General features: G+C 37.1%; 1 protein-coding gene across 1 annotated transcript; it reads right to left on the bottom strand.

Moving 5' to 3' along the window:
* Positions 1 to 12,074: 12,074 nt before the first annotated feature.
* Positions 12,075 to 71,367, bottom strand: eas (ethanolamine kinase 1). The gene is made up of 6 exons (XM_083124227.1): positions 70,861 to 71,367; positions 32,587 to 32,730; positions 28,376 to 28,635; positions 18,580 to 18,806; positions 17,407 to 17,674; positions 12,075 to 13,516 (listed from the first exon to the last, which is right to left on the bottom strand). The coding sequence occupies exons 1-6, from the start codon at positions 70,990 to 70,992 to the stop codon at positions 13,435 to 13,437; spliced, it is 1,113 nt and encodes a 370-aa protein (XP_082980353.1). The 5' UTR covers positions 70,993 to 71,367; the 3' UTR covers positions 12,075 to 13,434.
* Between the last annotated feature and the right edge of the window lie 722 nt (positions 71,368 to 72,089).

The raw sequence follows: 72,089 nt of genomic DNA, 5'->3' as shown, positions 1-72,089 counted from the left end.
TCCCGATAGGATCGTAGGCGAGGTGCCAGAAGTCTGCCAGCGAGCGTTTTCAAAGACAAAACAAACCTAGCACTCTCGATATGAAAGAGGTGCGGAGAATAAACATTTTTCCTTGGAGGATTTCGAGGTAGATGAAGTCAACGAGCGATTTTATGTATTTAAAATGAAAATTCGCAAAATATGTATTTACATACGGAAAACTGGAAAATATGTGTTTTTATGTAAAATAAAATTTGCTGTGTTGACATATAAGGCTATGATAAGAATTTTGGCAAAAATGAGGGTCTCTATCTTATCGCAGAAAAAACATTTATTTACCTAAAGTTCCTTTCCCTACTTATGACCCATCCACTTTGCTAGTTGCTGGTGCTCCTACTTGTACTCTCTCCCCCTCTGCCATTATTATTATTATTATTAGGTTTAAGAAAAAGGTGCTTCAATGCGTGGTAATTGCCATATTATAACACTACCCTGCAATTAAAAAAAAGTGTCTGGAAGATAATAGCAGATTCCTTTAGACTTTTGGCTACAGATTTCAGAAAAAGTCGCATCACGTAAGGTTTTGTCACAAAATCATTTTTTGTCAATCACTTTCGCCTTATTAACCAGCAATGCAAATAACTATTCTACAAATCTGCTTGCAAGGTGACAACACTGTAGTTTTCTAAATTAGTTTAAGAAACTGGTCGAAATAGGCAAAAATAATGCAATTAAGAAATAATAGAAATTATCGCTGGCATGTAAGAAACAGAAAAATATTTACATCATTGTCGTATGACCAATGTAACTTGAGTTGTACCCCCAAAAGGAATGGTCGGGACGCCACTGATTCAAGCTTCAAAATGCAATAGCTCAGAAACTAAATGCCCTAGAGATATGAAAGATATACCGTTGTACGCAGAATGAATCACAGATTCAGACGATATATAATTTATGCACATTCGGCGTACATATGGAGGGGGAAAGGGGGAAATCCCCTCAAAAATACTTTTCTTATAAAAAAATGTCAAAATGCACAAAATGCAAAATTAATGCAAATTTGCTGTATATATGGAGGGGGAAGGGAGAAAACCCCCAAAAATTATTTTAAAAAATTGTCACTTCACCCAAAAAATGTCCTCGCACTTGGGCACAAAACGACACCTACACACAACATTCACGGCCGAAAAGCTAGAACGTAGTGACAAATGAGCGCCAATTCTTGCAGCTGCTTGAAATTCTATTTTTAGACAATGCTGGGTAACCCCTGTTGCCACTTGTGGACACTTGTGCTAAAAAAAAAACAAAGGTTTCCTTCAGCGCGCTTCAAAATTCCATTCTCACAACGCAGATTCAACAACCAGTCTCCCCCCTCCACCTCCCCCTGCTTGCGGCCTCATGGAAAACTTTCATTTTAACATCGGATACTGATAAACAAGCTTCCTTCGACTGCACTTAGCAGGAGGGAGTGAAAAGCATTGCTTTAGAACAACAAAGCCGGTCTTCCTTTGTCGGCAAAAAATTGACCTTGAAAGGAGACGCAAAAGAGAAGTCCCTTTCCCCGCCTTTCCCCCTCCATTTTCATGAAGACAAAAAAAATGCAAAAAACATTTCTGTTAAATACATGTGTTAGGAACAATATAAAAAAATAAAATCGAAATTCTAGCCAAAAATAGAAAAGTTATAACGTAAAAACTACGACCTTGACACAGCGTCTCGATCGAGATGCTTGGTACCCCGAGGGTTACTTTTGGGTATCTCGTTCGAGACGCTTGGGCACCAAAAGGTTAAAGGAAAAGAATCTATTGGCACCAGGGACCTCTTTCTCATGGTTTAGAAAGAGAAGCAGATTTCATTCGATAATTTTCCGAAGAAGGAGGCCTAGTAAACTGTTGCAATGTCCCTAGGTTGATGGAAATGTTGAATATAAATTATGAGGTTAAGGATTGGAGACTATTCATAGACTCCTCCAAGAGAAGCCTCAAAGCAGTGCTTATCCATAATGGTAGTACACATGCATCCATTCCAGTTGGTCATTCTGTGTATCTGGAGGAAAACCTACTATAACCTATCTGTAATTATCACAAAACTGAAATACAATGAACATGTGTGGTGATCTAAAAATAAGTTCAATGATTCTGGGACAACAGGCAGGTTACACCAAGCACCTCTGCTTTCTGTGCGGGTGGGATAGCCGGAATAGGAGCCCATCATTGGATCCAAAAAGTGTGACCAGCTGGAGCTTCATTACAACCTGAGAGTAAAAAAAAATAATAAGGGAAAAACTGGTTGTTCGTAGTAAAGTCTTGCTGCCTCTACTTCATATTTAGCTTCATGTAATGAAATTGATGAAAGGACATGCTTACAGAAAATCCATGCTGGTACCTCTGTCGTAGTAGTGTGGTGTGATAACCACTCTTGTGGTTATAAAATTAAGAGATTTGGGTTGTTCCACAAGTTTGAAATTTCACTTCCTGAATTCTCATTTGAACTACTTTCCCAAGAATCTGGGTGCTGTAAGCAACGAGCAGAGGGAGATATTTCATCAACGTAGATACCAGGGCAGCATGTTAGCAGGTTACTGTTGGTATGCTGCACAGAGATCTTCTGCAATACACCCACAAGAGAGAAAGTGGAAGATCGAGTTTCTACAGGAAAGAAAAAAGCAGTGCAGGACCTGTAAATGCTGCTAAATATTGGCAATGTTAGTTTAATTATTGTAATAAATAATTACATAATATAATAAATAAAAATAATTATTTTATAGCCTAGAAGCAATCTTAAGAAAAATATTTTGCAGCCGTTTTGTATTTTCGATTACATTTATTTGACTATCTACGATTACCAATATACATAAAATGGGCAATTTCCCTGCAGCTGTGATTCACTTTTGTGGAAAATCCTTGTGCGATAGAGAGAAATGGAGGTCATGCTTGTAATCAGCATGTCAAAAAACATAATAATCAGCCATCAGATTCCAAACACTTTTTCCTAGAAATTAACTGTAAAATATCTACAGAAATTTATTTGGGTTATTATCGTCATATGATCAGGGAACAGATTTATATATAGAAAAATGTGAGAAATATGTAAATACATATTTAGTTATTTTCACCAAAATATGGACTTGAAATTGTAAAAATTTGGCGAAGTCTGCTGCCACGTGCATGTCAGCAGTAAGAATAAGCATCAATTTTGCTCCTGCCACGTAATTTGTCTGCTAAGAGAATGTTACAAATCTTAAGAACAGATGAAGACGAGAAAAATGCAAGTTTATGACTAGTGGGAATGAATGTACAGGTAATTTAGAACCTTTTTCTAGAAAGCATTTAGCGATATTATTTTAATGATAACAGAAGCTAACCTAACTACGAGAGCATTTAGGTTTATTATTAGAAGAATGCCAAGGGACCTAATCTTAAAACATTTTTGTGTAAGTAATCACTAAAACTTCACAGTATGTGTTACAGACGTAATTGCATACATAGCATGATGAAATCACGAGAAAACAAAGACAGAGTCTGCTCCCACGCGCATGTCTCTTTTGGTTTACATCAGAAAAAGAACGTGGCAGCACACACTACCTAAAAATTTACCTTTTTAATAATATAAGAATTGTCTACTGGGCAGTATTACATGACAGTTTTGAAGACCCTGGCTGAACACATCTGTCAAAAATGTCCTGAGCTGCATCTATCTGGTTGGCGCCTACATCAGGATAATGCACGTCTTCACGTTTCCAAAGTTGTTGCCCAATATCTGGCTCGACAAAACATTGAATGTGTCCCGCAACTTCCATACAGAGCAGATCTTGCTCTGTAACTTTTTTTTTTTGTTCCCTCGTCTGAAATCGGAGCTGCGGGGCATGAAGACGATGTCAAAAGATGGGTTCCAGCATGTCTTCTAGGACTGGCAGACACGTTGGGCCAAGTGTATACAACTCGATGGGGACTGCTTCAAAAAATACCATATCAACCTGGACTCTGCCTAATGTATTTCGAAGTAAGAAAAAGATTCTCATGCCTCTTTCACTAGCCCTCGTACATATTTAGTTATTTTCACCAAAATATCGAGTTAAATATGGACTTAAGATTGTAAAAATTTACCTTTTTAATAATATACGACACCGTACGAGCTACATAAAATACAGTTTCGGCATTGTAACTATTATCGTGACTGTCTTGAAGAGAAACCAGAAGCGAATCTCATATGTGTGCCACAAAATCGCTGCCAAAATAACATTTGTAACAACCAGGAGCTGATGCTTGAGCCTTCATTCTCTATTATTGACAACAATTGTAAATAAACAGGAATTTCAAGTGTTTTACAATAGGAAAAGCAAACAGTTGGGAGGTGTAAAATTGAAAAAAAAACAACAAAAAAAACAACAAAAAAACACACCACTGTTCAGATGACAGAAAACTTGTAATTAATGTAATTGGAGGAGGAGATCATAAACTTTTGTTTGTTTAACACCCCATCAGACTTTGTCAGTTATTCGCAAGAAATTCACCCAACTCTTTCAGTCACATATGGACACAGTTATTGAGCGAATATGGAGTATTGTTGACCCAAAAGAAACCGGAATCGTTCTCTGGTGTGCAGGCCTGTTGTACTACATATTTTCACCAATAGATGCCTTTTGCAGGGAGGGGACCCTTCTGCATCAGTCTGCCGACCAGCATCATCGAGTGAAGTAATGGTGCCACGTAGTAATTTTTTTTCTTAAGCACCTCTCGCTTCTTTGTCAATTTTTGTGAAAAGTTTGAACACCATGCGGCTGTGAAATTCTGTTTTCTGTTTTGGAAAATGGCAAGAGAAACAGTTGTTATGCTTGAAACACACAAGACAGAAGTTTATGAGTGGTTTTCCCGCTTCAGGAATGGTGAATTGTCACTTGCAGACCAACCTCGCTCAGGGTGACATGTCAAGACAATGCCGATTCCTTTTTCTGATGCAAATGGCATTGTTCGTGGAGAATTAATTCCTAACGATCAAACTATTCACCAGGCGTTTTACCTGCAAGTTCTGAAACGTTTGCATGATGCAATGAGATGAGAATGTCCCGAGTTGTAGCAAAGTGGGGATGGGTGGCTTCACTACAACAATGTGCCATCGCACAAAGCCTTGAGTGTGACACAATTGTCAACTAAAAACAGCATGACCCAGCTTATTCACACACCACATTCACCCCTCTCACTCTGTATGACTTCTTTTTATTCCCCACAATGAAGAAAGTCCTCAAAGAAAAACGTTTTGTGGACATGGAGGAGGCGAAGAAAAAAAATGGAGGTATTAAAAGGCATCACTTTGCAAGAGTTTCAGGACTGTTTCGAAAAGTGAAAAACATGTTTAGACAAGTGCATTGCATCAAATGGATAGTACTTTGAAGGACATATAAATTTTTAACACCTAAAAATAAATACACAATTTTTTATTACAAAATTGTGGTTTCTTTTGGGTCCCCCCACGTATGACAGAAATTTTGTTGCCCCAAATATGCATGTTCCTAGCCCTAGGTTAGGAACAATAATTTCTGTGACTTATTCAATTGTCATACAAATCAAACAATGAATATAGAATTTCCACCAAACAATTTATTTAATTGATAAATATACGTACACATACAGTGTGTTTGCAAAATAACATTTTCTCTCATCTTACAATTTGCTACATTCAATATGCAAAAACTACACAAAAATAAATAATGATTACAACTAATATCACAAAAAATCTTGAATAAGATTGTCTTGTTTGTTTTCCATTAGAATAAAACATAAAAAATAAAGATCTGCTTCAATGGGAAGCAAATGAATTACTCTTCATTACTATGTCCATTGCTTATAGTAATGTACAAAATCAATGAGCAATATTTACATAATAGGTCGTAAAAAATGAACATGTCAAAAGCTACAGTTGTATTTTTCTTGTTCTGATATTTTGGGAACATATTTCATGCAAGGATAGACAGGAGTAGTTCAACAGAATATTATTATGGTGAAGTAATGATAACTCTTACTCTTCCAATCATTAAAACAAACTGGAAGATTCAAGTTTGAAAAAAATGAACAGAAATCTTTTGGAAATATTTTGAGAAATTAAGTTTTGTAAATCTGGTGGCACCCATTGTATGCATAAAAAACATTTCATCATTCTCTTCCAAGTTCTGTTAAGAAATTTTTATTGCATTTCATTTTGCATCATTCCTAACATTTAAGGCATTTAAATCAGACATCATTCATTTGTTGCTAATGAAAGTTACACATATTAAGCTCACAATACACAGAAAAGAAATGCTTGAAGCCAAAAGAAACTCTGTGGTTTTCGATGAACATTTACTGTCAGTCATGCCATGCATAATGGTTGATGGATTTTGATTTACAGTTCAATTTATTTTCATGTATGTATGATCTTTTTTCGGGGCTTTGAACACAATGCTAAACCTGATGCGTAGTCCGTTTCACTTCAGTTAGAACCAGAAAATATTGTTTTTATTTTGAATTTTCCACACTTTTTTGTTTTTAGGTAATTTTTCAGTATTTTTTGCCGTTTTTATTGCATTTTTATTATTTTTGAAGTTCCTTTCCCAGTTGGTTCATGAATTTTAAATGCATTTGCTAGCATAATTTACATATTTAAATTCCCTAACATGGTATATTTAGCAAATATGTCGTTAATCGTGCATATGGTCAATCCAAGACCACAATGTTATTTTTAACTAAAATCTTTGGGAATGGATTTTGTGGAAGTAACAGTGGTAAATTTACTTTTCTTCCAGCAAACTTGAAGTACTTTGGGTGAAGCCACGATTATGGCTTTAATCTGTAACTTTCAAGTAAAATTAGTCACAACGCGAAAGAAAATATAGTGCGCTCTCTTTAATTCGAACAAAAGCACATTCCCCTTGAAACCCCTATCTAAAACAATGCTAAAAATGACTACTTAATTCGAATTTTGAAGGTTAAATTTGGATAATTCGAAGTCAGGTTTCCAAAAAGTTAACATAAATCTTTTCAAGAAAGACCAAAGTGGTTGCTACATAAGAAATTCCAACAGATGACTCGTCCCCCTTTTCTTCTTGAAAAGATTGTTTTTATGGTTAACAGATGTGCCGACGGCAGATAAGAGAGGAAGCAGGAATTCCCAGAGCTTTTGTTTGTAGGAATGTGACCTTCACCCTCCCAGTAACAAGTTGAGAGGGGAGCGGATAGCCGGACAGAAGGGGTCATTTGTCTGTGTTTTTTAGTGGAGTCACAATGTTGAAATGTGGTGTGTACAGTAGCTTAACCAGGGTGGCTACTCACTGGGAATTCCTTGAATTCTGCGTGAATTATTGGCTCTGGGAATTATGTGTGAATTGGGCTTGAATTTTTCTCCATAGACGTGAAAAATTGCAACTTTTATTAATCCAAATCCTATTGAATTTATACATATTTATAAATGAGGCCCGAGGCGAGTTTTTGACAGTTAGTTTTAATTTTTTATCGAGGAAGGAAAATAATGCTCTGCGAAAAATAAAACGGAATTCTCATGATCCGTTCACTTTGTTAGCGTTCTTTGTAGAGCAATCTGACAGACGGAAGATTATTGCAAGATATCTTGAAGATGATTAGGTAGATTCGAGTTTGAAATTCTTACACAATTAACAATTTTTCGCAGATTAGAGTATCCCATAACATTTTTTGACTTGGTTTGTAAATGTATTTCGAGTCTGGTTATGTGAAATGGCAAATGTAAATTACGGACCTCAAATTAAATGTTTTAAATATATCATGTAATTGAAATTAATTAGAATTTTTGGATACATTTGAATCACAGAGACCCTTTACATTGTTTCTATATTTGTGTGTGGCTGTTGAGAGGCGGTAATACGTAAGGTTGACTATAGAGAACATCTGCTTGTAACCTTGAATTTTTGTAAAATTCGACTTGAAAACCAGGAATTATACTTGAATTTTATCATGGTCATAGAGTAGCCATCCTGTTAACATTAGATAAGGAAGTTGAAGTACGTGAGAAAGAGAAAGCATGTTAGAGGCAGCGACTTCTCAGATACTGAAGCATGTCTTTTAAAGTAGTTCAAACAATCACGCGATGCAAATATTCCAATAAGTGTACTGATCCTGGATGGAGATATGGATAAAACATAGCAGTTGTAAGGTAAGCTGTACTGTTTGTGTCTTAATGCAGTTTTATGTTTAATACAGTGTGTTATTTCATTGGTGTGTTTTCTTTATTATATTCTGGTTAATTCGAATTAAAAAGAGTCCACTGTATATTCTGATACACACGAAACAAAACTGTATGTTCAGATGTTGACCGACTACTGTATCTTGCAAGGCCCACTCTGAAAGGAGGTGAACGACTTGCACAGAAAAACCTTACGGAGTATTTTATGTAACCTTGAAGTAAATATATACAAAACTACATTAGCACTAAATTGCTTCTTTCCCTTTGCTTCGATAGTTTCAATTACAAAACAACAGATTTTATCAAATTATTCTCTTGTACTTTATAAAAAAATCAAGCTTTCATTTTAAGGGTGGAAATTATTTTTCGGTCATTTTTTGAGATTTTTTTAGATCATCAACTTCCAAGCCATAAGTATGATCAAAATGTGACTCAATATCAACACAACAAAATCCATAATACTGTTATGAAACAAAATAAAATATTAAAAGGCTGCTTGGAGGTGGTCAAAGTTTCAAAATATCTTTTGACATTTCGAGGACCTTCTTTGTTTTTCCAAAATTTAATACGCATAAAATTTCTAAATGTAGCTTAAATTTTAACTTCCTCTAAAAATGTTCAGAATTTCTCTACTTAGATAATAATTTCAATACACGGGAAATGAGAACTTTTAATTGCAATGTGCTACTTTTAAAGAATACTGAAGTATTATTTTTTTCTTTTCTCCGTGTGTAGAAGTCAGTAGAAGCTGTTGCAAATTTGGATGTCCAAAAAATCAACTGACTCTACGCATCTTACGATGACACATACTGTCACAAATTAGAGCATTACTTTGAAAGAGGTCATAAATTCAGATCCAGTTCTAAAGTAAAATTATATTAATGGAAATTTGTATGTTAACTGAGATATTTATATTTTCTGCCACACACACATATTCTTAGCCACACACCACATATTAGGTCAATGTTCGCATACTCAGAATAAGCCATTGGCAGGAAATATCACCAACTCAAATGTAAGAACTTAATATTTTTTTCTTATGTTGTGATGCTTATCACTAGGGCTCGGAAGTTGATGACCTAAAAATTCTCAAAAAATTATGTAAAAATAATTTCTGCCCTTAAAATGAAAGCTTGATTTTAAATAAATGACAAGAATTTGATAAAGCCCATTGTTTGGTGGTTCTAAACTATCGAAGCAAAGGGAAAGAAGCAATTAAGTGTTCATGTAGTTTTCTATATTTTTTATTCAAGGTTAGATAAAATATTCCACAAGGTTTTTCTGTGGAAGTCATTCATCTCCTTTCAGAGTGGGTCTTGCACAATACAGTAGTCTGTCAACATCTGAAAATACAAGTGTAGTTTCGGGTGCATCAGATTATATTATTTTAATGTGACTAATTTTACTTTAAAATCACAGATTAAAGTGATAACAGTGGCCAACAAGGGAAACTCAAAGTAGGGTTCACCCAAAGTATTATAAGTTTGCTGGAAGAAAATTAAATTTACCACAGTTAATTCCACACAATCCATTGTCAAAGATTTCAGTTAAAAATTATATTGTGCTTTGCATTGACCATATTTACAATTAATGGCATAATTGGTAGAAAGACCATGTTAGGGAATTTAAATACGTAAGTTATGCTGGCAAATTCATTTAAAATGACAAAAATACTGAAAATGACCTAAAAAAAAGGCCAGAAAATGCAAAATAAAAACAATATTTTCTGGTTCTAACTGAAGTGAAATGGACTACTATCTGGTTTTTCATTGTCTTAAAAGCTCAGAAAAAAAGATGATTTGTCATCCATTAACTTCCTAACCTTACTTATCACTAATACAGTACATCCACATAAAAAGTAAAATATAATAAATATACTATCTTAAAACAGACAACTATTCGTCATTACTCAGAGTTTATTTTTATTATTAGAAAAGTATTGTAGTTTACTGCAAATAAACAAAATTTGTAGAAAGATTATGGCAGCCTCAAGCTGATACTCTGCAATCTTCAAAACTGAAACTGTGAATCTTGAATCAGGTAGAAAGATGCTTTCAGCTTCCACTCTACCACTCCTGCCTCTGGTGTCAGCAATTCCAGGTTTAATTCTCAATGAGAGGTACAAAATCTGTGTTGACCCAGCACTATCAAATCAAAGATCAATTACGGTAACAGACTCCAGTCACTCAATGCAGTAACCAGTGAAATGCCACTTGGAAGTTCTTGGTCCTCAAAGGTGTTGTGCCACAGAGAGAATAGAATCCTCACAGCAAATACGAGGGCATGCTGAAAAGTAATGCCTCCTATTATGCACTGTAAATGCATTTTGGATTTTGAGCAACCATGCAATGTACTCATGATATTTTCCTGCTTCTCGATTGCAAGTTTCCAATTTCTATCGCCAGCGGGTGCTGAACTATAGCAATAGCATATTGGTTACGTGTGTGTTACTCACTATCTATAAACAAAAATACGTTAGAGTATTGAATTTTGTCTACTTACGTAAGTGAGTATGTATTCGTTGTACACTACGTTTCGGAAGCTTTACTGCTTCCTTCTTCAGGTGGTTGTATTTTAGGCTCGGAAAATCAAGCCACGTCGGAGAAGTGTCATGCGAGGATACTTGGTGAAAGGTTTGGGTTAAAAACACTTCATGGTGCTCGACACATACAGATTTAAAACTACCTTTGTTAAAAACCCTTAAAATTCACGAAAAAACATGTTAAAATCACCACCACGGTGTGCTTGAGTGGCTGTTGAAAGCCCTAGTTCCTTGCCAAGGTGAAGCATGCGAGCAGCTGGTACCACGCTACGAAGTTGTGGGGTACTTCCCCTCCCACAAGAGGTCCCTTGCATGACACTTCTCCGACGTGGCTTGATTTTCTGAGCCTAAAATACAACCACCTGAAGAAGGAAGCAGTAAAGCTTCCGAAACGTAGTTTACAACGAATGCTCACTTACGTAAGTAGACGAAATTCAATACTCTAACGTTTTTTTTTTTAACTATAGCAAGGAAAATGGCAGCTTATAACCATACTGCCTGAAGCAGTGTGCGGTGATCGCGTTTCTAACTGCAGAAAATGTGCCCCCAGTTGACATTCATAGGAATGAAGGCTTTTCTATGGGGATCAATGTGTAGACATCAGTACTGCATGGCGTTGTGCTCGTAATGAAAACCCCAGCTGAGGACTTCTGAACGTGTGTGACAAAGAACAGAGTGGAAGGGACATACTGCAACTGATGAAGGTCATCGAACTGTCGCATAACCCAAGCACAGCTTGTATTCAAGTGTGGCATATCATGGAAGGGAATGTAGGAGATAATCGCAGATCTGGGATACCAAAAATTTTGTGCATGGCAGGTGCCTCGGGAGCTAACTCCTGACATGAAACAGAAGAGACTGGACGTTAGCCAAAAGTTGCCTCAGTGCTACCCATCTGGCTCCGTCGGATTTTCATCATTTTCCAAAGCTTAAGGAACACTTGAGAGGAGTTCTCTTTGATTCTGATGATGCAGTGCAAACAAAAGTGAGGCTGTTGGCTCCGTCGTCAAGATCAACAATTCTACAGTGACTGCATTACGAAACTGGTCTCTCGTTGACAGATGAGTGTTGATCGCCAGAGCGATTATGTGGAAAAGTAATTGTGTAGATATGGACAACGAAGTTCTAAAATGTTAATAAATTCAACCATTTTCCAATAAAACAATAGAAGGCATTACTTTTCAGCATGCCCTTGCATTAATATTAATATCAGATTCATAATCCACATAATTAATTATTCAGTAACCATAACAGTAAATAACAAATAGGATACACATGACAATACATTTTTAAGTATAATAATTTCTTTAAAAAAATATATAAAAGAGTATTCACCCCCCTTTTGTTAAAAAGTGCATTCTCAAAACACTAGTTCACAACAAAATATATTATATTAAATGCAAATGCACTGTGACAATATACATAAAAAAAATTAAAACAAATCTATCTTCAACGTACACAACTTAATAGGAGAAAACAACCTAAACACAAAAATAACAACTTTTTGCTTTGGCCTATACATGTAACAGGAATGTGCTACTCTACTGATATGATAAAAAAAAATATGAACAAAAATAAAAATTTATACTACACTCTTAAATAACATTCATATTGATAAATAAAATTAACTTAAAACCTAAATTCTCTCAACTACTTTGTGATTTTATAAACAGTTTGCTTCCTTGTAAATATATACATGAGAGGTACAATAAATGGTTTTATTTTTAACATGTCTCTTGTCCACATATGCAAATATAGTTTGGCCATGACATAGTTTACACCTATTAATTTTTCTTTTAATAGGAAATTAATACTGGCATAGGAATAATTCTGGGTCTTCCAATATGTACAGGAGAGAAGTGGTCATCTCAAATACAATCGCATTGAGCATTAAAAAGTTCCTTACATGACAAGGAATTTACAAGGTGTATTTAATATTATTTTTGACAAGTATGAATCACGCATGAGAACACTCAACATAAATATTAAAACACTTAATACAAATAGAATTCAATAAAAAAAGTGTGATTGTTTATCATTCAGAATTATGCTCAGGTACAAACAGCACATAGTGAAAAATCAGGATAATAATGCCATGTAAAAATAAACTCTTCAGTTACTCTCGCCACACACTGGAGATAATTCTAATGCTTGAACATACCCCCAAATCTCTTTCCAGCAGATTAAATTATCTTGCAAGTTTACATGTATGTTCACATTAAATTCAAGAATTATGCATATCCGGAACACATGAACAAAACTAATTTTTGATTTAAATAAAGAGTTCTGACACTGTTATCCATCATGCTGCTTTCGAATTAGATAAAGGATGTCAGTAAAAAATTTAACAATGCTTTTTCCAACATTCTACAACACAAGAAGTCAAAACATTGTAATTACGAAGATCTGGTATAAATGCTTTTTTTAAAAAATCTTTGAATCAAGTTAACATGTGAAAACAAATATTCACTACACCACATGAAGTTTTAATAAATTAAAACAAATAATAAATTGTTTTAAAAAATAATTAGTTCCTTCTACTATGATTTGGTGGAATATTACATATAAAATTTCATAATACACATAATTAACATTGTGCTTTATTTACTGTATTGCCTTATGCATGTATAATTCACAATATGCACCTTATTACAAAACATAACTATTCTCAAGTTTTATCTCTGTACATTGCATGTGATTCAGAAAATGCCAGTGTCTTTACTCTATGGACGTCTATTACTAACCTCCAGAGATAAAAATTCATCTTTCCTTGTGAAATATTCCTTGAGACGTATCTCTGCATAACTGCAAAAGAAATCACACATTCTTTAACATCATTTTATCTTATAAAGGGTGTCCAAAAAGTCATGCAACGAAGTGTTTGAACATATGTACTGGGGTATAGCTTTGTCTATATGGATATTTTAAAAACATTAAACAAGAAAATGATTCTCTACATGAATGTTCAGTATGGGGGGAAAAGTTTCTGAGGTGTAAAAAAGTTTTATACAAAGGAAAAAAAAAGATGAAAGACAGCTGTGGAGCTAGTTGCAATATTTTTTTTTATGCATTTCGATGGTCTGTGTGGGTATTTATTGAATTTTAAAAAGAACAATGATTTTTTTATGCATTACAGACAATTTATGGGATTAATTGACATATTCATAAAAATGTTTGTTTTTTTATATATTACGAGGTGTACTGGCAACATTGGTTGTGTCAAGAGACCAGTAACAGGTGTGTCCAACATCTGGCTATGCTATTCAATCAATGTCCAGATGAAAGAAAAGCTTTGAAATTTATTGTAGGTGTAGGTTAAGTTAGTCTCTTTGTAGGTTTTTGGACTCGCATGGCCACCATATGACCTGTTTCAGTGAACAAGGGAAGCAGTTGTGAAGGACATGGCACGTGGTGCACAGCTGTCTGTCTTCAATAAGGGTGTCATCATGGAATTACACCTCAGCAGACCGATAGCTGGTAAGTTAACCAAGCCCAAATCAAATGTGGCATTCGTCCTGCATAGGTGGAAGGTGGAGGGACATTGTAGGAATGGGCAACATTCTGCACAACCAAAAATTCGGGCCAACAGAGATCACCGAACCATGAAACGTCAAATTGTGAAAAACCGGATACAGCCGATGGCCACTAGCAGACATGATTATCAGGAGAAGCAACAGAGGTATCCGTTTTCATTGGAACATTGTGTACAAAGGCCAATAAATCTTGGAGGCTTGAGTGATGTTTGGACCATCGCAACTGAACACTGGATAAGTGGAAATTAGTTCTATGTTGTGATGAGTCAAGGTTCACACTGTTTTGGAGTGATGGCTACCCTTCTACCAGAGTGGAAGTGCCCACAAGGTTAGTGACAAGGCAATGATGGTGGCATTACAACATAAGGGTGTCTCAAACACTATGGTGTGGGAACACTGGTGGTTGAAGGCAGAATGGACACACAGTCGTACTGTTCAATTCTAGACAGTGAAGTGCTCCCAATATAGTACCGTTTTTATTGAATGGGCCCCTGTTACTACCAGGATGACAACACTAATGACTAGAGACCGGATTTTAATACCTTTTTTATTTTTCAATACGATCATGGAATAAATAACAACAACGTTGATACCTAATTATCTTCCACCAACAAGATTGCATGGTTTTCCCTTTTTGAACTCACATTATCTTTTTTTTAAAAAAAACACTTTCCTTTCTGGTCGCTTTATTGACTAGTTTTTCAGCTACATTCACTTTTCTTTTCCATTTTTTAAAAAAACATCTCCCTTGGTCCCTTTATTGACAAGATATCAAATATTTTGTAGGACCGTATTTTCCCTAAACAAAACATTCAACAATTGTCTTTTTCCTGCATCCGATGAAAGAAAGAACAAGCGCCTTCTACCCTACCTTCCCTCCATGAGTGTTGGGAGTACATTGCAGCAATTGTTGCAACAATGTAATCTGGGCTTAAGCAGTAACAAACGCATTGTAATGAATACATTGACTTTCAATGGAATCATTACAAGCTGGCAGTGTCCGTGGCTGTACAAGTGGCAGCAAGCTATGGAATGCGGTAAGCTGTTTCAAGGAAGATTTAATTGAAACGGATGGTACTTTACCTTAAAAAAAAAATTAAAAGGGCCTATAGTTTATTTTTCCACTCCATTAAAAATATTATTTTTAATGAAAGCACAATATACCATTCATATATAAAAAGGGATACATTAAATTTCTTGCATTTTTTTTTACCTTACTTCATATGAAATTTAATGTATCCGTCTTTACATATGAATGGTATATATTGTGCTTTCATTTATAATAATATTTTGAATGGAGTGGAAAAATAAACTATAGTCCTTTCAATTTCCTTTTTTTGGCAATAATTTTCCCTTTTTTGTCCTTTTTAGAGTAAATTTTTTCCCTTTAAAATGTGGTCTCTACTAATGACAATGCTGCTGCTACTTTGGGGTGGTGTCAAGACAACAATGTTGAATGCTTTGATTGACCTGCCCAGAGCCTTGACCTCAATCCCATAGAACACCTTTGGGATGAGTTCAACTGGCATCTGAGGTCTCGGGAGATGTAGCCGACGTTCCTTCCCACCTATTTGAGACTTTGCAAGAAGAATGGTGGAACATTTCAGAGGATGTCCTCCACAATCTAGCCTAGAGCATGCCTCAAAGGGTGGCTGCTGTTAGTTACGGCAACAAGAGTTCCTGGAGACCCAACCCCTAAAATCTCTCCTCTGGCTCCATTTCATTGACGACATCTTAATGCTCTGGACGCATGGAGAACCATGCCTATCCACTTTCCTGGACCAAGTGGGCCACTTCTGCTCTATCAAGTTCACCTGGGCCCACTCAATCGAACAGAACACCTTCCTGGATGTCGACGTGCAGATTGAGGAGGATCATTACAAAACATTCATCCATATCAAACCCGCCAACCACCACTTCCCCAGATCCCACCCATTCCACATCAAGAGGACCATCCCATTCTCCCTGGCCCTCAGGGGACAAAGGCTCAACACTTCACCCACCTCCAGACAGAACTACAACCTCTGCCTACACCAAGCCTTGGTCAACCGTGGATATCCTTCACCATGGTCACGAAAGAAATATCCCAAGCTGCTTCATACACCTCCACCAAGGGCTGCCACCAACCCCCCTGCACTTGTCACCCAATATCACCCCCATCTTAACAAAATCAGACACACACTACCATCCCTCCTTCCCATCCCCACAGTGATCGACGCCAGAAACATCTTCACCAACAAGCCCAGAGTTGTTTCCAAATGTCCCCCTGCCCCCCCAAACATCCTGGTCCACCATACCTGCCAACCAACTCCCACCCTGCCCACAAATGAAACTGCCTAAGGTGGAAAACCTGCCCCATTTTTGTCACTTGTCACACACTCCACGTTTACACCACCACTGGCAAATTTACCCCCAAAGGAGTGCGATTTCAATGGAGCACATCATTGGTTCATTTTTCTTCGAGGAAGACACGGTAAATGGCAACAACTATCTGAACATGCTACAGACATTCCTTGTGCCAGAACTTAATAGGTTAGGCATCATCAATGACGTCCACATGCAACAAGATGGGGCGCCGCCGCATTTTGCCCTTGAAGTTCGGCAGTTTCTTAACGAACATTGCGATTATTGGTTGTGGGGACATGTAAAGACCGAGGTGTATTCACAGAAACCAGCTAATCTGGATGACCTAAAAGAAAAAAAATAAGAGATGTGATTCTGAATATCCCAGGAGAGCACCGTCAGAACGCAATTCTCGGTTTCACAAAAATACTGCAACAGTGTTTGGACGTTAATGGTGCACAACTGGAGGTTTGGAGATGAACCTAACAAGCAGGAAATAAACTTTGAACCTTGCTGTAAGTACACACAAAATATTTTGTTAATAAACTTAATAGTTTTCAAGTTATACAGTTTTAGTTTTTTGCAGGACTTTATGGACTCCCTGTATAATATGTGTGTTTCAAAGAATTTGAAGTGGGAATTGTATGCTTCTTCTTACTGTTGATAATTCTAGGTTTTCATAACGGATTATTTTTACTCAAAATGACACAATGAACTGAACATTTAGTCTCTAGAGATATACAATATGTGAAAATGTAAACTTGATAAACATCTATGAACTATCCATTTCAATGACATAATTATTTAATTGGCACTAACCTGAGAAAATCAAAATCAATTGAAGAATGCTCTGCCTGTATAAGAGCCCAAACACCCCAAAAGAAATGTGATGCTAAAGCAAACTTGTTCACTTGTACATATAGAGCTTCTACTTCATCATCTGTCACACAATCTACAATGCAGTTGCAGTTTTCCTCTGTGCAGTCTTTATGCCTTGCAGCTGTTTTATAGGCTTGTAGGTATATCTTCAACCAGTTATATTGAAATTCTGGTGATGGATAGCGCGAGTAATCAACATCACTCACACCTGAAATGACAAAACCCAACATTTAAAAAAGAACCAGTAGTAATTTCCTTGCTTGATTGACTTGGTTTATTTCACTTCGCTTTTCTGCTACTTTTGGCTAACCTTGAGGATGAGTGATGGAATTGATAAAAGGACACTCACAAAGAACATACACGTGCAGGCTGGGATTCGAACATGGGTCACCTAGCATCATAGTGTGATGTGCTAACCACTTCACCATAGATGTCGGCTAGTATATATTTGGAAACAAATAAATGTTAAAATGGGTATTGCATTATTTTGTTCCATGGAGAAAGAGATTGATTTATTGTTTATTGATTTGGTTTATTTTACTTCGCTTTTCTGCCACTTTTGGCTAATTGCGAAGATGGGGATGAGTGATGATATGATGAATGGACACTCACAAACACCCATACCCAGGCTGGGATTTGAACCCAGGACACTGGCGTTGTAGCATGATGTGCTAACCACTCCACCACAGGGGCCGGCGAAAAAAATAGAGAGAGACTATTACATTATTATGTTTCTTGCCTTTGCAATATATGTCTACTTTCAAATTAGAACCATATATTGAACTAGAGACAACTGCTATTAATTTTGAAACTCTCACCAGTTTGGAAGAAGAGCTGTAATTACATTTCAAGCAATAAAGCTTATCTAGTCATGATTAAATCTGATTAAATCAGGCCTTTGATTAAATCAAATCAAAGCGCCAGGAGCCAAAAGTAGTCAATATGTGAGGCTACTTGTTACTTGGATCTCTAAAAATGACCAATAGTCAAGTAAAAAAATGTAATTTCACAATTATTGTAATTTCTGTGAAAAAGTTAACATTAAAAAAATAAGCAACATAAAAATTAGATAGTTTTCATTTGCATCAAACAAACAATGAAAATTCTCTTTACCTGCAAATTCATTAAAGTGATTTCCAATATCAAATGCCTGATAATTAAAATTTGCATACTCGAAGTCAATAAACATGACATCATTTAGTGCTTTGTTGTAAATTACATTTCCCAGCAGAGCATCATTATGGCAGAACACTATTGGGCTTCCCAGAATGCTTAATTCAGACTCCATCATTGAATATTCATTTTCTAGTTCTGATTTTGATGGTATAACACTTTCAAATCTGAAATGAGAAAAAAAAATAATATTCTAGAATAATAAATGTAAATACTGCTGGAATTATACAGGGTGTTTCAGAGCGACCCAGACACTACCTTTTTCTCGAGAATGGGAGATCGTATCAAGTTGAAACAAAAAAATGCACCACTAAGTTGGGCCCAAAGAATCCGGAGAAAGTATTTGCAACAGCCCGAAAGCCAGCCTTTGTGGTTTTAGTGGGGGCACATACTCCGTTTGTGCAATTTTCAAATTGGAAGGGTATGTTTGGAATGCAGATTTGGAAAGGCGGGGAAAAATTACAATTATCATATGAAACATTTGTCTGTACCACCTACCATTTTCCGTGTCGAAAATTGTTTTGCAAAAAGAAGGAAGGTGAACCAAATCGAGTATACTGAGCTTAACAATTAAGATAAGTGCAGAACCATAACAGTTTCGGAAAGTGCAGGACACAAGCTTTCCAACGATATGCCACATGTTGACTGCGGGACTAAAAAAGGATGAAACTGCATGACCCAAAAAAGGGGGGTCTAAAGTTAACGAAGAACTAGAAAATTTCAAATTGCAAGGGGGGGTCGATTAATACCTCATTTTAAAGGTCACAGAAAAAGTGAAAAGGATGCGAACATGATTTTGTAATCCACTGACCAGTTTCAAAATGGCGACCAAAACAATTCCGACCCCTGAAGTTGGTGTTCCAAAGTGAGGAATTACGTACGTAAATAGCAAAACACAAAGACTGGACATAGTACATAAGATCCTGTACAAACAATTATGGTAATGGGTCTGCTCTTGAAACACTGTACTACTGTAAGCTTTGTTTGAGCTGCAACTTTGACCGCCCTTCACACTTTCTCCAGGCTTAGGACTGGCAATGAATGGTTTACTGTCACGCACAATAAGGAATTCGTTGGCGCATTTAACGGCTGCTTTGCCAACAAAAAAGGTCCTTTTCTCACAATTGATTGCCAAACCATTGTTTCACAAGAGAAATAGGCCTAACTGAAATGATGATAAGAAAAACAAAAGAGTAATCAGAAACCAATGAACAACGAAAACGAGAAGAATAGGTAAAGCATCCAGTGTGATGCACATTTACCAACTTACAGTAGATGTTCGAAATGTCTTCCCTCGGTCTCAATGCATTTCTGCACACGAACACTGAACTCATTCTGTGCTGCAATAACTTCTGCCTCACTAATCTGCCTGCATGCAGCAACTATGCGCTCGATCATGTCGTCCCTCGCTGTAGGGCGATTTTGGTAAATTATTTCTTTCAGTCGTCCCCAGACGTAATAATCTAATATGTTAAGTTTGGTGACCTAGGAGGCCAGGGCACAGGCCAACCTCTACCTACCCAGCGACACAAAACATTGCATTCACCTGAATCCTTGCTCTCAGCTCAAATTATGCTGGGCAGCCATCTTGTTGTAGCCACATGTGTGTTCTGATCTGTAAGGGGATGTCTTCGAGAAGACTGGGCAATTGTTTTTGAAGAAATGTGCAGTACACAACACCCGTAAGCCTCGCTTGAAAAAAATGAGGTCCAATTATTCGTCTGCCGATGATTCCACACCACACATTCACAGAACATCTACGTTGATGATCAACCTCTTGCATCCACCATGGGTTTTCGGCAGCCCAGTAATGCATGTTGTGCCGATTTACCTGACCATCACTTTTAAATGTAGCCTCGTCAGACCACAACATTTCGTCAAAGAATCGAACATTTGCATTCACTTGAGCTTGAGACACATGCAAAAGTCTAGCCTGACTTGAAAATCAGTTCCGTGTAGCTCTTGATGCAAGGACATGTGGTACGGATAAAATCTGTGATCCTTTAAAATCCTTCTCACTGTACTTGCGCTGACACCAGAATCACGAGCAACTTGCCTGATACTCACGTGAGGATTGAGATGGAAGGCTGCAAGTAAACCAACATTGCCCCTTCTGTGTACACGATCGGCAAGGGTGTGAAAAACATGTCTTGAACAATGTTCCCGATCGGGATACCTTGCAGCATACACGCAAGCAGCAGCAGAACTATTTCGTTGGCACTCACCCAACACCATGAGCATATCAAATGCTTCTTCGTTCGTAAAAGTCATTATTATTTCACATTCAACAATTTGCCACTGCGAATTAAGTACAGGAATGCACACTACCCGCAAGGAATGCACTGTAGAATGTCCTGAGGTACCACACAATGCCATCGACGATGCAACCACTTGTAACAGACAATGGTGAATGAGACCAAGATTGGAGGGACGTATTTACGGTATCAGTGGAAGTACACTGGAACAGACTGCTATGCAGGAGAGCTCGTCACACCTCGACCCGTGGTACTTTCCAATTGCCTTTGTTGAACAGCGTACGTGCAGTCAAATGGAACTGGACGCACCGGCAATTGGCATACTTTGTAATTTGTCGACTGGGCCAGCATGCTGTGTTGGGTACTGCAGCCTACCCAACACGTGGGCTTATGCTTATTTCTAATCGTACACAATGGACCTGAAGTTCTACTCACTGCATGTTGTACACTCACAGAGGCATGTACTAATACAAAACCGCAAACCTCTTACCAGGACGTTCAGTACACTGACATTACATGTGACAGGTGGCATGGTCTGACAATGGTAGTGAACCAGTAACCATTTAGAAACGAATAAACAGCTGTTCCGCTGGCATTCTTTGTACAGGATCTCATGTACTCTGTCCAGTCTTTGTGTTTTGCTATTTACGTACGTAATTCCTCACTTTGGAACACCAACTTCAGGGGTCGGAATTGTTTTGGTCGCCATTTTGAAACTGGTCAGTGGATTACAAAATCATGTTCGCATCCTTTTCACGTTTTCTGTGACCTTTAAAATGAGGTATTAATCGACCCCCCTTGCAATTTGAAATTTTCGAGTTCTTCGTTAACTTTAGACCCCCCTTTTTTGGGTCATGCGGTTTCATCCTTTTTTAGTCCCGCAGTCAACATGTGGCATATCGTTGGAAAGCTTGTGTCCTGCACTTTCCGAAACTGTTATGGTGCTGCACTTATCTTAATTGTTAAGCTCAGTATATTCGATTTGGCTCACCTTACTTTTTTTGCAAAACCATTTGCTACACGGAAAACGGGAGGTGGTACAGACGAATGTTACATACGGCAATCGTATTTTTTCCCCGCCTTTCCGAATCTGCATTCCAAACATACCCTTCCAATTTGAAAATTGCAGGAACGGGGCATGTGCCCCCCCCCCCCCACTAAAACCACAAAGGGTGGCTTTTGGGCTGTTGCAAATACTTTCTCCGGATTCTTTGGGCCCAACTTAGTTGTGCATTTTTTTGTTTCAACTTGATACGATCTCCCGTTCTTGAGAAAAAGGTAGTGTCTGGTCGCTCTGAAACACCCTGTATTATTTAAACACAAAGAGATGATAGCAATGTTAATTTTGTAAAAGTCAACAGTTATCAGTTTCAGGAAAAAGAATGACGCACCAATTAATGCTTTTTAAAACAAAACTCTTGAGCAGTCACCTTGTAACATGCATTCATGCATTAACTAGGAAGGTGAATTGTAATTTATATTGGGTTGGTACAATGTCAGTTATCAATACGAAACTGTCTATTTTGCATTTATGTTTTGCAAAAATTGGTGTTTTTCTCATTTTTTGCATAATTTTCCCCTAAATTTGCATTCTCAAAAAATAAGATAAACATAAAATGTACACACTGTATATATACATATATATATACACACACACACCCACACACACATATATATATTAAAATGACATTAAAATGACACCCTGTATATATATATATATATATATATATATATATATATATATATATATATATATATATATATATATATATATATATATATATATATATATATATATATATATATATATATACAGGGTGTCATTTTAATGGCACCCACGGACCACAGATTCGTATAGAGGACATCAAAACAAACAACTTTTCCCAGTAACATTTTTCTCGTTGGTGTGTCGATTCGACGCTACAGCTGTTCAAAAAAGACCGTTTTGCTGCCTGGATGCTGGCAACCCAACACAACGTTTGATCGCACCTGTGACGCCATATCCTGCGGCGAAACAGCGCACGGTAGGGTTGCAAGGAACACACAAATTTTGTGAAAAATGACAAACTACCAACCACATTATTATCTGTAATACAAAGAGAGAAACACGTGCAGCAGACCGAACATCATAGCCTACCAGCCAGAAGATCAGCAGTCATCTTAGGGGAACGGGGAAGTGAACCAACAATATGAGAAATGGTAAAAAACGTATTCATAATGAAATGTCAATGTTGGATTTTGTCTCAGCCTACATCTGAAATATCAACATCAATAAATTTTATTGGACTTCCAGCTTACACGTGGCTGTTTACGCCCAACTACATGTCAAATATTTGCAAATCTCGTTGCAAGGTTGATATCTACAGATTTGTATCCAGATGCCATGCGGTACTTTTGCGGTGATAACGGAAGTATCCGACTGCTACCTCAATCCATCAGTTTTCAAGGAAGCTCCTTTGGTGACGAAAATGCTCTTCAAACTTGGTTTGACGATGCTTTTAACCCCGAATCAGCCAATTTCTTCAGGCGTTGAATTGAAAAACTGCCCCAGCGTTGGTCGAGTCATAGACAATGAACAAAAATATATTATTGATTAATTTATGTATTTTGTTCATCTCAAATTAGTATCAAATAAAAATACTTTTGCCACTGAAAAAAAAAAATGCTACGAACTTATGCATCAACCCAATAACATGCTTTCCCACTATGCTTGTCATTCACAAGCACCGACACAGTCATGCCTATCCTTGTTTCCCCAATTATATTTAATTCTGTTTGTTTGTATTACAACCGGTTGACATAAAATACAATATATATTCAGTGTGACGGGGGGATGATGTGTCCTATAACCTCCCACTCCCCTTCTTTGGCTTACGATATCCCTAAAAAGTGAGCATTAGATGTGTGGAACAAAGGTAATACAGAGGCTGATCTGTCTTCATCTGAACAAAATGAAAGTGTTGCTTACCTGGGAGATTCCAGCCCATCACCATCGATCGTGCTCGATGTGATTGGCACCTATGTGTACTATTGCACGACATTGCAGTTTCCAATGCAGCAGACTTCATTGCTGCTGTACCAGTGGTAAATTATTCCACTCCTGCTTGCAGGCTTTCCATAGGACATGCACGGTGGGACACTGATGTGTTGAAAGGTGCCGTTTCAGAAGTACAAAAGCACAAAAATTTATCGGGACTCTTCACTGGAATGTCCTCGAATGGAATAGCATGGATACCAGTTTTAGCTGCCATGCGTCGGTAGAAGGCCAGCGATGTTTTGGCAGTGTGACTTGAAGCTTTATCCTGGTGCAGTTCCACACAATTGGTGTCTGCTCCATACCAGACCAGTATTTCTTTTGTGTACACTGGTGATAGGACACGTTCTTTGTAATGTGCAGCATTGATTTTGACATTTTTTTCGACCCGACGAATCGTCAGCTTCTAACTGCAGCAAAATCCAGTCACAATCACGAAACCTTTGGGGAAACTTTCTTTGCATTGACGCACAAAGTGACACCGGTCTTTGCCAGAGTCACTTAGGTAAATCCATGCTTCGTCCATTGTCACAACAAATTTCCAGCGGTCACCAGCTTGTACACCCTTCTGCACTTGCTCTTGCACTCTGCGATATACTGTGGTCTTAGAGCATGTACACTGGCCTTGCGGACAGTTTTCAGTCTCAATTACTGATGGAGTGCACCATTAACAGTTGCTTGGCCTACTATGACCCATTTGGAAGTAACTGTAGTGGTGGATTCTCACAGGCCACCATATCCCAGATCTTCTTTAGCACCTGTCTTGTTAGTTTCACAGGCACCCCCTTTGGATGCGATTTCGTTCGTGATGTAGGCTGTGGAGGTAGCTGATGTGCATTTCGTTTAATTATATCACTAACAGTGACCCATCCTAACACCAATCCATTGTTCCGACACTGTTGTATGTGGGAAATGCTAAATTTGGCATGGAAAAGTACCATAATGTACCCTTCCCAATAGAGATTTGTTTTTGGTGGCATTCTGCCCACTACAACACCTTCACTCTGCTAGACAACAGCTTACACACTGCTCATCGTGTGCGTGCAGTTTGGGTGCTCTGTCTGCATGTTGTTCGGATGGAGAAAGATCAGACTCTGTACATAGCACAGACAGCTATTAGGTTGTTGTGCATGAAATGTTGGATTTGTTAGTGACAATCTTAACCCGGTGGAAAGGCACTTTTATTAATCAAAATAGGCACCATACGATGATATACACTTCTCCTAACGAGATACTAGTGCATTAATGCCACTTGCGTAGAAGTTGGATATTCTGGACTGAAGAAACTCCTCAAAGGCGTTTTTGACAGCTGCTTAATTGATGAACCTTTTCCACACCAAATGGTCCGAATGCTTAAAAAAGTGGTAGTCAGTTGGCGAGAGACCTTGTGAATATGGTGTACGTGGAAGAGTCTCATAGTGCTGTATAGTTCTTGCAAATTCTGGTCAAATCCAGGATTTTAACCCATCTGCTTACCATTTAAATGTTGCTTCAGAATCTGTAAAATACAATTTAATTTTCCTCTCCGCTCGCTGATTCTGCAGTGCTGAATTTAAATGTTAATTTCTCCTAATCTATTTACCATATCCACATGAAATTTTCTAATAGTGTAAAACATAGATGTAAATGGGTAAAGATGTATAATGGAATTACAAGTTGAAGAAACTTACCTAGTAGTGGTGTTTTGTGTGATATCCCTTGAAGCAATCAGGCATATGTAGTGCAACCTTGCACTTCTCACATTCCCATCTACTGCTGGACTTCTTGTTGTGGGCTGAACAAACTTTACACTGCCTGATGGGTTTTGTTTCACAGGATTTGGAGGGATCTGCTGAGAAAAATGAGCCCAGTTGGCACTCTGAAGTCTTAGGGGGTATCACTTGACAGGCGTTCTCTTCGTGCGTATTCAGGTACTTCAAGTTCCTCAAACATTTGTTCCACCACTAACAGCCTGAACTCATTGTACTTCAAATTTTTCATATGTGTAATCTTTCTATACATGGCATAAGAATTATACAGTATCAAGTCTAGTATGTAGAAAAGTATTTTCTTGTAAGCCTTAGGTAACGGCGCATAATTGGGAATAAGGCTAGTTGCTGGTCCATCTTGTCCACCCACCCATGCCCTTGTTGTACTCAATAACAGCTTTTGGCATTTATATAGGCTGCTTTGTTTTTCTGTCTACTTTGCGTGTGTTAGTCATGTAAATATAATCATGCATTGTAGACAACTTTGATACTGCTCTACGGTCCATCCACTTTATGACAATCATTTTGTGGCTGTACATTGCAGTTACTTCACCTTTCTTTAGTTGCAGAGTTTTTAATTCTTTGGGAATCTTTTTCCTGTTCAGACGAACTGTACCCAAAACATTTGTATCTGCAGCTAACAATTTATCACAAAGTGTTGGGGAGTAGTACAAATTGTCAATGTACAATGTGTAACCTTTGTGAAGCAAAGGTTCCATCAATTGAAGTACAATTGTTTCATGCCCAGGTAATTTTTCTTGGGAGACTTTTTACCTGTATATATTTGAAAATGGCAGCAGTAACCACTGGAAGACTCACATACTTTAAAATATTTTATGCCGAATCTAGCTCTCTTGCTGGGATTGAATTGCACAAACGAAAGCCTACCTCTGCATTTAACCAGACTCTCGTCGATAGAAATGTCTTGTTCTGAAGTGTACATTTGCTGGAATTTATAATTTAGGTACTCCATGGGTTGCCTAATCTTTCCTAATTTATCTCCAGGGCGAATATCATTATTTACAAAATGTAAAAAGTGCATAATCAACAAATACCTTTTGTAAGGCATTACACTGGCAAAAATGGTGTTTCGGTAATCTTTCTGGTGCTCCAGTAGCTTTGTAAACTTTTTCTTTACCTGCGACTGAAGAATACACAAACAAAAAATTCCTTTATCTCATCGGGAGTTGTTGGAAACCAATTTTCATCAATACTATTTGATTGAGCATCACCATTTTCATCAAAATGTATATTGCTGTTGGCATAAGTGTTTGTCTCAGAGCAAATACTTTTCCAAAAATCATCTTTGAGGAATTTTTTTAACATCTCACATGCTGACGGAGAAGCTCCAAAGGATCGCAAAACAACACTATTCACACCAGGTGTACCTGTAAATAATATTTTCTTTGGTGCATCGTTCGGTGTAAAAGTTTCTGACCATTTCTATTTGTCTTCTTTCTGTTTCTTCGCAACAGGTGTCACACCGCCATCCCTTTCCCCACTTTCACCACACTCCGCATCACTTTCACCCTCTCCACTTTCACTGAAACTGGAAGACTGTGAGTCACTCTCATCATCCTCACCAAATAAATCCATGTTTTCCCCTTCATCACTGTCAAAAAAAAAGTTTTCAATAGCCGCATCAGGAACCAGTCTCTTATTAGCCATGATTGCAACGAAGAAAAAACACTGTTTGTATGAAAAAATAATTCGCCTCAACCGCATGCAGCGGTATGAACAATTCAGCAGAACATTTTCCAAAACTTAAGACACAATCGGAATGCAAACTGATGCCATCTGTTGGGGAAAACATGAATTACAAGCACGAACTTCACAACCCGTTGGAACGAAGGCTAGGTAAGACCGTCGATTTGACGACTAGGTAAGCAGATGGGTTAAAAAAAAAATCAGATTGTAAAACCACATAATCTGGATTTCAAAGGGAATCCAGATTTCGGAGGGATTCTGGATTTTGGAGGGAATCAGATTTCAAAGCTATAAAAATCTCGACCATTATCTGAAGTAGAATTAGAATTAATTAAAAATCAGTTTCGCGGCAGGTGGTGCGGTGGATTACAGCTCTTCCTGTGACCTTGAGTGTGTTTCTGTGAAATTCCGCCAGGTGGCAGGGTGGCACCATCAACAACCCATACTGATGACAACGTGGAGTGCATAAGGAACAGGCTACATGAGGACCACCAAATCAATGTACGCACGCTAGCCGATGAACTGGGTATCAGCAAAATGGCATGACACGAGATTTTAAGATATGATTTGGGGAAAAGGAAACTGAATTCACGAATTGTTCCTTACTCACTCACAGAAGAGCAGAAGGAACACCAGTACAATATTTTTGTAGTTATTTTACCAGTCTCGAAACTTTCTGGACAAAGGTTGTACATCTCTTTGGTGGCAATCTTGTGGATCTAACAGCACAATTATCAAAACCATTTGGTAAGCAGGGAGCTGGTATCAGAACAGCAAAATGAGTCTAATTTACCAAAATGTGACATAAGTGACAATGGAATTACAAAGATGCATTTGTACCAGGATCTAAACTAAACATGTGAATCTGAACAAAAAACAAATAATAAACAGAAAGACTAACAACATAAAAAAAGGGATTTAAGTAACAGGGCAAATAAACCTTAGCGTCTGCTGCCAGGTTAGCACAAATGATGAAAGAAGACATTTCTTACCTTTCTTGTTTTACAGGATCGGAATATCCATTTGGCATTAAGTCCATGAATTGTTTCAGTTTTTTCCACAGGAATGGTTTAGGATCACTGTCATCAGGTGTCACACAATGCATCAATGCCATCTTACGAGCAACTAAAGTATATATTTCTTCCATGCAACAGGTGTTTTCATTCAACGTTACCCCAGGTAAATATTGATATGCAAGACCATTCTTGAAGGTAGCATAAATCTGAGGGGCATAGCCTGCCTTATGAAGCATCTGAAACGATTAAAAAAATGTCCAATAAAATGTATTCCTTTTTACTAGAGCCTGGATTTTTTATCCAATTACATATTCTTGCCTTTGTATGTAGCTAAGAAAAAAGTGGCAAATGTCTTGGAATTATACTGTTAGAAAACATATAAAGTGGAGTCCTTTTTTCTAAATTTGAACATGGGCAATTCAAATTATTCAAAGTTATCAAAGTAATTCAAACAGAAGTTTATTTCCCTTAAAATTCCTACTGAAACCAATGTTAAAAATTCATATCTAATAGAACACTTACTAAGGGGGGTCAAACGTTGAAAAGTTTGCAAGAAATAAAAGTAATATAATGGACTTTAGGGAGTCAAGTAACATGCTACTTACAAAAAAATAGATAGAACTGCAAGCCAATAGTTTAGTTTACTAACTCATTACATATAGAAATATGCATACCCAAAAAACTCTTCTCGAAAATGAAATCACAAATATGCCACTGAGTGCCCCCCTCTCCCTTGGTACTCACCCTTGAACCCAACCCTCCCCACTAGCCAATGATTCCTGAATCTTAGCTGCACTCAGTTGTCTATTGTGATCGGTCAGGGTACGTTGTTCCCAATGTCGAAGCATGGTGCGTATAGTAGCCTGGCATTACTGCAGGTTTAATATTTGTATATTTGGAGTGTTGTTGCTGGCAAAATGCTAATCTGTAGTTTACAACCAACAGTGGTCATGTGCAGCAATTAATGAATTTGGGAATAACTATTCTGTGGGTGAATTGAAAAGGTGAAATTTTTGTGCAATATAATCTTGGAAAGTAAGACTAGCAGGCCAGAAATATCTCTCATTCGATGTTGGCTAACACGTACCAAAGTACTGACAATACAACAAGAAAAATCATACATTATAATTTTCCCACAATTACAAATTTTATTGCACCTGGAAACACCATCAGGTTATATTGCAGAGCAAGATATGTTGTGCAAACTAGCTGTAATGGAACATGGTAAAGTCAAGGTGGGGTAGACATGGGGAATTTACCACTAGGTTATCCTAAGCTACGACCTAGGGGCCGCACAAAAAAGATAAGCTGAAGGGGCAGAAGTGACAAAGACCATCGACTATTAAAATTCCTTAATGTTGTGATAATAGCAAAATAAAACATCATGTCAAGTCCTTTTACTTGTTTTACTTGTAGAAGTGAATTTTGTGAATTTTAAATGCATTTGCTAGAATAACTTATTTTTAGCAAATTCACCATTAATCGAAAGTATGGTCATTTATTGTGGTAATTTATTTTTCCTCCATCACACTTAAACTACTTTGTGTGAAGCCTACTTTGAGGTTCCCTTGGTGGCCTCTATTGTCGATTTTAATATGTGGTTTTAAAGTAAAATAATACTTTTATAAAATATATCTGATGTACGCAAAACGTAGCCATGTTTTCAACTGCTGGCTGAATGTCCACTCTGAAAGGTGAATGACTTATACAGAAAACTACATTAGCACTTAATTGTGCTTAATTATCCCTGTCACATCAAACAATGGGTTTCATCGACTTATTCAACTACGCTCTTGTAATTTATGAAAACAATCAAGCTTTCATTTTCAGAGCGACAATTATTTTTAGGTCATTTTTTGACACTTTTAGGTCATCAACTTCCGAGTCCTACTCATGTATAATACCCAGTTTTCTAAACTTTTTGTCTAAAAAAACAACAACAAAAAACTGTGATGCATATTGTGCATGGAATAATTCGGGCAGCCAACACGGAACTATGCATGTTGTCACTATGTCACTGCTTATAACACTTATATATCATTTTTCTTGTATGTATGCATTGTTTGCATTGTAGAATTATTTCTCTTGTAGTCTTACAAGCTTAAAAACACAGTTTTTTTTGGTGACGTTTCAGAAGAACACACAGTCTCTTCATCAGACACTAAAAATAAATGTCTGATGAAGAGAGCATATATTCTCATGAAATGTCACAACAAAAACTGTGTTTTTATGCTTGTAACAACCATAGACTATAAGAGAAATAATACGTATACATCAACAGACACAAATACAAATTACCAGGTTGGATATCTTTAATAATAATAATAATAATAATAATAATAATAATACCCAGTGTGCCGGTTAATAATTCTTAATTTCGTTGCTGGGTGGCGCTGGAAGCAAGGGTTGGTGCACAGTCTCAACTGTTACGTCAGTGTGTTGCCAGGACTGTACCTGTCAAAATGCCGTGGATGTGCAACCGAGTGCGAGTGATCGTGATATTGGGATTGTGTGTGAAACATGTTGACATTCAAACCAAATAAGGAGTATGTGTGGCACGTCCTGCTTTTCTTGTTCAATCAAAAGAAAAACGCGAGTGAAAGCCATCATATCCTTGTGGAAACGTAAGATGACAATGTCCTAACGCAAGACACGTGTGCGCGTTGGTTTCGACGATTCAAAAGTGGTGATTTTGACATGAAAGACAAAGATCGCCTTGGACAGCCGAAAAAATTCCAAGACACCGATGTGCAAGCACTGTTGGACGAAGACGATATGCAAATGCAGCAACAAGTGGCAGAGAAGTTAAATGTTCGTCTCCAAACCATATCTGATTGTCTTCATGCCATGGGAAAGATCCAGAAGGCAGGAAAATGGGTCCAACATCATCTGAACGACAGACAAATGGAAAAGCGAAAAACTGTGTGTAAAGTGATGCTTTCTCGGCATGAAAGAAAGTCTTTCGCATCGGATAGTGACTGGGGACGAAAAATGAATCTACTTCGAGAACCCAAAATGCAAAAAGTCATGGGTTGACCCAGTACAACCTTCAACATCGACTGCAAAACCGAATCACTTCGGAAGAAAGGGAATGCTGTGCATTTGGTGGGATCAGAAGGGTGTGGTGTACCATGAGCTTCTGAAACCAGGTGAAACAGTGAATGCCGTTCACTTCCATCAACAACTCATTAATTTGAACCACGCATTGATCGAAAAGCACCCAGATTGGGCGACAAGACATGGAAAAGTGATTTTGCAGCACGACGATGCCTCATCACACACATCGAAAGGCGTCCGACACCATTTCTGCACTTGGCTGGGTATTCTTGCCCCACCCGCCATACTCACCAGACTTAGCCACTTCGGACTACCACTTGTTTTCATCGATATCTCACTCACTTTCCCAGCAACACTTCAACAATTACGAAGATGTCAAACAATGGCTTGCTGACTGGATCACCTCAAAATATGCACAATTTTTCTGGAAGGGCATCCACAATTTGACGGACAGATGGGCACAATGTATAGTTAGCGATGGCGCATACTTTGAATAAAGCATTTGTTACCTTTCTCCCCAGATACACTTGTTTTCTTTTGGATCAATTAAGAATTATTAACCGGCCCACCTGGTAATAATAATTGTAAAAGTGAAAAGATCGATCGATCGAGAGAGAGAGAGACGGGGGGGGGGGGGGAGAGGGGGGTTGACTGTGTTCAACATTTCTTGTGTTGGGGATGAATTGTGAATTGAGGAGGTAGATTAAGGAACACGACAGAATGAAATGTCTGTGCCTTTCCCAGAATTCGAGGCTTTTAAACTCTATCTTTGAAGCATTATCTGCTAACCACTCTACCATGGAAGTTAGATGCTTTCATTTTTATATCCATACATTTTTAATTAAAATTACTCATGTGCACTCAACTTCAAAACATGATACTTCTGTTGAGATAAGGTTGTTTTCTTTAAGTCTTAAACTATTCTAAACAACTTTCTCATTGTTCCATGTATGAAGTGCAATAAATTTCTCATTAGTAAATTACAGACAATTCTTGATAGTGAGCAAATTATCTTGCCAACTCTAAATTTGGTACTTTTACAATAAACATGTCTATGACGATCTTGGAAACATGCAATTTATATGACACTTGAATGAATGAAATATAGAAGCAGTGAAATAAACACCTACTTGCATATTTCTGGCTTCCGCAGTCCGATCAATAATCAAATCAGTTTTCTTGCCATACACTCGAACTAAAACAACATCAATGCCTTCTGCATCTTCCTCGTTAACACAGCCAACCAGCTTATTAGTTATTCCATCTGTGAACACCTGCAAGAAGAAATATATAGTAATTAATTATAATTATTATATATATATATATAAATATATATGTATATATATATATAATATTATAGTTATAATTTATTCAGAGATGCAATGATCTATTTTACCTTCTTTCCTATCTATTATCTACTATCAACATCATCAATGTATTGTTATTTTACTACATGTCCAGATTTTTTTATAAACATTATTTATGACTAAGAGAGAATGTAGAAATACTATTTATCCACCCATCATTAAGCAACGAGAGCTGAATGAGTGTCACTAATGCCATGTCACATTTACTGCTAACAATATGCATTGGATGCCTGGTTACACCCTAAATTCCTATAATTTATATGTAGTAATGTACAACAGCATATCCAGGGGGTCCGGACCCCTCCACCCCGAATTCCTTTCTTCTTTTTGAAAATACTATGGTAAATTCAGCATACTTTCTGATGAGACACTTGATGTGGCAGGTATAGAAAATTCTCTCTGTGTGCACGGTTTGTGGATTCTGAAAATAACATCTACATTGGGTAGTGATATATCAGCTGAAAATCTGACTTCAGTGAGAAACTGTTTTGGCATAGTAAGTGAAGTTTGTGTTTATTTTAGAAAAAAATACATTTCGAGAAAAAACATGATTCATTTCAGGTTTTTGTTAAATTTATTCAACCTTGTCATTTAAGTGGAGCTGTCCAAGTGAACCATCCCAAGCAAGTGATCTTCAAGCTGCAGTTAAAAATGGGTTATCTGTGAAAAGGTTTTCATTTTTACCATACAGTTGTCAAAGTATTTGGAGCCCTCATCACAATTTAGCCTTTGTTCTTTCTTACCGAAGAGATGTCACAGAACTTCTTCAGAGGTTTCGAGAGATTTCAGATGAAGAGATCAGCAAAATATATCAAACTGCTTCTGAAAAGTCTCAACAGACATACAATTCTGAAATTACGATTTAAAAAAACAACAAAGAAACGAGATAACCAACCTCGTACTATTATCGAGGGGGGACCCACCATTGGCCTCAGGGGATACTTGATTATTTTTAAAGTTACGACTAAATGAGATAAGAGTGAAGAGTGATTGATTAAGAAATACAATTTGTAATTTATCAGTCTCCGTATATACATTCTCGGTATTATATGTTGATATTTCCAGTGAGGTTTGGAACCCTCTGCTTGAAAAAACTATGAGTGTGGACTCATTTTTCAATGCATAAAGCTACTTCTCTCTTCTCTGTAAAGCAAACCACTTAACTCTTGTATATAAGTGAAACAACTGAATCAAACAAAAGAAAGTGTCATATTTCCTTACATTATCGATGGGATTTCTGCTTCAGAACAGTATATCCAAGTGAAGTGCTGTGAAACTGACAACATGCAGTTATACCATTAATGCTGACGAAAAGGGTATGTAAGTATTAGCAATTTAACGCAAGGAATTTATAGAATTGCATTGTATAGTTACCTGATTTAGCTAACCAACACATTAAAACAGGAACACACTAATAATAAAAGCTTCTGAAAGTTCATATACGAGGGGCATCCTGAAAAAGCTCCAATGGTGCCTATACACAGCACTAGTGGTCGGAGAGCGACACACAGGAAGAAGTGGCATGTAGCTGTAATCTGGTACAGTTGCAATGTAGCCGATTTAGGACAGTTCTAGGTTAAAGATTGCAGCTCTCATAAAGTCTCCCACCGACTGCGATGTAGCCTACATTGCACGCTCAGAATTTGGCACAGAGCCACCAGCAATCGTGTGAGTTGTGCAGACCGGACGTCGTGAGTGATAGTATGGTCAGACGATGGTGCAGACAATTCACGGAAGGCCAATCGAATGTCCACAACCCCATAGAGCTGAGTACACATGGGCCCTTTGCATCACTTCAGGTGAGAGACCACTCCCTGTACAGCCCTGGCCTTGAATGTACCTACTTTCATCTCTTTGTTTAACTGAAGAGGTTTCTGGCAAGGCAAGGATTTGACAGCTACATTGCGGTAGAGATAGTTCCAGTCTTTGCTGTCAGACACATATACCATGGGCATACAAAATTTAGTGCCATGCTGCGACACATGCCAGAACAACGGTGGTGATTATGCCGAAAATTTTTCCCAAAATTCACATTTTCATTTTAGTGCATTTTCTGGCAAATATCTGAAATTATACCTTCATGGTGTTTTTAAACTACTGTTTCAAATTGTAAGTCACATGGCTTATGCCTCTTCGCGAGAGTTTGATATCTTGAAAGTTATTTTCCATACCCCTTTATTAATTTTAAGGTAAGGATTTTAGATAATGGAATTTTGGTGTGGAGTTAGGGCCCCACACTTTGTTGATCATGGCTGAAGGTGGGGGTGATGTGATCAGCACCACACTCCTGGCTACCTTTATCCCTCAAAGTTTCCTCAAGGTACCAGCTTCATATGATGCTGGGTGGCCACAGGAACAGGTTGAATAGGTGGAAAACATCCTGGTTCTCCCCTGCAGGGGATCGACCCCAGGTCTCTCGCATAGTAGTCAGATGCCCTAACGACTGAGCTCCATTATTACTCACTCGGCAAATGCCGATAGTGCGCACTTAGCTTGGTAATTCAAAACATATCTCGTGCGACAAATACAAAGATGTGGCTCCCGTGTGATGGTAGATACGCACTCGATCTCCTGTTAGAACCCTGCCACTTTGCTCTCTGATGCAAATGGTTTTGATAGAAGTTGAAAAAATCGTGGGAAATGAATGATTTAATGTGGCTGTCGGAATTATTTCACGTACGTATAACTCTATAGTTTACTCTTGAGTAAAATGTTGGAAAACTTGCATGTTCTATGTAGACAAAGATGGCCTAGAAAAGACAAGGATGTTGGTTTTCATGGAATTTTTCAGTTTTAGGACATTTCTTTTAAAAAAATCGCTAAAAATGCCTACAATTCGCATTTTTTTTTTTGCCAAATTTGCATTATTTCGATATTTTCGAACGGGCGAAAAATGTGTCCAGACATCACTGCACATTCCTAAACATAATTTATCACTGCATATTCCTAATCATAATTTTGCAGCAATTACCATTTTTCACGGTTTTGGCGTTTGGGTCATTCCACGTCAGTTCAACCAGGCCAGGGAACCCACCATCTCAGATTTTTATGAAACTTGGTACATTCAATCGTTCCATGGTGGTAAGAAACCACATAAAATTTTTCGCCTCTAACTCATCTGGTTTCAGAGTTATGGCCTCTCAAACTTTCAGCCAACTCTCGTTTTCCTTCATTTCCGAAGCCCTCATTGAAACCTGCAGTGCTTTACAAAAAAAATTCTATCTCGCTCACACGTGATTCAATCCTTTTGAAATTTCACAACAATATTAACCAAACAATAGGCATTTCAGAAAAAAATATGACAACACATGATATCAATATTTTAGTAAAACAAAAAATTAATAAAAAAAATATTAGCGGGATTTTGTTGCCGAAAACATGCCTTGCTAAAATTTCAATTATCATTAAAAGGGAATGAATTAATACCAGCATAAGTATTTTTAAAATTAACCTGGATATGTACTCTAACTTACCCAGCAATAAAAGTTATGGTTATTTTATCCCTTCTATAAATATAATATACTTATGTCTGATATTTGGATGAAATGGCTTCCGGAGTATTAAAATATTTTGGTTAACTCAAAATCAATCAAATAATGTGTTATAAATTAATCAGTGAAGCAAACTCGAAATTCTACACTTTTGTTTATTCTTTGAGCATTGTTGTCTTATTATTTCCTTACTTATTTATAAAATAATTTATCCATATATAAGCAAAACATGTATGGTTCAAAAAAATCTTTGTTTAATGTTGTGTTCTTTGTAAGCAGCAGTTTGATGATATGTCAACATTACCTGAAACAGAATAGCAATGAAGATGACAATAATGATAATAATAATAATAATTTATATTATTTTATTAATATGAAATCATCGTTGAACAATATCAGTTATTAATGTATCCCCTTCTGCTTCAACATTTGGTGTTTGATGATTTATCCATATAGATATTTAAATGTGATTGACCAAAACACAGGTTTAAAAATTACTGAATATTGCATATATTGCCCGTATATATTTTTTACCTTTCCATATGTGTGCATGCAACATATACAAAAATTTACTTTGTGACACAAGTTGTATACTTTGACACGTTGGATTATCTTGTCCATTGAACTTAGAACCTTTTGCCATCCAGATGTTGTTTCTGGTGGATCAACAACAGCCAGCACATGGAGAATTGGTACTGCACATATATATCTTCATGTCTTGGCCAATAGAATGATGGGGAAGGAGCATGGGGGTGAAGAAACTTTACAACAACATCTCCTTGATCTTCATCCACTTGAGATACCATTCCAAAATACCACAACTGATCATACTTACAAGCAATGTAACATCCAGGAAAGAGTTCATCTACGGTTACAAGAAAAGATTGAATCCAATCTTTTACAATCCAAGATGAGGCCCAAGGTTACCACTGGACTTCTGAGTCATGTACTGTACATCCTGTGGTAGTCTACTGTAAGAACTCTGTTGGGAAAAGATTGTTTCATCACACTGCATCATATATAATGACCTGAAGCATGATGTGAACATGGTTTACAAAATTCAAGGAATAGTTGTGAGATTTCTGAAAGAAAATTTTTCACATGTCAAGAAAATACACTATTTTCGTGACAGGAGTGCTGCTCAATACAAAAACAAATATAACTTTCTCAACTTGTGTCTCAATAAAGAGGACTTCCAGCTAGAGGCACAATGGTCATTCTTTGCAACAAGCCATGGGAAATCAGAATGTACTGGGATTGGCGGAACAGCAAAATGCTTGGCACGAAAAGAGATTTTTACAATTTCTGTGTGGAAAAAATTACAAATATTGCATTTCACTTTATTGAGAAAGGTGAAGTTAATTCAACCCATTTGACACTTCAAAACCGGTTTACAGATGTACAAACAGTTCCAGGCACTAGAAGTTTCCACAATTTCAGAGCTCTGGATTTTGCAGGCACCATTGTGGCTGGAAGAATCAGTCAAGATGATACCCCATCTCTCACATACAGTCTGAAAAACTGCCAATCTTTTATTGTAACCCTACATGAACTCTTTCCTGGATGTTACATTGCTTGCAAGTATGATCAGTTGTGGTATTTTGGAATGGTATCTCAAGTGGATGAAGATCAAGGAGATGTTGTTGTAAAGTTTCTTCACCCCCATGCTCCTTCCCCATCATTCTATTGGCCAAGACATGAAGATATATATGTGCAGTACCAATTCTCCATGTGCTGGCTGTTGTTGATCCACCAGAAACAACATCTGGATGGCAAAAGGTTCTAAGTTCAATGGACAAGATAATCCAACGTGTCAAAGTATACAACTTGTGTCACAAAGTAAATTTTTGTATATGTTGCATGCACACATATGGAAAGGTAAAAAATATATACGGGCAATATATGCAATATTCAGTAATTTTTAAACCTGTGTTTTGGTCAATCACATTTAAATATCTATATGGATAAATCATCAAACACCAAATGTTGAAGCAGAAGGGGATACATTAATAACTGATATTGTTCAACGATGATTTCATATTAATAAAATAATATAAATTATTATTATTATTATCATTATTGTCATCTTCATTGCTATTCTGTTTCAGGTAATGTTGACATATCATCAAACTGCTGCTTACAAAGAACACAACATTAAACAAAGATTTTTTTGAACCATACATGTTTTGCTTATATATGGATAAATTATTTTATAAATAAGTAAGGAAATAATAAGACAACAATGCTCAAAGAATAAACAAAAGTGTAGAATTTCGAGTTTGCTTCACTGATTAATTTATAACACATTATTTGATTGATTTTGAGTTAACCAAAATATTTTAATACTCCGGAAGCCATTTCATCCAAATATCAGACATAAGTATATTATATTTATAGAAGGAATAAAATAACCATAACTTTTATTGCTGGGTAAGTTAGAGTACATATTCAGGTTAATTTTAAAAATACTTATGCTGGTATTAATTCATTCCCTTTTAATGATAATTGAAATTTTAGCAAGGCATGTTTTCGGCAACAAAATCCCGCTAATATTTTTTTTATTAATTTTTTGTTTTACTAAAATATTGATATCATGTGTTGTCATATTTTTTTCTGAAATGCCTATTGTTTGGTTAATATTGTTGTGAAATTTCAAAAGGATTGAATCACGTGTGAGCGAGATAAAATTTTTTTTGTAAAGCACTGCAGGTTTCAATGAGGGCTTCGGAAATGAAGGAAAACGAGAGTTGGCTGAAAGTTTGAGAGGCCATAACTCTGAAACCAGATGAGTTAGAGGCGAAAAATTTTATGTGGTTTCTTACCACCATGGAACGATTGAATGTACCAAGTTTCATAAAAATCTGAGATGGTGGGTTCCCAAACCTCTTTTTTTTGGTTGAATTGATGTGGAATGACCCGTTTGCGAAAAATCAATGTACCTACTAATTGGAAATTACTTTCTGGTCACCTCTCGTATAAATCAGTAGATGGAAAGTGAAAATTTAGCAGGGCTGGCAGAGAAAAGTCAATTCTTGAAGGAAGTGATTTGCTGTTATGATTGAATGATTCGAGTAAATATGATATTAAAAATATTTATGTATTTATTATTAGTATTTTATTTCATAATATTGGACATTAACTTCACTCAGTGAGAGATTTAAGACCATCTCTCACGAGATTAAACAGACAGGGCAGAGAGTGGCGTTAATTTCATTGCAATACTAGTGTTGCAGTAAATTGGTTGGGAGCATGCACTTGCCAATTTTTAAAACGTTCACCAATGCAGATTTATGTTTTGCTTTTCGTGATAGTATTCAATATATATCCAGTTTGGTTGGATTCTTCTTCATATCTAAGAATATTGAAATGTCATTGTAACTATCGGACGGCGCCACCTGCTCTTATCCCCTCCATCTGTCGACAAGTACCATTACTACTCCCATACGGACAAGAAAAATGATAATTCAATGCATTTTCCACGTAATATTTAGAGGCTTAACCTTTACTCCTCCGATGATACCATATGGTATCATCAGAGTAAGGTCGTACTGGCCCAATGATGCCATATGGTATCATGGTGCTGATTACGAAATAAATGTGCTTTTTGGACCTTCATACTCTTGTGTTTGGGTGGAAACTCTGACACAGGTCTGGAGCAAGCCTGGGAAATTCATATTGATGACCAACCTCCCCCCGCCTCTCCGCAACATATCCATGCCACATTTCTGAACAGAGTTTTATTTCACATTTTGGCTCATTATTCAACTTTTATGGCACCAAAGAACATGAAACATGTTTCATTCTCTTCAGAAATGTCCATTCTTTGAAAAGAATACTTAAGTTCGCACCTTCTTCCCAAATAGCGGGAGAAGAGAGGGTAAACTCCAGATTTTTATGTTTTTTTACATTGAAATTCGGTAGTTGCTCCCCCCAAACCACCTTTCCTCGGTTCAGCGTTCTGAATTGTATGCTCTGATGTTTTAGCTGCAAAACAAAACTTATCCGAAGTAGATTGCTCCCATAGTGCCCAAGTTATAACAATTTCCTCCAAAAATGCAAATTACCTATTTTTCGTAAAAAACAGTTTCACATTTTGGCTTATTATTCAACTTGTATGGCACCCAAGAACATGAAAAATGTTTCATTCTCTTGAGAAATGTCCATTCTTTGAAAATAATGTAGCAAACTTCACATTTTTGTTTTTTCCATTGAAATTCGGGGGTCGCACCACCCCAAAACCCCCCTTCCTCGGTTCGGCATTCTAAATTGTACACGGTTGCATGCTATGATGTTTTATCTGCAAAACAAAACATATCCGAAGTAGATTGCTCCCTTAGTGCCAGAGTTATAACAAATTTCCTCCAAAAATGCAAATTACCTATTTTTCGTAAAAAAAACCCACACATTTAGGCTTATTATTCAACTTGTATGGCACCCGAGAACATGAAACATGTTTCAATCTCTTTGGAAACGTCCATTCTTTGAAGAGAATACCAGGGACGGCGACAGGGGTGGGCACGGGTGGACAAGCGCCCACCCAAAAATTCCTTTGCCCACCCAATCAAATTCAATAAGTGCATATACTTGGAGATAACTATATGAATTATTCCATAAATAAGTGTATTCTGGTGTTCATAACATGTATATTTTCCTTGTGAATGTTTATATATTATCAACCCATAAAAAAGCCAATTTGTCATTAAAAAGTGAAAGTAATTACTAGAGCTATTGTAACAAAAACTGTGATCAAATGAATACTTTCATGATTAAAAGCAGCTAGTAGGCTTAGGAGGCTCAAAATTATGCAGGGTATGATCAAGATTAGATCAGAATTTAGGTTGAACTTCTGCACTGCAGCTCCGGTCCTCCTCATACGTATATAAATCCCGGCCTGGGTATGGTTGAAATAATCTCCAAATAAACAAATAAAAACATCATCTTAGCCTTACTTCCTCCGGCAACACAATACATTATTTCAATTTTTTAATTATTATTAGAATAATTTAATCAAGAAGACTTAGATGGGCAGGCCATGTGACACGAATGGCAGAGGAAAGAATAGTTTACAGGATTCTTGTTGGGAAACCTGATGGTAAGAGACCAATAGGAAGGCCAAGACGAGGATGGAGGGATAACGTTGAGAATAGGGACAGATGGAAGGCTTGTGTTGCTGCAGCCATAAACCTTCAGGTTTGAGTATGCTAGAGAGTATAATATCGTTTTAATTAGCTCTGCATTGAAATTCCAGAAGTGTCCCTTTTTTATTTCATTACAATTTTATGTACCTCCTATCTTCAAATATCAATATGGAATGCGAAATATCAACTTTATATTCATTCTACTAATAAGAAGGAATCACAATAATTACTACAATACTAAAGTGAATAAATTTTAATAAACCAGTTATGTTTGAAAAATCTACAGAATTATTCAATTACTATGAGTGAAAAAATATAAATATGCTGACCAAGGCAGTAATTTATTTTATTAAAAACAAACTAAACGTAACGTTTCAACCTTCTAGCAAGGTCTTCTTCAGACTCTGTATCAAGTACAAAAGTAACAAGATACAAAAACAGGGCATTATATATACACACAAACATTACTCCCTCCAGACTATTAGAAAGTTGTTCTGGAACTTTCTAGCAGGTGGCCATCCCTTGTGAACTGTACTTTCACCTAAAAGGCTAAACATATTTACTTCCATATAGAATGAAGTTGGGCTTTATATCTCATGCTCTTTTTCCTTCATTTTCTTCCTTCTCCTCTCCTCTTTCTCTCTTGTCCTTTCCACTCTTTCGAACACCTTCTTCCATTCTTTGTTTAACTTCAGTCCTCCATTCCAGTTCATTGTGTCTTCTTCACCTTTCTTCTCTATTTCCTTGGCTTCCTTCCATTTTCTCACTAGCATTCTCTTCTCCCTTCCTATCTGCTTAGCCTCATCCCACTCTATGTCATGTCCTGTTTCTCTCGTGTGTTTAAATATCGCATTTCTCTCTCTCTTAATTCGTACATCATCCCTATGTTGTTTCAACCTATTTTCCAGTCTCTTTTTCGTTTCTCCTATGTACACACTCTGACATTCTTTACATTTTACTTCGTAGATAATCCCTTCCTCTTCCTCTTCTCTGCTTTCCTTTTTCTTGTTTGCATTCTTCGCTATTCCTAAGATGCTTCTCCCTCCCTTCCTGTAAGTTTTAATGCCCGCTTTTCTAAGCACTTTGCATATCTTTTCTGTGGTCTTCCCCATACTCCTTATTCCAAACCTCCTCTCTTTTTCTTTCTCTTCCAATTCTCCCCTTCCTCTTTTCTTCCTTGTTCTGTTTATGTCCAGTCTATCCTGCTTCTCATAGCCATTCATTTCCAGCTGTTTCCATAGGCTATTTATTTTCCCTTCTTTTTCACATTCCTTCGTGCATATTTTCTTTATTCTGTCCTCCATATTCTTTATGAAATTTATTTTTGTCACCTCACTTACATCACTTCTTTTGTGGCAGAATACCCCTGCTGCACACTTCTTCTGATGCCAAGCGGTTTCAATTTCTTGTCCTCTCTTCCTTTTCATCAATATATCAAGGTAGCTTAACTTGCCTTCTTCTTCTATTTCAAGTTCCAATAATATCCCTCTTTCTTCATCTTGTATTTCTTTGGCAAAAATGTCGAGCTGCCTCTTCGTTCCCTTCCATATGCCAAAACAATCGTCCACATATCTGCAAAACAGAATTATTTTGTCACTTCCTTTTTCTATCACTTTCTTTTCCCATCCATTCATAACCAATTCAGCCAATGCTGGGCTTAAGCTAGAACCTATATTCAGTCCTTCACTCATTAGTATTTTTTTTATCTCCCATTATACTGCACCCGTTATTCCAAATGGTTTCCAGCGCCTTCACTACCCTTTCACTATCCCATTCTCCTATAATTTCTTGTTCCATCCTCTTTTTAATAATGTCCAAAACGTGTTCCCTCTTGATGCTCGGGAACATACTTTTTACATCTAAGCTAAACATTGTCGTCTTCATCTCATTCAATTTAAGTCCTTTTATGAGGTCCACAACTTGTTCACTGTTCTTAACTGCTCTGCTTTCTTGCTGTGTTACTAACACTTCAATAACTTTCTTTAATTTCTTTTCCAAGGGTTCCAAAATATTGTTTCTGCAGTTCATTACTGGTCTTAACTTTATCTCCTCTTTGTGTATCTTTGGAAAACCCTTCAAACTTGGTAGTCTTCCTGTCTCCTTTATGCATTTCTTGAATCCACTCCTCCTACAGTCTTGTATGACCCTTTCTTTTATAGTTTGTTCTTCTTCTGTTCCACAAATCTCCTCATATCTGTTTTAATGGTGTTATACTATGAGTGGCTTATCCTATTTAGAAATCCTCGTCCCACACATAAATTTTGCCACATTAATCAACCGGAAATATCAACAGAATCTGTAGATGCAGTTGAAGTAAAGAAAAAGAAGTTATGTCACGAAGTATCCAGAAGACGATTTTGTTAGTTTGTTTTTAAGCCCACGTTTATGCTCAAATAGGCTAATCGGGACTAAACCTACAGTTTAACGTGTAGTCCGAACCAGTGTGCATTGTGATTCCACCAGAGGGGGAGTCGAACACAGGACCTCTTCATTATAATCTGACAGCGTTATGCCATTGTGGAGAAAATATACAGAAAGAACTCTCACCAAACGTGGCATTTTATCACCACAGAAGATGCGTCCATTTTAAGAGGGTGATTGCCTGAGACAAATATTTGGGACTTTCGGAAAACAACGTCATTGTTCATGGAATTAGCTGCCTTGATCCACTTGTGAAAAGCTGTGCAACTGAAACTACCACCTAAACTTTCTAAGAGCAATGGACTAATGAAACTCATTTTTTGGAAGAGTAAGTTGTGGTTGATTTGTTTTATTGAAAATATTTTTTCTGCTAATATTGATAATGACGACGATAAGGTTCAATGGTGATTAGATGAAAGTAACGAAGGGGCGAAAACAAACACATGCTGACACTCAAAATATAAACCCTCATAAATTATTACTTTGATAGTGGTTCCAAGCGCCAGGGAGTCGTTGCTCTGAAAGAATAAAGTTTCCAGGGTATGCTGCACAGGGTAGAGGTTGACATTCTAGTGTGTTTGAAATGGTCACACACACACAACCCAAGTCATCTATGAAAAATAGATGAATTATTACTGGCACGTTGATCAACTTCGATGAATTCCTTGTGTCCTAAATAATTTTGTTACCTCAAAAAATATGTTCATGTAACCATACGTGTATTGCTTCTCCCGCATTAGTAACATGACAGTTCAGAAAACGAATCTCTTCAATTCTGAACAGATTTTTCCATCTTACTTGTTTATTACTTATGAGTGATATTTTGTCAAAATAGCCTTTCATTATCCTAGGAATACTTCATGGACAATGAACAAAGAATTTGTTTTCCGTGTGTGTTTTAAAATCATTCCTAATTAGACGTTCATTAGGAGGACCGGGATGCAATTCCCCCGCCACATTTTGCCACTTTTTGCCCCCGCACTATGGCCTCTTTTTGTTAAGCCTTTTCTACCAAGAAAAAGAATATTGTCCTTGCCCCTCAAATGTTGGCACCCAATCGCCGCTACTGCAAACATTCAGATAGATTTGTCAGTTGTACAAACCTTGTAAGCTAAGAAAAGCGACCCCCAAGGAGTAAGAAAACTCTTTCAGTCAAAAACTCATACCATGAAAATACTATGCTCAGGAACATGCATTTAAATTATGAGAAACTTCACGATTGTCTACCATCGCACTTTCTATCATTGTCGCCGAATACATAAAGTCAAGTATGTGCCTTGTATTTACAACACAAGCTTAAACCTAATTCACATTTATTTCACTGTATTAACATGCACGAAAGAATGTGATTAGAATGTATGGCTGTGCATGGGTAAACCTTTCCTTGAAGTAATTGTGTCCATCAGAGACAAAGCGAAAAGAAATGGAACAAGATGCGACAATAGATTAGAAAGGAATAAAGAGGAAAACAAGAAAAGGAAAGGGAAAAGAAGTAAGAGGAAAATTGGGTGTGTAAGAGAGAGGGGGATACATATGTCTTACATATACATATATAGCTACTATATATGGTCTTACATTTATACTGCCCACCCTAATCTATCAATAAGGAGCTTCTGCCCACCCGGTCGAAAATTTCTGGCGCCGCCTCTGGAGAATACTAAGGTTTGCGCCTTCTCCCCAAAATAGCGGGAGAAGAGGAGGTAAACTCCACATTTTAAAGTATTTTTTCCATTGAAATTCGGTGGTCGCGGCCCCAAACCCCCTCCGCACTTCTTCGGTTCTGTGTTCTGAATTGTACACGGTTGCATGCTATGATGTTTTTAGCTGCAAAACAAAACTTATCCGAAGTAGATTGCTCCCATAGTACCCGAGTTATAACAATTTTCCTCCAAAAATGCAAATTACTTATTTTTCGTAAAAAAAAAAAAAAAATCACATTTTGCCTTATTATTCAACTTGTATGGCACCCAAGAACATGAAACATGTTTCATTCTCTTGAGAAATGCCAATTCTTTGAAAAGAATACTAAAGTTCGTACCTTCTTCCCAAATAGCGGGAGAAGAGGAGGAAAACTCCAGATTTTTAAGTTGTTTTTTTCCATTGAAATTCGGTGGTCGCGCCCCCAACCACCCCCCCCCCCTTCTACGGTTAGGTGTTCTGAATTGTACACCGTTGTATGCTCTGATGTTTTAGCTGCAAAACAAAACTTATCCGAAGTAGATTGCTCCCTTAGTGCCCGAGTTACAACAATTTTCTTCCAAAAATGCAAATTACTTATTTTTCTTAAAAAAAAATCACATTTTGGCTTATTATTCAACTTGTATGGCACTCAAGAACATAAAACATGTTTCATTCTCTTGAGAAATGGCCATTCTTTGAAAAGAATACTAAAGTTTGCGCATTCTCCCCAAAATAGCAGGAGAAGAGGGGCAAACTCCAGATTTTTGTTTTTTCCATTGAAATTCGGGGGACGTGCCCCCCAAGCCCCCTTCCTCGGTCCGGTGTTGTAAATTGTACACCGTCGCATGCGCTGATGTTTTAGCTGCAAAACAAAAGTTATCCGAAGTAGATTGCTCCCATAGTACCCGAGTTATAACAATTTTCGTCAAAAGAGTGTTCGAAGTCAATGAAGACGAAATTCCCTGACTTTTTTCTGACACCTCAAATTCCCTGACTTTTCCCGGTTTTCCAGGTCTGTCGCCACCCTGATACAGTCGATCGAAATTCATCGTCAGCTGTGCCAGGTGTATGGGCCAGACGTCATGAGCAAGCAGATGGTGCGTCGTTGGTGCAGAACATTTACTGAAGGCCGGCAAAATGTGCATGACGACGAGCGCAGTGGGCGGCCATCGGCCGTTGTGGACGAGCTTGTGGAGCAGGTGCAGTAGCGCATATTGGAAGATCGTCGCGTCACGATCACGGAACTCAACAGCCATTTCCCGCAGATTTCTCGGTCGTTGTTGCACGACATTGTTACAAAACGCCTCTTCTTCCGGAAATTGGGTGCCGAAACAACTGACGCTCGAACACAAAGGAAAACGCTTGGGCACGGCGCTGACATTTCTGCAGCGTTACCATATGATGACGATTTTCTCAACCGGATCATCACAGGCGATGAAACGTGGGTTGCATACAGCACCCCAGAAAGCAAGCAGCAGTCCATGCATTGGTGTCACAGTGAATCTTCATGCAGGACGAAGTTCAAACAGACTGTCGGCGCGAAAAGTGATGTGCACGGTGTTCTGGGACAGACAAGGCATTCTGCTCATCGAGTTTCTGCCCAGAGGTGAGACTGAGAACGCTAACCATTACTGTGAAATACTGGGGACATCGCGACGAGCCATTCAGAATAAGCGACGCGGTAAGCTCAGTGTCGGGGCTATCTTGCTGCACGACAATGCGAAGCTGCATATGGCTAGGCGCACTGCAGCGCTTCTGGACAGGTTCGGTTGGGAGGTGTTCGATCATCCATCATACAGCCCGGATCTCCCTCCCACTGATTACCACATGTTCTTGCACCTGAAAAAGTTCCTGTCCGGTTAACATTTTCACAGCGACGAAGAGGTTCAGACGGCTGTCACACAGTGGTTCGGCGGCCAGGCGGCGGACTTCTGCGACCCAGATATACAGAAGTTGGTCCCACGCTACAAGTGCCTGAATTCCGGCGGGAATTATGTTGACAAGTAACTGGACAAGTGCTGTATATGTGGCAATAAATCATTGAATGAAATAATGTTTCTTTTTTGTGCACGACCCCCGGGAAACGTACTTTCTGGATGCGTCTAATACAAATGGAGGATCAATATATCCACCTAGCCTCTGACCAACATTGGAGCATTCGTTCCAATCATATCTTCTGGGCAGAGGTACACTTCAGCGGAACGTGAGCACTGACGTTAACTGCAAATAATGCATGGTTCCTTTATGGTTATGGCCAGTAGCGTACGCAGGATTTTATCAAGGGGGGTGTTATTTCTAAAACTTTTTTCCAAATTGACATTACCATTGTTTTATTATACTTTAATTAAATAATAATAATCACAATTAATTAATAATACTTATAATTAAATAATAATCACAATTAATTAATAATACTTATAATTAAATAATAATCACAATTAATTAATAATACTTATAATTAATTAATTAGCTGAATTAATACTAATAATACTACTAATACCACTACTACTACTATTAAGTAGTAGAGATCTACATAAATATAGTATTTATGAAAACAATAGAACGAAATTACTTTCTAGTCATTCGATTTTTATCAAATCCTGCGAGCATTTTTTTGTTTCTTTGCTACGAAATAATTGTCTGGTCAACGAGGTGAGACATTTCAAGGGTGAAGAAGATCCATAAATACAAGAAAATATATTAAAATAAAATGAAATAATCAAAGTATGGAACTCATCCAAGGAGCTGCGGTGATCTGGTCGGTAGAGCGTCTGACAAGTGATAATCACGCGGGAGATCCAGATTCGATTCTCGAAATTGGTTGGAATTTTTCCGGCTTTTTCCCCGCATAAATGTCCCCGATAATTCACATCTGGATTATCTCCCTGTTCTTACCAACACAACATTTTACAATAGTTAAGCTTATTGTCGTTTGAATAATTGTCTAGTCAACAAGGTAAGACATTTTAAAGAGAGACATTCAAACGTGCTGCGGTAAACAATATAATGGAAAGGCGGACTGGTGACTGTATTCTTGTCCGCCTAGCCTTTGTCTATACATTAGCCTCTTACAACGTACCAATACCTTTATTTAGTTAATTCTCATTGTTCACACACAAAAAAATACATGTTCGTTGAACACTGGCGTACGTAGAGGGATGGTCGATGGTGTTACAGCCCCTACCGAAATTTGAGAAAATCAGAATTTTCAAATAAAAATCCATTAAGAACTTTAAAAAATCAAAATGTGTAAATGCGAAACCTCTTTTAAAGTGAATCCCGATTACCATTTTTGTCTTTGAATACAATTTTAATAGACTGAAAAGCTCCAAAAATACGAAATATTTTATTATGCATCCTGCCCTCCAAAACGAAGCCATGTGCTATCCACATTTACTAATCCAGCCCTCCCGGAAAAAAAAATCCTGAGTACGCCAGTGTATTGAACATTGTTGCAACCGAGATACAAAACAACTTTTTTGTCTTTTAAATCATAGTTTCCCTAACCTAACATCATAAACTCGTGTTTATTTTCAAGGCATCACTCTGAAAGACGAGTGTGTTTGGAATGCTGTGCTTTTCTCCATGCTGCATGGAAATAATAATTCAAATTATTATTATTGTTAGTAGTAGTAGTAGTAATAGTAATATTATTGTCCCAGATCTTCGACTGTGAAAAATTGGCCATTTAATTTTTTTCCACAGCATTTTTCATAATATTTCACAAGCTCAAGGGGGGAGGGAGTTAAACCCTGTAACCCTCCCCTTGCGTACGCCACTGGTTATGGCAATACGCAAAACCAATGGCAAAACGTGACGAAAACGTTTGGAAAGTCGCAAAAAAATCTACGAACATGACTATCCCACTGTGACTTATTACTTAGATGTACTTTGCTAATTCCGACGGTACCTTTGACGAAGAATTACTATGACGTGAATTTACTCCTACTGTTGACATAAGTCTTCTTAACGCACCTGCAGCTTAAAATGAGTTGGGAAAGTACCTGCGAGGGCATGTAGTCAGAGTCGGCTCTGGGGTGAACATGTTAAAATTAGATTTATGAATTCGTTCCCCACCACGGGAATGAATTTTCCTCCACTCTCAGAATATGTGTGTACTATCGTGGTTATTTGTAATTTCCATCAACAATTTCAGTATTAGAAATTAGATAGTGATAATTGTAATACTGGAATGTGAACTTTCTGTGACAAGAGTGAAACCCTGAACTAGCAGTTATGCAAAATTATATATTTTTTTAAATATAAAAAGCGGTTGGAGCAGATGCTTAGAACTAGGAACTGGAAAAGAGCAGCCTTGTATAGGACGGCATGGAAGATGAAGATTGGGGAGGCCATTGACCGAATACGGACAGGAGCGCCAAAGAAGAAGAAATATTCTTTGAGACTTTTAATGAATAAACTGTAAATACTACGATATCTTGCTGTTGTTATTACAATAGCCCAAGTTGAATTATACGTAGTAGATAGGTCCTATCGTAACACAAATGTGGGATAAGAAATTTCTGAAGGGCCGATGCGTAGTGGTAACGTAGTTGCCTTGTCATCAAGGGTTCCCGGGTTCGATACCCTGTGGATGCACATAGTAGTTCGAATCCCACTTTAAACTGTAGGTCCAATCCCGATTAGCCTTACTGTGCATAAATTGGACTTAAAAACAACTCAAAAAATTTCTGAACTGCTTTCCCCCTCCCCTCATTCTACATTTATTTCATTTCGAAAACAATACAAAAGTTCAAGTTTGTGTTAGGCACATTTTATGCTCAGATAGGCTAATCGGGGGCTGGACCTATAGTTTAATGTGGGATCCGAACCGCTTTGATTACAAGGCGGCAATGTTACCACTACACCATCGCAGAAGGCTTCACTGGTGCCAACTGTGTCATGGCATGTTACAGAGATCCATTGCGTGAGATCATTTAAGAAAAGAATGTGATTAAAAAACTGAGAAAAAAACAAACCGTAAAGCAGTTCAGAGCATATCTCCTGCCTTAGGAAATTCCTTCATAACCTGTTTCTGTAAATTGCATGAACAATCGGGAACACGCAAGTTACAACAGCATTCGCATTACAAAAATACATAATATATAGCCTACACGCTTGCATTACCAGAAGTTCAAATGGCGAGCATTCGATCTAATCTGTGGTCAAACGCTACAATAAATACAAATTATGATAATTTGCAAATATGTACAAATATAATAATAACGAGCAGCGGTGACGTTTTCACAACAGGAAGAGGAAAAAAAATTGGGACAAAGGAAGGATGGAATTACGTACTGGTGCCTCAAGGACGCGGAAAATTATCGAATTACGTAACAAAGATGATAGATTATGCGTGGCGTGAAGCCAGTTCCCATTCTGAACGACCTTAGCTTGTCGAAAGATACTTCCATTCGTCCGTGCACCTGCCGTGTCTGTGAATACGAAATACTCCGCTTACAAAGGAGCTTACGTGCATGCGAACAGTCACTTGAATTAATCTTTTAACTATATCTGCTCAGCAAACAGCTTCTTCGTGTTTCTTCCTGTAACATGCGGTCATCGAAGCGTGTTGCAATTTTTCCCCACATTTCCAGTAACTCGTAATATGTTGCTGCGTCTTGTGGTTCTAGCGTTGGGCCATGTTGATTCTCATTTCGCGAAAATCCGAAGGCCCATCTTACAAAATTATTCACAAGCTACATGATCTTCTTTGTATGCGCGCGTTGTTACTGCCCAACATTCTCTGAAGAAAAGGGCCAAGTAATGCAATGCCAAATATTGATTATTAGAGACCGGATTTTAAAGGGTAAAATTTTCCTCTAAAAGGGAAAATGATTCCAAAAAAAGGGGAAAAAAGGACTATAGTTTTTTGCACTCCACCAAAAAGACCATTCTAATGAAAGCGGAATATATATCATTCATATATAAAAAGGGAAACATTAAATTTTGTATTAATGTATCCTTTTTATATACGAATGATATATTCAGGGTGTTCCGGGAGGAAGCGGCAATACTTTGGGAACTGGTAGTATGGGTGATTCTAAGCAAAAAAGTTCATGAACATGGGTCCGATTTTGAACGATAATGGAGATATGAACAGAAATAAAAATGATGTAGTAAAACGTAAACAAAAACAGTAACAAGTAAAACATGGCAATGTAATGATAATTGGGTAAGTAAATACGAGAAGGGACATAATGATACTAATCTTTATTGCATGAATTTGTGGTGTTGCAGTAATTAGTACACGATAATTATGCAATTAAATATATGATGGATAATACTAGTGCTATTACCCCTCCTAATAATAAAGCATCGCCGCTTCCTCCCGGAACACCCTGTATTCTTTCATTTAAAATAATATTTTAGTGGAGTGTAAAAATAAACTAGTCCTTTTCCATTTCCTTTTTTTGAAGGTAAAGTACAGCGTATAATCTTACCATCTGTTACGATGAAATCTTCCTTGAAACAGCTTACCGCATTCCATAGCTTCTGCCACTTGTACCTGGCTTCGCCATTTCACCGACACTCAATACTGTCGTCACTGTCACACAGTTAAGTTAAAACTATTCTAAAAACTTCACAATAAAAGTCTAAATCTAGCGGAGAAGTACAATTTCAACCCAACAGGTGTACCGCTTACAATGTGTTTGTTACTGCTTAAGCCCAGATTACATTGTTTCAACCTTCAACAATCGCTGCAACGTACTCCCAACACTCATGGAGGGAAGGCAAGGCAGAAGGCGCTAGTTCTTTCTTTCCTCTAAACTGCACCAATTAGACATGAATGTTTTGTTCGGGGGAAAACAGTCGTACAAAATATTTGTATCTTGTCAATAAAGGGACCAAAGAAGATGTTTTTTAAAAAGGGGGAAAAAGGAATCTACGCTGGAAAACTAGTCAATAAACGGACCAGAAAGGAAAATGTTTTAAAAAAGGGGAAAAAGGGGAATGTGGGCTGAAAAAGGGGGAAAAAGGGAAGTCAAAACCATGTAATCTTGTACGTGGAAGATAATTATCAACACTGTTGTTATTTATTCCATGATCCGGGTTGAAAAATAAAATCCTGTCTCTATTGATTATGCTTCCCCCGTATTTATAAACATCAACAGTACCCTAAATTACAAACTACAGAAACTTTAAAACAGTTGCATAAGATTTACCCAGAATGTCAAAAGAAGAGTACATATTTCACCGTACTTAAAGAAACTTAATTGGTTAAACGTTAAAAATACAAGAACATTTTTGGCATTGTCTTTAAGGATTATGAACAACAAGGAACCAAATTGCCTCGTACAGGGAGAACGGAAAACAAATTATCCTTCGTTAGAAAACTAAATTCACGATTCCCATACATAAAACAGCACTTTACGGAACTCTTTCATAGTCACCGCGATACAAGAATGGAATGAACTCCCTAACCACTGACCTCAGGGGAGATCCACCCTGCAAAATACAAATTAAACTTAAAGAAACATCTACTGTCCAAACAATAGTGCCTGACTTTGTCTTTCCTGTAAGGTACAGGAACGAGGTATTGGCTTCAATTTTAATTTTAGCTCTGTAATGTATTATAGTAATTGTGGTTTTAGATTTCACTCTGTGTAATCAGTACATTAACAGTTTATATTTGTAATTATATATTTAAAATATGTATTATTTTTCTATATTTTAACTTTTCTACTGTGAAACTGATTTTCAGAAAGTGTTACGTAAAATATCAATTGCAATGTATTTGACAAGAGTTTGTTGTAAGAGCGGCCCGTGAGGCCGAAACACGCCAGCTCAATAAAGGTGATTCTATTCTCTTACTCTATTCAAGTGGCCTGTGGATTCGAAAACAAGTAGCTCGAGATCCACAGCTAACTGGAAACCATTGATCTCGATTATACACACGCACACACACACTTGTCTTGGTGATGTTGGTCAGACCATACATAGTAATGATAAATTCACGATACAAGCTACATTTTCCATATCAGTACTAACACAGATAAAAGTACTAGTATTCTCTGTACCGATTTGTCATTTATTTATTTATTCAAATTTCAGATACAGCACTTGTAAGGCCATTTTACACTGATTCTAATAAATCAACAAGAACAAGTCAAGATGGTTTTAGGTAAAAATAAAAAGGGATACAGATAAACAGATAAGACAAAAACAAGGAAACAAACAAAAGATTTACATATTCGTTCTTAGAGAAGATTGGAAAATACTTTCAGGTGCAAAAATGTCGATGTTTGTAGGTAGTTTATCATAGAACTGTGGCAGCCTGTGGATCAGAGAGCGCTGTATAAGGGAAAGCCTAGCGGTAGAGTTGTTGAACAATTCAGTGTTTCGGGTCGATCCAGAGGGAACTCTGAAGTTGAATTCTGTAAGTAGAAATTCAGATCTTAGTTTTCCATTGATGATTTTATAGAAGAATTTCATATCGGCCATATCGCGTCGGGTCTGCAGTAGTTGAATGTTCACAGTAGTAAGGATGTCAGGTTTCTGAAGATGCTGCAGAGAAGGAATTCTAGACGAACAAAGGCGGTAAAGAAGCTGAGGGCGGAATCCATGCTACAAAGATTTGTATTGGAAGCCATGGCCCAGACTGGAGAGCAGTATTCGAGAATCGGAGAAATGAATGATTTGAAAAACAGGCTAACAGAAGTTGGGAGTATCAATTTCAGTGATATATATATAAAGAGTGTTAAAGATGGAAGTTTTCACTGATTTTGTTTTCTATAGGGAATTTCGATCGGACTAGAGGCTGGAAGACCAAACCATCCGATTGAAAATAGTCTTATGGTACCCTGCCGATTACCTGCGGAAATAAAACCAGGGTTGCTAAATGTCGAGTAACCCATAAATTCTAATGGGTTCCGCAACAGGACAAGAACGTTTTTCTCTCACACTTCAAAATCGGTCTAACTTGCGTATTGTTTCATTCAAGAAAGGTTCCTGGACTGTATTTAAATTGATCCGGAAAAAGGTTCCTGGACTCCATTTAAATTTATCCGGAAAAAAAGGCTTCTAGACTGAATTGAAATACATGTACTTTACAGATAAAAAGTTTCTTTACGGTCCTGAACCCATTTACGCTTGCCAATTTTCTCTCCTGGACCGGAATTGAATTTATTTAAAATTTCTGGATCTTTAACAACCCTGGTCTTGTTTTGAAGCTCTTTGCATCTGTTTTTAAAATTAATTACCACTGGTAATTAATTCGCATTGAGAAACCTATTTTATACAGACTATTATTCAGCGGAGTAAAGATGTAGGCGGAACGTGGCAACTTCGCAAGCAACGACTCGCAGCAACCCTGCAGCTGTGTGCCGTGTTGCCAAGTTCCGCCTACATCTTTACTCCGCTGAATAAAAGTCTGTGGCTCATTCCATGTGAAATCAACACACAAAAATTATTTTTGAACCTTAAAGAATCAGATTTTTTAGATTCTTTGTTTGTACATTGCACTTATCAAGAGGACAAAAAATGCCGAATTTAAGATTTTTTCGAGTCTTAGTTCTTGAGTTACTGACTTTCAAAAAAGCAAAAATCCCAACATTTTACGACATTTTGAAATCTTTAAACAGCTGTAGAACAAAAACTATTTGACCTAGAGAGCTCAAATTGGAGTCATTCTCTTCTGCCTTTAATGGGCTTTAATTTGAAATGCAACAGGACTAGTATTTTAATTTTTAAGAAACTTGAAAAAATGTTTCTTTTTTAAAAATCTCAAAAACACCATTTTAAATTTATTTAAAAGAAATATATGATTTGAAAACATCAATTGACTATTTGTGTGCAAAATTTCATAATGGAACGGCAATGGGTTCCTATGCAAATTAATTTTTTGTAATGTGTGCAAAATTTGCTAAATTTGTTGACTTCCATGTTATAACATAACCACAACTATATGCTGAGTGGTTGATGTTGAAGTCTTCATATTAGTCTATCTTATAATTTTTGGAGTAAAGATAACATGAAAATACCTAAAATTGATATCAGGTAAGCAAATTGAAAAAATGTACGAGGGGAAGTAGTCCTCCGTAGCCGAGCGGGTTAAGGCGTTCACTGGCCTTGAGATCGTTCGCTGCGGGACGGCGTAGGTTCGAATCCGGCTCTGGTCGGAATTTATTCGGCCTACGTATAGGGCCGGTGGCAACCCACCATCGTGAGGAAATTGGGGAGCTCCGAGTGAGTGAGCGTAATCCGGTCGCGAAGTCCTACAACGGCTGGGGGTCGGTCGGGCGGACACCCGTCCCCCTAGTCTGGCTGCAGATCTCCACGCCCCCTTGGTGGCTCGCGTGGGAGGGAGGCCAGCAGTCGGTAGGTAAGCCTTGGATTATTATACGGGTGCAATTTCAGACCCTACGTTTCCAATAAGTAAAAAGTAAAAAAAAAGTAAAGCTCTCCCCTGTGCTTGGCACCACGCCATGAAGGCGTATAGGGGGTGTGGGGGTAACGCCCCACACTTTATTGATCCGGTCAGGAGTGGGGGTGATGTGATCAGCACCACGCCCCTGACCGCCTTTACCCCCCAGGTACCCGTATCATTCGACGCTGGGTGGGCGATGGATTTGAACCGGCCGGGGATCGAACCCGGGACCTTGAGCATGGTAGTCAGACGCGTTACCGACTGAGCCACCGTTTCCAATAAGAACGTTGTTAAACTATTTTCGATTGTCGATTTTGTTGGGTCATGAATGTCCTGTTTAAATGATAATTCAATTGTGTACGGATGGCTTTGTAATTTTTCGACATTTTATGTCATCAAAAAATGATTCCGTTTTCATTCATTTTGTCTATAATGTGGTAATCGAGGAATCGTCTAGTCAAAAGTATAGCTAATATTGAGCGACATTATGTAACCCTGGGTCTAGAATAAAATCACTCACATGCAGAGATAAAACCCGTTGTGACTGCCAGAGTTCACAAGGTCACAGAGCACTGATCCTTGCACGACCAGAATGACAGAGTTTTTCTAATTCCACCGTTTCTTACTTCCAATTACCTAATGAATTTAATTTTATTCACTAAACCCCACTGCAAAATTATAAATCGGTACAAGGTAACAAAATTGAAAACATGCGATTAACAGAGATGAGCAGCTGCTGAGAAATTTCCTTCCACAAATCCCCGCTGGCAAGTCACAACGGATAAATGAACAAATAGCCGGTGGAATCATCGAGCCAATGTGAATCCTGCAATAATTACAACCAAAATCGGTCGCAACAAGGATTGAGCTGATACCGATATCGGTTGGGCGTTTAAATGGTTAGCGGGGTCCACCAAAAAGCCACGCGACACATTCGCCAAGTCTAATTATTACGAAAGTTACGCAATATTCAAAGTTGTTGATGTACCAATATTACGTGAAAAAACTGCATTAACTGCACATAACATGTATTTTTTCAGGGTGGCCACTCTAGGACCATGATAAAATTCAAGTATAATTCCAGATTTTCGCGGCGAACTTCCAAGGGCAAAACAGATGTTTTCTCTATTTCAACCTTACATATTACTACTCTCATCCCCCCCCCCCCCAACCAAACACATAGGGTCTGTGCAATTATAATGTATTCAATAATTCTAATTCAATTCAACAGAATATATATTTAATTTACAGGGTATCAAGTCATTTTGTATTAATATTGTTCTAAATGAAATGTTGTATGGCTTAATTGAGATAATAAATAATATAAATAATAATTTAAGGTGCGAAATTTACATTTGCCACTTTACATGCTCAGACTAGAAATACATCTACCAATGCAAGCCATAAATGTTACGGGGTATAGCCTAGTGATCTACAAAAAAATGTTAATTGTATAAGTAATTTAAATTAATCCAATCAACTTTTAGACATCTTATCTTACATTAATCTTCCGTATGTCAGATAGATTGTGCTGCAAAAGACACTAACAAAGCAAACGGATTGAGAGAATTATGTCCTATTTTCCACGCAACTTTCTTACCTTTTCCTTTCTCGATAAAAATTAAAGCTAAACTGGGCATTAATAAATGTGTAGCTATAAATTGAATGGAATTTCGATTAATAAAAGTTTCAATTTTCACGTCTACGGAGAAAAATTCAAGCAGAATTCACGTATAATCCCCGAAGCCAATAATCCATGCATAATTCCCAGTGAGTAGCCACCCTGTTTTTATATTCTGATGTTTTTTAAAACTATTTTAAAGCAAAACTCTGGTAAGCTCATGCTTAAAAAAGTAAAAAAACTAAAAGTAATTCAGGTAAGGTAAAGGTACACCTGTGCATGTGCAGGCATGCCAATGAAGGCATGTAGGATGATGTATGTGGAAGTAGAGCTTCACATAAAACTAATTCAGGCGCCAGATTTTTTTGACAAATATGGTCTAAGAAAGCCATGAATCCAAATATATATATATATATATATATATATATATATATATATCTAACCTTAAAAAATATATATTAATTAATACAAGATTGAATTAAAATAAATTAATCCTTGCGCCAGACGCCTTCCTAAAGAAGGCTCAACTGGTAATACGAGGGCCACTATTTATATTTTGAGCCTTGGCAATACTGATTGAAGTTAGGAGCGATTTGACGTTTGCACGGAATCGTCTGGCATTATTGACCATAACGTACTTCAAATGTTTTGTCAATAGCTTGATTTGTGTTGTTTATGTTACCTTGGAGATTGCGCGACAACAATAAAATGGAATTAACTCGTGAACATTTTCGTGCGATGAGTTTTTACGATTTTCGACGTGGATTATCAAGACAAGAGTGCATCGATCAACTTACTTCCACATTTGGCGATGAAGCCCCATCCTTTGCCACTGTGAAACGCTGGTATAACGAATTTAATCGTGACCGCCATTCGCTCACCCACGAGATTCGCCAAGGTCGTCCAAAATCAGTTTTTGTTCAAGAAAACACTGATGCTGTGCAAAAGCTAATACTGCAAGATCGTCATGTGACATACTGTGAGATTGAGGCAACCATAGGCATAGTTCCACCAGCATATATAAAATATTACATGATCATTTAGCTGTGAGAAAGGTATGTTCTCGTTGGATCGCACACAATTTGACAAAAACTCAAAAAGACGCTCGCGTCAATTGGTGCAAACAAATGCTCAATAAATACAATCGTGGTGCTTCAAAAGACGTATATAAGATTGTAACAGGTGACGAATCATGGATATATGTGTATGAGCCGGAACGTAAACAGCAGTCGACTGTATGGGTGTTTCAAGATGAGCCCAATCCAACAAAAGTTGTTCGCGTTCGAAGCACATCGAAACGAATGGTCGCCTGTTTTTTTCGGGAAAACTGGTCATGTGGCAACTGTGCCTTTAGAGGAACGTAGAACGGTCAACTCTGAATGGTACACAACAATTTGTTTGCCAGAGGTCTTCGGTCAAATACGGAAAACAAACAAACGCCGTCGGATCATTCTTCATTAAGACAATGCCAGCTGTCACACATCTCGTCTAACAACCGACTTTATGAACAGTCAAAAAATCGAATTGATGGGTCATCCGCCGTACAGTCCTGATTTGGCACCCAATGACTTCTTCTTGTTCCCGAATGTCAAGAATAAATTGCGTGGACAACGATTTTCGTCGGCGGAAGACGCCGTCGATGCGTTCAAAAACCATATTATGGAGGTGTCTCAAGAAGATTGGAAAAACTGCTTTGACAAATGGTTCGAACGAATGCAAAAGTGTATTGACCATAAAGGAGAATACTTCGAAAAACAATAAAGCAGTTTTCAATGCCAAATTCCTGTTTTTCATTGTTAGGCTCAAAATATAAAGTGACCCTCGTAGCATGAATTACTGCGGGGATGCTTGAAGTGCTTGAAGCCTATGAATACACTTTTTTTTCCTGATATGGTGACAGGGGATGAAACGTGGGCGTATCTTTATGATCCAGAAACAAACAATCACTTCAAGGAATGGTGGCACACCTCTTCCAAGGCCTAAGAAGTTTAAGAGCCAGCGATCAGAAAATAAAGTGATGATGACTGTTTTTTGGGATAACATGGGTGTCATTCTCCTTGATTTCCTGGAACGCGGCCGTACATCAACAGTGAGCGGTACACTGAGACACTCCATAAGCTTAGAGAAGCCAGTAGGAGGAAGAGACCGCACAAGAATCTGAAAGTGATCCACATTCACCATGACAATGCGCGACCACACACCTCTTTGGCAACAAATCAGGTGATCATCAAATTGAGCTGGTCCGTCATCCACCATACAGCCCAGATCTGTTACCCTCAGACTTCTACTTGTTTGGTCCAATGAAGAACAGTCTTTGGGGACAACAATTTGATGACACAGATGAGGTGAAAGTGGCTGTGAAGAAGTGGATACAACAGTGCACACATTTTTTTCAAAGAGGATTTGAGTTGGGTTCAACGATGGTGCAAATGCATCGCTTTACATGGTGACTATGTTGAGTAGCTGGTTTGTATAGAGGAAGAGTGATTCCAACTACATGTGTAATTCAACAATCTACATCAGTTAATAAAGAGGTTATGACTGCTTTGCATTACTTTCGGTACGACGTTAGTACTACAGTTTTGACTTCTTTATACGTAACTCAGTTCTGCGTAATTCTGTTCCATACGTAAATTGCTGTAGATCTAGGGTTACCAGACGTACGGATTTTCCCGGACATGTCCTACATTTTAGCCTTATGTCCGGCGTCCGGGAGGAATTTGAAAAATATCATAAATGTCCTACATTTTGAGTGTCACATAATATTAATTAGGAAAATACGCAACAGAAAAAAGTCATGCAAATTACAAGTCTATGGACTGCGCTTCTAAACGCAATAGTGAAATTTATTTTGATTCAGTCATTGCAGAAAAAGAATACAGTTTATCCTGCTATTAAACAAACGGGAAAATGGAAGCAATTAATGAACAAAGTCATGGGACCACTTTCTGATAACGTCACCGTTCAATGCCTAAAAATTTTTTGCCTTAGGGTTTATACTGATGGAACAAGGTGTTGCCCATTCTTATTCAATATTCAATATAATTTGATTGTAAAGCAGGGGCATAGAGAACAAAGTTATTCAGGGTGTCTGCCAGTCAAGAAAGTCATGGAAGTCAAGAAAAAAGTAAAGAAAACCACAAGTAGGTCAAGAAGTCAATAAAAAGGCAACAAATCATTCTTGTGGTCAAGAATTTTGCTATTGATTGGTTGATTTAGTTTATTTTACTTAACTTTTTCTGTCCCATTCGCTAATCGCGAAGATGATGATGAATAATAAGATAAGATGGATGAATGGATAGTCATAAACATATAGGAAGAACAGACACAAACCCTACATAAGATTATACTGGCTGAGTCCAGACTCCAAAGCCTTGCTTATCTGCCAAACACAGTTCAGGATGCATTAATACCAAATAGCAGATCTAATTCTCTTCTTAAATTCAGCTTCAGTTTTCATCTTAACTGGCCCTTTGGTAGGGATTTTCATTAAATAAATATTTATTTTCTTAATTACTAATTTCCAACTTTACCTAAGTAAGATCTAGAAAAGTCCAGAAAAAGTCAAGATTTCTGGATGTATTATTTTGGTAGACACCCTGTTATTGAACTAAAAACTACCCAAGATGAAACCATTTTAAATTACAGTAATTGCTGAATATTTATTTGCCATTGTAGGTCATAATTCAAATGTTGAGAGAGTACTTTCATTACCATCAGCACAACAGACTCACGAGAGAATTATTTTTTCATAAAGTCTGTAAAATGTTTGGTATTGGTCCCTATAATTTCAACGAGTTTGATAAAAATTGTCTCCTCTGAGAAGTACCACTTAAATCAAGTAGTAAGAGGTGCATTGATTAGTATGATTGCAAGTTTTGAAATTTTGCATTTAAACATTCGTTGTGAAATATTTTTTTAAAAACTGAAAAGTGTCATTTTTCAACTACTTTCTAACGTGTTGTACAGAAATATGTATTATTTATTGAGAATGTGTTGCGTCCTACATTTTGACTTAATGTCCTACATTTCCCTTACAGCGATCTGGTAACCCTATGTAGATCCCGACAAAATATAATTTAAAAACATGTTAAGTATATGTCATTAGTACGTAATGCATTTATACATAATTTGGTGTTATACATACTAATTTTCAAAAAATACAGTTGATTTGTATGTAACCAAGCTACAACAATGCCACAGAAGTACACATTTCTTGTCTTTACAAAGGTGAGTTTCCTTCAAATATGATACAGGATTGGCAGGCATGTCAGCAGTCGGTCTCGAGTTGCAAGAAAGACGAGTGTCACAGAGAATGCCAGGAGAGGCGGCATGAAATAGAGGAGAAAGATTTGCTGCAGTTGTTCAGAACGTAAGATGCATTTTCTTTTGTACGTAATCAAGATATGACAGTGCACACGTTAAAAAGTTGATGATAGCTGAAGTTTGCCATGTTCCATAATAAAAACAGAACAGTGGTTCCTTCAGTTGTGAACCATTTTTAGTTGCTACTAGTCGGCCATGAAGAACAGAAAGAGGGAAAATTACATGTTTGACCAGATAGTAAAATGTATATAAATCCACATAAAACTAATATAGTGGCAAATTTAATGTATTATAATCAAACTTTTAGATTCCTAAATTTACCACTTTATGACAGAAATAACCTGTATTATACTGTATATTGTTCCTCATAATAGATACAATTATAGTATTTTAATAGAGATATGACATGGTAATCTGATTTGTAAGTAATTCTCAGTTATACGTATTATTTCTGCTTCATCTTGGCATACATATAACTCAGGTTCAACTGTATTATGGAGTGCCTCGAAACATACACCAAGAACTGGCCAACCAAGTAACAAATTTGTGAAGAAAATCATAACGTGATTGATAAGAAGCCACAAGTATCTAATCTAACATTAAAAAGAAATTCCAGAGGAATTGCCTAAGTCCATTTCAGTATCCATAGATAAAGTACAAAGGAACAGATGCTTGGAGAGAGTTAATGAATGCAGTTAGTGATCAGGCAACAAAAATAAAATCAAGAGAAGATATGACAAGGCTATAAATGATGCACATAATCTAGCATATTTGCTTGATTTAGGCAAGGAAGTCATTGAAATGGATCTAAGTGCTGAAGAAAAACATTGATCTAAAGTCTGCTGGAGAACTATATCTCAACAGTTCTTATTGCCATTAATTTCAGGATAGATCACCTCCATTTCAAAAAACCACTATGTTCCGCAAGTGGCAGGTTGTGCAACAGTATATGATTGGTGGAAAAGACATAGGAAGGAACTGAATAAATTCAGTGATAAAGTATTTCTAATAATAATCAAACAATTATTGACAGCAAAGACTTCATCAGCCATCTTTAGTACATTCAAATAAATTAGGTTTGGAAAAATTTTTCAAGGGGAATCTGTTGGATACACAGATACTTATTGGAAGGGAATATACTTGTGCATACTTTCGATTCCATTCCTATAATCTAAAATTTCCCATCATAGAGAATCACAACTTTACAAAGGAGGAAGTTTTATAAAGATATTAGCAAAACACAGCGCCAACACTAAAATAAATCATAAAATTCTTCAACACTAATTAAATATTTTGATTTTTACTTCTTATTTCAAATTGTTAGATAGTGGAGGAATATGAGTGTGTTTGCATTAGTTATTATGCTTGCTTTGCCTATAAATTGACATGCCTATGTGAATTATGTGTAAATTAAGTGAATGGAGAAATTATTCTCATAAGCAGGGAACAGATTTATATGTAAATACATATTCATGTATGAAACTGAAATCAGTTATAATTTGTATTATGTTTGCACATCATGGCATGTACGACTCAAAAAATTCAGTTTCTATTATCCATATTTGTACATACAAGGCACATTCAATAAATTCAACATGACCTTACCAGCACTTCTTTCAGCTCGCACCTTCTTGGGTCTTGGAGATGAAGAATGTCGCCACTCCATTGCTTTCGTTCAGGTTCGTAAAAATGTACCCAACTTTCATTGCCCGTGACAAAACGGTGAAGAAATGCCTCCCCTTCAGCCTCGTCCTGTCGCAAAAGCTCCCCGCACTCATCCATTCGCCTGTCTTTCATTTCTGGTGTCAAATGTTTTGGAACTCACCTCGCACACACTTTCTTGAACATCAGTACGTCATGAACAATATGGTGGGCTGATCCGACACTAACGTTCATCTTTGATGCAATCTCACTCACCGTAATACACCTGTTTTCCCATATCAACTCGTCAACTCTCGCAATGTTATTCTCCGTGACTGCAGAGATAGAGAGCATCCTGGACGTGGCGAATCTTGAATACTTGTTACACCCTGTTTGAACTTCTCTGCCCACTCGTACACTTGTGATCGACTCAAACAGCTTTCACTATATTGCACTGCCATCCGACAGTGAATTTTGATTGGTTTCAATCCTTCAGCTAACAGAAATCTAATGACGCTTCACTGCTCCAAGTTGGTGCAAACCTGCAAGGGTGCCGCCACGTTGTTTAACTGATTTCAGCATCCCGTTCGTGAGGCAGGCGTGCCAGGCCCATCTGTTAATGGTTCTAGGACATCACCAGAAAATAAAAAAGAAACACCAAACATGGTTGTATTTTCGATTCTTTATACAACTTTTCCAGTTATATATTGAATGTACCTTGTATGTAAGGTTTTGGCTCATATCATATATGTTTTAGTTATTTTTACATATTATTTCCATACTTCAGAACATTTCTCAACATATACTAACATATTTGTGCAATAACTACATGATTCCATGTGACAGAAACAATTGGGTGAAGTTGTTGCGAATAACTGACAAAGTCTGAAGCAATCATAAAAAATGAAAATTTATACTCTCCAATTGCGTTAATTACAAGTTTTCTGTACTTTTTTTTACCTCTCAACTGTTTACTTTTGCTATTGTAAAACATTTGAAATTCTTGTTTATTTACAATTGTATCAACAATAGAGAATGAGGGCTCAAGCATCGGCTCCTGATTGTTACAAACGTTATTTTGACAATGTAGGAACAGAGTCCGTCACAATGCCAAGACTGTATTTCACGTAGCTCGTATAATATCTTACATTATTGAAAACATATTGTTTTACAATTTTAAGTCCATATTTTGGTGAAAATAATTAAATATGTATTTACATATCTATCAGATTTTTTACCACATATAAATCCGTTCCCTACTTATAATTTAGTCTTTAAGAAGTGATGAAGTATTTCAGGATACAATAAACTGGATGGACTCGCATGGATACTGAAGCATTCATGAATATCCTTTCGCATCTTCAGCCATAGCAGAGCAGGAAATGCACACTTTCAAGACATGTGTATGTATTCCTTGATAACAGTTTATTTTATATGGGATTGGCTTTATTTGAATAGGAGTGTTACGTTTAACCCATTAACTGTGGTGGAGCTATATATAGACTCTCTAAAATTGGGCCTTTCTTGCAGAGGATCTATATATAGAGATGGTATTGCAAAATTAACGGTTCTTGTATTGCAGCAAGTCATGTTTATAGACACCAATTCTTTGTGCTATTATTAGTCTATGCGGGCTATTGGCCATCAAACAATCCATTGTCGATGCTTTGTCAGTGAAAATATTTTTTGCAGCATGTAATTATAGCTGCGGTATTCTAGTAGGTAGGGTGTCTAACTGCCACGTAGGAGACATGGGCTTGATTCCTGGGGTGGGTATTCAAAGGTCGGAATTTTACCGGCCTTGTCCTTGTCTGGGGCTCACCCAGCCTCAAATAAATGTGTACCTGGGGCAACCCTGGAGGGTAAAGGGGGCTGGCTGGAGCATGGTGTTGATCACATCACCTCCAAATTGACCGAGATCGAGAATATATTGTTGGGCCCTACCACCAAATCCCCTAAATGTGCCTTCATGGTATTGTTCTGTATGCAGGGGGTACTTCACCTTTAAACTTACCTAACATGGAATGTTTATTTGCGGCAGAGTCTATATATAGATTGTTTTCCTTAGCTTCATTTTGCGGAAAGTCTTTTAAGTTATTTTTTTACTGTAAAAATTGGAAGTGTGACCAATACTATTTCATAGCATTGACATGGTATAATTTGTACAAGGGGCATTCCAGTGTTATGTGTGTGACATTTTTCACATAAAATCTAATGTCTTAAAGATGGGATTGGATTAAATATTCACACTGAAATGAATTCATAGAATTATCAAGTACTTTGTGGTGTCTGCTAACAAGTGTAAACAACTTGAGTATGATGAGATAGCCTGAATGTATGAAAAGCTTCATTCTTTTAAGCCACTCTCTCTTAGTTTCATCTCCTTTCCCATACAGACGAAATCCATTTCCTCACTTCTCCAAGTAACATTCCGCACAGCCTTTACGAAAATATGTTACGTTTGTGATGCTTTAAAAATGTAGCAAAATTTTACTTAATTCGTCTGTGAAACATAATATAATAATATGCATTCACAAACATTTAAACCTTAATGGAATTAAAAACACTAATAAATTTCAGATTAATTCCTTTTGTGGTACTAGTTTACTATCCTTCGGACAGATTTCTACAGAAGAAACTACTTACCGTAATAAGTTCCTGTAGTATTGTCTAACATCTGGAAGGTGATTTGTGTGATGTGGGAATGTTTCATAGTGGAAATTCAACCATTGACACATAGCCCCACGAACCATTCATACATAGCCCCACGAACCATTTCCGGTAAGGTTAGGTAGGGTCACAATAGGTTACAATAGTTAAAAAATGGTTTCGAAAAAAATATGCGTAACCCCACACACCATTCTCGCACAGCCCCACAAACCATTTGCGGAAACGTACGTTCTTCAGTTACAAAAACACTTTTCTTAAAAAAATTGATCAAAAAAACGTGAATACACGTTAAAAAATGATCTGCGAAGCAGATAGGTAAGTACAAATGTCAAAAATTGACGAAACTCAGAAGTTATAGGTGTCCGAAGGATAGTAAACATTTACCCATTTTTTTATTAACAGGGAACAGATTTATACGTAAATACATATTTATATGAAGTTGAAATCAGTAATATTTTGTATAATCTTTGCGCATCATGCCATGTAGACTTCAAAAAATACGTTTTATATTCCATATTCATACATATATTAGGTTTTGGCCCATATTTTAGTTATTTTTACATATTATTTCCATTTTTTAGAACATGCCTCAACACATACTCCATATTCGCGCATTGATTCTGCTTTGACCTTCAAAGAACACATATCATATATGGTAAATAAGGCCTACAGATCATTAGGTTTTGTTATAAGGAATTCTAGAGATTTTAAGAGTATACATTGTATTACAACTCTTATATAATAGCATAGTAAGAAGTAGACTTGAATACCGATCCGTTATTTGGTCTCCAATGTATAGATCGTACGAAAATAGCATAGAAAGAATTCAGAAAAGGTTCCTAAGGGATCTGTTTTACAAAAAAATATATGTCCCCACGACAAAATAACATGAATTATAATAATCTGCTTGACTTATTTGGATTTAAGAGTCTTAGTAATAGGAGGAAAATATTAGAACAGTTGTACTTGTATAAAACAATTAATGGTGTCTTAGACAACAGCTCCTTTCTCGGTCAAATACAATTCAATATAAGAAAAAATAATCTGTGTAATAGAAATATTCTAACTTCTAAAATTTCAAAAACCCAGAAATATAAAAACTCACCAATAAATAGAATGTGTCACAGTTACAATATACTTGTTGCAAACAACCAATGCGTAGATTTTTCACTTCCATTAGACAGATATAAAAGAATAATAGATTCAGTGCTATAGAAAACGAAACTCTGATAGAATATAGATTGTTTAATATAAATGTCACCATTTACAGTGTGCAATACTTGTTCTATGGTGGTAAAGAAAATCACAAGTCAGAAAATATGTCGCATCTTAAAACAGCAACTTATTAATGACAGTGTGCAATATGCAATGCAATGTATAGTCAGAATATTAAAAAAATACCATGTTAAAGGTGAATGTTATACAGAGTAGAACAGGTCCAAATATAATATGTTATAGAGGAGATACTACTGCCAAAGAAAGGCTTCCTTGAGTTATGTAATAACAGTATAAGATTAATGCTGACGCACCAAGTATTACAGGAAATTGTTACAGGAAAGCATAAGCACCAAAATATAAATATAATAAAATTTACATAGGCTACAGGAAAATTTGGTGACAAAATAACCAATCTGCATAAGCTATTACATAGAGTACAATTTTCCTAAGATTTAAAGGATACAGACAGCATTAAAGAAGCAGAAATAAATAAGAACTGGGAAAAAGTTTCTATGATGTAACAATGATTATCCTTTTTCGTGTTTTTGGGTTCAAAATTTTAGACAGGTTCATGATAACTTATTACATTCAAAATTGTAGCAATATATTTTTCTTTTCTTTTTGGAGTGACTATTTTTACCCACTGGTGAATCTAGCTCTTGATTTTCACCAGATTTTAAACTGCATGTGTATGATCTACAACCTGGCCCGGACTGCTACACGGATTTGTTGCTGATGTGTACAAAACTTACATAATTATGTATTTATTTTCGTGCAAGAGAAAAGTACTTTTTTTCTGAGCCATGGAGTTGGAAAAATACCACATAGTGTTCTGAAATGGACTGGTGGTGCTAATATGTCACATGTGTGTGAAAGGGTATTATATTCCTAAATGGTTTCGTTAGGTTAGGCAGGTCAGGTTTAGGGTTAGTAAAATTACTTTGGTAAATACTTCCCAACACCTGTTAATGTAATTTATGGTCTTCAGCACTTTCAGCTATTCACACTACCTGGTGACAGTAGTAGTCACACCCATTTTAAATTTAAAATAACCAATTTGCAGTAAGTTCAACAACACTATCAATGAATATAATAAAATGACATAAAGAGGCAATGTTATGGTGTGATTCAGGTAATAATTTTGCTGTTTAAACTAGTGCTATTCTCATCATCTGGTGAAAATACTCGCTGCCTTTTTTTATCAGAGTGACTACTTTCACCAGGTGGTGAAGCTAGCTTTTGAGATATTTTCACCAGATTTAAACTGTATGTGCATGATGATCTACATCCTGGCATGCCCTGCTACATGGATGTGTGGGTAGCACTTTCGTATAGTGGAAACGGATTTCTTACTTTTTACATAAGAAAGTACTTACGGAAATAATTTTCTTTAGTGTTGTTGAAGTTCGGGAATGTAGTTTTGATCCATTTTAATGCAAAATCAATTGTTTATCTGCGAAAATATCTCTCCGACATGCTATTGCTGCTGCCACCATTTGCTTTCTGCACGTGAGCACAATGACAATGTTCAGTGTGTTAGATCGTGTAACCCCCGAGTAAGTGTTTCAAGCCACGCTGTGTTTTCACTATAAGATGACGTGTGGAGGATTTTTTAAATTATGCTTACTTAACCTAACCTTACGGGAAATGGTGTGTGGGGCTAACGTCAATGGTTTGAGTGGTTAACACCAAATGGCTCGCGTGGTATTAGCATAATTTCAAATCCAGGCACGAAAGTAGCAAGGTTGCAACACTGCAAACACACTCCAAATCGACAAAACACTGGCACAATGCACGATGAACCAGTACGCTATCGCCATATTGTCTGTTATAGAATGCAAAAAATAAAGAACAGTAAGTACTCGTAAATGTAAGAAATTGATATTATTTCCATTAGAAATTCATTATTACACCTACAGAAATGTTCCGCAATGCAGAATAGTATGTTAGGAATGTAAACAAGTGCGAAAGAAATGATTTATAGGTGTTTCCATTATACGAAAGTAGTACCGTACTTTTTTTCCTGTATGCCATGGAGTTGGGAAAATACTGCATGGTGTTCTGATATGGACTGGTGCTGCTAATACGTCACTTGAGTATGAAGGGGTATTACATTCCTCAATGTTTTTGTTGTTAGGTTAGGCAGATTAGGTTTAGGGCTATTAGCATTAAATTACTTTGGTAAATACTTCCCAACACCTGATCATGTAATTTATGGTCTTCAGCACTTTCTACTATTCTCACTACCTGGTGACTGTAGTACTCATACCCATTTTTAATTTAAAATAACTTTTTAACAGTAACAAGAATATAATAAAATGAGATAAAAGGCAATGTTATGGTATGATTCAGGTAATAATTTTGCTGGTTAAAATAGCCACATATACTGTTCTCAACACCTGGTGAAAATAGCCCCACATGATATTTTCACCACCTAGTGAAAATAGCCATAATGATATTGTGGTGAAAATGGTCGCGTCCTTATTTTTATAGTCCCTAATTTTTAACGAAATTAATGAGAAAAACTACAATTTTAGAAGTACACTTTCGAATATCAAGAAATTTATCATACTCCAAGGTATTACTATTTGTGTGTTAACTGAGAATTTTCATTTCACTTCCTCCAATACAACGAGTAATAAAATTTGGTAAGAATTTACAATATAGAGAAAGTCTCCAATTTTGTTAATTTTCGATATACTAACTAATTTTGGCCTCCTAATCACGAATCTGTTGTAAAAACCCGGGGGTCACGTCTGGAAATTGTACATTTTGATGAAACATTGTTCATCAGCCCCAAAAACCATCCACGGGTAGCCCCACAAACCATTGACGTTAGCCCCAAAAACCATTGATGTTAGCCCCAAAAACCATCCACGGGTAGCCCCAAAAACCATCCACAGGTAGCCCCACAAACCATTGACGGTAGCCCCTCATTTGGAGGCCAAAATTAGTTAGTATACCGAAAATTAACAAAATTGGTGACTTTCTCTATATTGTAAATTCGCTCCTAAAATTTTAACAATTTTTATAAAAAAGAATTTGTTAAGTACCCTATATTAAGTAACTGATATACAATGAATGCCTATTTTTAACCTACACTACTATTCAAAATATTGCTCTGTTTGTTTACAATTAAAGCAGAATATTCCACCGCGAAAATGTTGACTAAACATAAATAAGTGCGTAATTCGTCACGGGTTATTTAAGGAAATAATATTATTTATTATCGTCCGTTTCTTGATTGAATTAATAGTTAGTATACTAACTCATATTTCATATTTTCTGGTTGCAACCAGTGAAAAAAATATTATATAGTGCAAGGCTAAATTTTACTACATACAAAACGATACTTTCATTTTTCGAACAAAGTACAGGAAAGCATTACTCGCACGAGCCAAACAAATTTGCAAAGCAAATTATTGTTCACACTGGAAATATACGACAAAAATTATGGCTTACCTTCAACCTTATTTTGTCTTTCTCCCACGTTGGTCTCAAGGTATTAATTATCTGCATTGCTCCATCGTGTAACTTTTCCTCGTCTACTACGATCGGGATATGGGCTGGCATTTCACTGTTACCGGCTGTCATAGTCACTCGTCGTACGGACAACAGAGTAATAGTCTTACGAGTATCTGTCGTCGCTTTTATCTACTCCAACGACCTTCCGGTTCATGGTCACATTTGTGCGATACGATTACTCATAGCTTGCATGTTTTCGTGTCACAAATGAGGTTCTTCCTTATACAAATTGAATGGAAGTTCGACAAAGATTACACAGTATCTGTCTACACTAAACTCCGCCTTCTAGCAAACATAATCGACTATGCAACACAAATATTCATTGTTAGAAGAGAATCAACTTCATTAATACAAATATAAAAAGTTCACAGATATTGATATTGATCACATAAACATTTTTCTTTAAATGGAACTTCAAAATATACACCTACATTGGTTGCTGTCTGCTTTCCAACCAATAAATGACACACGAATGTAGTGTTGCCAGGCTCCACCGAAAGTAAAATCACTAAAATGTTGATTAAGTTGTTCGTCAATATGTATTTTTATCTTTTCTCTAGAGATTACACTTAAAACAGAGTATGTTTTCTGTTGTGTTATAAAGAAGATATTTTTCATATGTTGCTGGCTATAGTCTCTTCTCCGTAGCGTCCTTCCTACATTGTAGAGTGGGATGCGTAAGTATTACCATACACATTTTCCATTCTCTTTGCATTGAGTTTCAAGAATTGAATCACAACGCCAAATAAGCTACTGACATCTTCTGAACTAGCATACGTAGCAACCCAGTCCTAAAAAACATTTAGGATGCAAGACAAAAGTTAATGAAAATAGTTAGGGGTGTGCGAAATGTACAAAGTCGCGAAATGTTCCAAATTTCCCGAACTTCTAGAAATCTCGAATTCTACACGTCATTTTCACCTTAAGCCCCTATCACACGGAACTGGATATCTAGTTGGAATGCCCTAGTTGGCGATGAACTGACTTTCTAGGTAGAAATCATGGCCGCCTGGCTGACTGCTTGACTGGTTTTGAGGATAGGACATGTTCTAATTGCTACTAACTTTCTTCGATTAGATTCTGTGAAACAGCCAATCAGAGCAAAGTTTGGCCATGTGAAGATAATCTGTGAGTTCGCAAAGTAGCCTTTTTTGTCTGTGGTTTCC

Source organism: Lepisma saccharinum, chromosome 6 (assembly GCF_977018435.1).
Source record: "Lepisma saccharinum chromosome 6, izLepSacc3.1, whole genome shotgun sequence".
Lineage (NCBI taxonomy): Eukaryota > Metazoa > Arthropoda > Insecta > Zygentoma > Lepismatidae > Lepisma > Lepisma saccharinum.
This window is presented reverse-complemented; position numbering and strand designations above follow the sequence as displayed.

Excerpts from the sequence above, each read along its gene's own strand:
- eas (XM_083124227.1), bottom strand. The coding sequence starts at position 70,992 with ATGACAGCCGGTAACAGTGAAATGCCAGCCCATATCCCGATCGTAGTA. Across the intron at positions 32,731-70,860 it reads AAGACAAAATAAGGTTGAAG|GTGTTCACAGATGGAATAAC; the intron begins GTAAGCCATAAT and ends TTCTTCTTGCAG. Across the intron at positions 18,807-28,375 it reads GATCCTGTAAAACAAGAAAG|ATTTGAAAGTGTTATACCAT; the intron begins GTAAGAAATGTC and ends TTCTCATTTCAG.